Source organism: Peromyscus maniculatus, chromosome 6, assembly GCF_049852395.1.
Source record: "Peromyscus maniculatus bairdii isolate BWxNUB_F1_BW_parent chromosome 6, HU_Pman_BW_mat_3.1, whole genome shotgun sequence".
Taxonomy (NCBI): Eukaryota; Metazoa; Chordata; class Mammalia; order Rodentia; family Cricetidae; genus Peromyscus; species Peromyscus maniculatus.
The window spans coordinates 70,308,158-70,379,193 of NC_134857.1; the positions used below are offsets into that span (position 1 = coordinate 70,308,158).

Below are 71,036 nucleotides of genomic sequence, written 5' to 3' on the forward strand. Positions count from 1 at the left end.
GAACTTCAAAATCCAAACTGGAATGCAATTGCCCTGACGGATACATGTATTCATTTATTTATTTATTTTCGAGACTGTCTCAGTATGTAAGTCCAGGCTAGCTTTGAATATTCTCTCAAGGACATTGGGTAGTTTTAGCAATTTTGGCAGAGATTTCCTAGACCGGTGGCGTGAGCATTTCATGGCCTCACTGACACCCTCCACCATCAAGGTGTCCATGCAGTTTTGGACCGCCACTAGCAATGCATGCAGTGCTGCGGGCCAAACCCAGGGTCCGGTGCATGCTGCGACTGCATTCTACCAACCGGGCCACATTCCCAGTACCACTTTCTTCAGTTCTGTATTTTCATGGTCCCCCAAGACTCTGTCCCACCCCCATCAGGCCCAGCCCTCACACAGCTTACGACCCCCCAAAAGTGTGGCCACTGTAGCAGGGCCTGCACTTCCCATAGATCCGCAGAAAGTGTTACTTTCCTTGTGCTTTCAAAAATAAAGGAAACGCTTCTCAGCAGAGACTTCCAGCAACTGCTCCTTAGGTCCTTGCGGAGAATCACCCTCTGCTCCCCGTGTCTTCTGGGGACAGCAAAGGCTGCTAACAGTCTCACAGGACAGCGACAGGAAGCCCCCCTCCACTCCTGGCTCTGCCCAGGGGACACCTGGGTCCTGTGCTCCTTTCCCAGACTCAAGGGAAGAAGGGCTGCCGTGGGAGCTTTCCAGGGCCCAGGTGAGGGGCAGAGCAGGGTTACCCAACTCCAGCTTTACCTGGAGCTTCCTCTCCCCAACCTACTCTCACCTACAAAGCATCCACATGACCGTTTTTCTTCAGTTTAGAACATGGAGATGGCTGGGGCTCAGGTTTTTCTTGTCCAAGACCCTTTACAGTGGGGACAGACTCAGCCATCTGATAACCAAGAGTTCAGGGTGGCTCTCAGGATGCCATTGTCACCTCCACAGTCCAGTAGACGCCTAAGTAGAGGGGCTTTCCTTCTCCTTCCCAACATGCCCACGATCTGGCAATGCCAATCATTGTAAATGTGACAGACACGTGAGCCTCCTTCCAGAAATCCCAGGGCTTGGTTTGGGGGAAACTTTTATTAATTAAAGCCTTTTGAGAAATTGCTACTGTGTGTGTGTGTGTGTGTGTGTGTGTGTGTGTGTGTGTGTGTGTGTGTGTGTGTAGGTGACACGGGGTCTCCCTAGCCTCAGACTGGGAGAAATCATCCCGCCTCTGCTTTTCTAGTGTCAGGATTACTATGCCGCTCAAAATACTCCTACTTCATTAGTTCACCCTTCCGCACTCTTTACTCCCCGCTAATCACACAGGTTTTCCTTTTAATGAAAAGGTTCCCAAAGCAAAAATACGCCAAGTGCAGTTTTAGAAAGGATTTATTTCAAACAGCTACAATTTCCACTTTAAAGCAAACAGTGGTCCCCCAAAAAAAAAAGCATTGAAAAAAAGTATTAGACTACTTTGCAGAAACAGCTTAGGTATCAGCTTGCAGGTAACACAGGGGTAAAAAAATTAAAAAACAAACAAAAAAAATCCTTAAAAACATTGTTTCAAAAGCAAACACATATAACACTGAGGTATTCTGCTTAAAGGGTATGATCTCCAGCCAAGAAAGTCTCTGTCCGTTCCAGCTTGCTACACACTGTACCAGCTTTCCCTGCAAACTAGCTCTCCATCTGAGCATATGGTCACAAAACTGACAGTGTTCCTTAATAAGCATTAAGGTTGTCATAGAAACTCCCTGGAACTGGCACCCAACCACACCAGGGCTGCAAAGACCTTTGGCAGACCCTCCCCAGTACCAGGGCCTGCGCCAGCCGGCCTGCCTCCTCCAGCCACAGTCTCGCTGTCGGCTGTAGCATGGCAAAGGTTCTGGGGATGAGCCTGCCTCTCCAAATGAAGACAGGTTTCTCACCTCCACCTGCAGCCGAGTGCGGGAATCCTCCCCAAATAGGTCAGCCATACAGAACTGCTAGGGGAAGAAGGAGTCAAGCGAGCCAGGCGCTCTTTAAACCTGCAGAGCATGGCCGACCCTGGCCCACCCTGCTGGGCTCGGCTCCACACTGGCTCCTACCCAATTCCAGGAGTAAACCCCACGCCAGTTTCCTTTCTCCCAAGACATCAGGGACATGGCAAAAACTCAACGGGAGCGTAGAGTCAGGCGAGAAACTGCAAAGAAAATGCTCACGGAAAAAAAGCACTCAGTCACCAAACGTCTCGGGCGCACAGCCGATGCTTGAAAGGTTTCAAAGCTATTTCACTAAAGCCAGAAGAACCAGAGATCACCTTAGAACTTGAGCCGGTACGAGTTCTCCTCCTACCATGCAGGGGAGGTCATGTTTAACCCATGTCTAAACCCTCCACATCTGGCTGCCTGGTTGCTGACTGCAGGTGTTCAGTTAGTGATGATGATACTGTGGACAAGGCAGCCGGCCTGTGGGGCTGCAGAAACGCCAGTAAGAACAACCCAAGGATGGAGACACGCATTCAGCCAGCACAGATTTGAGGCCAGAAGCAGCTGAGGGCCAATACCTGTGTGCACTGGGCGACGCTGGAGCTCAGATGGAACGACTTCCTTGGCATTAGCTTATTGAGAGTCAAAAGGAAAAAGGAAAAAGCATCCTTTTGATACTGCGGGGCGGGGAGGCTGTCCTGTTAGAATAATAGCGAAAGCAATAACAACTTGGAGATCAAAGCTCTTTGGCTTTCAGAGATAATGAGATATCTGGATTTCAATCTTCCACCAGCTCGCTCTGCCTGGCTTTGGTAACAGGGTGTGGGCAAAGCCATGTGAAGAACTGAAGAATCGTGTGTGCGTGGGCACACTCACCTATCCCCTGAAGATCGCTATTTCTAATATTTCCCTTTCACAGCATTTTTGCTACTCTTGAGTCCCAGAAACTTAGCAAAGGAGGGAAAAAAAAAAAAGACATGAATACCTGCCTGTTTTCTGTCAACTTACACCTTTTTCTAAGACAGCACAGGCCCTGAAACGTACAAAACCCGAAAAGGAAACAGCTACCTGCTTAAGAGAGCGGCACCTTGGCGCGGCAGAGCAGACAGCACACTGACGACTCCTGAGCCCCACCACCTGTCCCGTGGTGGTGGCATTTTCCGAAAAGGTAGGCCACTAGCAAGGTGTTGGGATCTGGTAAACAGGCGAATTAATGACTGCAAAATCACTTTAATCACAGCACCGCTCGCTGTCTCCTGGGTGACCGCTAATATCACGGAATTCTCAAAGCCCCAGGGAGAAGCCGGAGGGGACTGGAAGGAGGGACTCTGTAGCGTGGCCACGGTGGCAGTGAGGTATCACAGGAAGCGGACACCTTCCTTCCTGAGCCTGGCAAGCGTTCATTCCCTGGAGCCGAGTACAGACTATTTTTGTACTTTTTAGGCCAAAAAAAAAAAAAGATACAGAATGAAACTGAAGTCTTTTCTGTTACAGAACACAGTCGTTTTTCTCGATGTTCACTTGACTTGGCTTTTGCGCTAAACAAAGCCACTGTGTCGTCCCCCACCCCCACTCCCAGGGGTGGCTCACACACAAGCACACAGTGAGTGGCCTCTTCCAGAATCAAGAGAAACAGGCAACAGTTTTCTTTTGTTTGTTTGTTTGTTTGTTTTCTGAGAAAGGTTTTTCCGTGTAGCTCTGGCTGTCCTCGAACTCACAGACATCTTCCCGCCTCTGACTCCCAAATGCTGGGATTAAAGGCGTGCGTGCGCCACCGCCACTACCAGCTGGCTCAGGAAACAGTTTCGTGAAAAGCAAAATAAAAATGCTTTCTTGCTAGTTAAGGTTTTCCTTTTGCATGAATGTCATCTTTTCTAGTAGCTCAGGTCCAGTTGAAACCAGTATGGGCAAGGCCGGGGTAAAGCAGTTGCACTCTGCCCTGGCTGAGGTCCTCACTGACACCATCCCTCCCCTGGGAGTGGGGGGCAGAAAACGTGTTTTCAGAGGCTGTGTCCCCCTCAACTACAACAGGGACAGTGGACATCTGTCCTTCCCGACTTCCTTTCTGCTTCTCTTCTCCTGAAGTCCTGAGATCAAAGAAGGAAATAAAACTTCTACAGTCAGCAGTGCCTGGGATCATCATTCACATTTGGAAAATGCTCATAAGACGCTAATTGTCATTCCCTTTAAAACCATCAGGCCCTGAGTTATCAGTCACCGCAGCCGGGACTTGCAGCTGCTTTTCCAGTGGCTTTCCAGGTACTGAGGAGGAAGGAAGGAACGAGTTCCCTCCCCAGCCTCACTGGCCTCGGAAAAGAGAATGTCAAAGGCGCTTGGATTTTAAGAGTTCAAGCTAAAAGGTGGGTTAGGGCAGTGAGCCAGAGCTAGGCAACTGGGGCAACCTTTGGCACCTCTACCTGAGGCTATGCTGAGGGTGCAGCTTGTGAAGGCTGTGGATGACGAGCACCTCTATCCAGAGTCCCCGCGGGTCTCTTCACGGGGGCCTGTGTCCCTCACAAGCCCTTCCTTTGGAGCATGCAGCACACCAGTCTTGACCCGTTCCGAATCTTCTGCAAGGTTCTTGTGGGAAACGGGGCTGCAGCCCCACCCCCACCCACCCGGGACCCAAGTGAACCGGAATGGCGGTGAGAAACATGTGTGCCCATCTCCTGACGCCGTGCGAGCTGCCAGGCACCATCCGGACGTCTATCTGGGGAATGAGTAGTCTCTATGGCTGGTGCCATACGGGATCTGCAGGTCCCCGACACCCAGGCAGCTGTGGCTTAAGGTATTGTCAGGCCTAGAGCTGTCGGGGGACCCTGCGGAGGTGAGGAGAGGGACCAAGATGAAGGTCGGCTTCAGCTGCCCCAAGGAATATGGCGGGGGAGAACTCTTCTTGCTCTCCTTCACGGCCTGGGGCTTCCATGTCTTCTTGAGCCTTTAGACAAACACACACAAAAGCAAACAAGCAGATGTGAGCTTCCTCTCGGGCCAATGTCGCAGTGAAAAACACCAGCAGCAGCTGGCCGCCCTGGCTGCTAGGCATGCCCACGCTCAGCTTACAGAAATGCTGACGACTGACTCTCACGTTCTCATCATCAGAGGACTCCCCACACCCTGAAGAGCTGGTGAGGTTCCAAACCAAGACCACATCTCACCGGCCCCATTTACAAAGGGAACGAAATGTGAGTGTCCCTTTACGCACTCCAGAAGTCACCGGACAGACCCTTAACTTGCCCTGTGCCAGAGGCGGCCCGTGAGGCAGGCGCGTACCATTGGCTCGCTATCCATTCATGTAAAAAAAGAGAAGGAGAATATTCTCTCAGTGGGGAAGGAAAATGGAACTTGGTCCAACTAAGGCTGGCAGGAGGCAGATCATTCACAGGCTGCGATGAGTAGCAGAAAGCAGGCTGTGTGGTCCCTGTACTCTCTCTCTCTCTCTCTCTCTCTCTCTCTCTCTCTCTCTCTCTCTCTCTCTCTCTCCTGTCCTGTGCCATCAGCAGTCCCATCCTCAGACTTCCAGACACCTCCACCCACCCCACCCCAGGAGGGAGAGACTTCATGCTCCGAGGAGGGCACCACCGGGCACGCGTTGACTCATCTGACAGGAAAGTCAATGGCAGGCAGGAAGGAGATAGACATCGCTCTGATCACAGCCTCCTCAGCGTGCTATCTGGGCCCGAGGCCAGGCTCAGCAACCATGAGAAAGTCAGCTGGCGGCGTGAAGAAAGCTGAGCCGCAGATACAGATCTGCCGAGGTGAGGGGGGGGGCTCCTTCCCAAGGGGCCCTTTTTCTAGGGGTGCTAGACCAGGGCCTCCTCTTCTCCTCTGACCTCCTCCTCTACAGCTGACCTCCTGCTGTGTACGGACCCCCAACGTGGGGAGTAAGGTGACCCCCACTCAATTCCATCACATGCCAACTACCCAAGGAAGGGCTGTGAGGGAGGAGCGGACGCCGATGTGAAAAACAAGATTTGGGCATTTTTCTTGGGCTTTCTTTCCGTACCAGCAGGCTATTCTTGTTCTTGTTATGATAAATGATTGATAGCTGGCTCTGAATCTGCCGTTGGCTCTTGGCCTGTTAGGCAAACAGCATAAACAATCTGCAGAATGTTACTTGGATGCAGGAAGAGAGCCCAGCAGGCGTGCGAAGGGAGTGTGCCCAGTCGCTGAGTGGAGTTCTCCCTGTGAGAGTTCTGCTACACTGCTACACCATGGACGGATTGACTCAGACCCTCTGACCCAGGAATTCGTGTTCTCAGAAAATACCCTAAAAGTGACTGTGGTGGCTTCAATAAGAACGGCCTCCATAGGCTCACATACTTGAATGCTGGGTGGCACGATTTGAAAGGATTAGAAGGATCAGAAGGTGCAACCTTGTTGGAGGAAGCTTGTCATTAGTGGTGGGTTTGAGGTTTTAAAAGCCCAAGCCAGCTAGGCCCAGCCTCTCCTTTCTCTCTCTGTCTCTATCTCTGTCTCTGTCTCTCTCTCTCTCTCTCTGCCTGTGGATCAGGATGTAGCTCTCAAGGACTTCTCCAGCACCACGCCTGCCTCCATACTCCCTGTGTGATGGCAAAGGGCTAGGCCTCTGGAACTGCAAAGAAGCCTCCACTTCAAGGCTTTCTCTTATAAGAGCTGTCTTGGTCATGTGTCTCTTCACAGCAATGGAACCCTAAGACAATGATATAAACGTGGAAGAACTGTAAGCACAAAGATGCTTAAAAGCACAGTGCTGTTTATCAATGCAAAATATCTTCCAATCCCTGCTAACAGTTAACTGGGTTTATGTCCTTACAAGAAAAACTTACTGCTAGTGAATATGAGGTTTACAAAGAGTGTGAAACTGGGCGAGACGTGGCGGCACTTGGGAGGCAGAGGCAGGCGGATCTCTGTGAGTTTGAGGCCAGCCTGGTCTACAAAGTGAGTTCCAGGGCAGTCAGGGTTACAGAGAACCCTGTCTTTAGAAAGCAAAACAAAAAGTGAAAATATTTACAAAAAAATGTGAAGATACTTTTTAAAAAGGTAGGATTTAGAAGTATTTTTTAAAAATTATTTTTAATTATATGCACGTGTATCTGTGGTGCATATGTGCATGTGAATGTAGGTGTCCAAAAAGGCCAGAAGAAGATATTGGATCCCCGGGGGCTAGAGCTACAGGTAGTGTAAGTCACCCAGAGCGGGTACTGAGAACCAACTCAGGTCCTATGCAAGAACACCAAGTATTCTTAACTACTGAGCACAGAATTTAGAGTTATATACACAGAATAAATGTGGCAAGTAACAGCAGACCACACACACACACACACACACACACACACACACACACACACACACACACGAATGCAGAACCAGAAGCAGAAGCCTTGAGTCTGTGCCTGTGGCGAGGCGTCCAGCGGCAGATCTCAGGTGTGGGCACACTCCTGTTTGGCCCCCATGTGTAAAGCTGCTCCAGCCCAGTCAGATCCTCGCCTTCGGCACAGCCGTTCAACAGTTTGCTCACTACCTCGCTGAGAAATCACAATTTGGGGCCAGGGATACAGTTCTCAATGTCAGAGCTCCTGCCTGGCCCTGGATTTGAACTCCCACACTGAAAATAAGGAAAGGAGGGAAGGATCAAAGAGGAGTAGCCCCGGGCTGAGCACAGCCTGATGTCTTTGGCTGTGTGAGCTGTCAAGCCGGCTCAGGGCCCCTGGGAGGACCCCGGGAGCTGGCGTGTGGAGACCTCTCTGCCAAAGGTCCTCCATCTCCTCCTTACCACAGCTGTGTTACTGTGGCTCTGGCCACGTCAGCGCCTCCGTGTCAGGGACTGGCTTCCTCACTAGACAGTACCTGCCCTGTCCCTGGCCTCCTGCAGCAGCACCCAGGACTCAGAGTGGTTGTAAGTGTAGCAGGTGTGTTGTGTGCTCATTTGCTGAATAAAGAAAGGGATGAGGTTCTGATACCACCCGGGCAGATGAAAGCTAAGACACAGAGTACAGCACCGAGCCCCAGGAACCATCTCACCTCAAGATGATGCAGACACAGAGGAAAAACCCAAACGCCATGCTTCCTCCAGCCACCAGGAATGTGGGAAGCGATACTGAGGAAGATTCTTGCGCTGAGGCTGGGAGGGAGGGGGCGGGTAGAGAAAAGGAAGTTAGGATGAAGGGTAGGAGAGAGGGAAGGGAGGAGGGAAGATTCAGTCAGTCGGTCGGCGGGTACCTAAACTGCCAACTCGCTGGCCAAAGCCAGATCTCAAGAGCCACTGCGCAGGCTCCTTGCAGAATGGCTGCACCACTCACAGGCGATACGGGGCTGATTCTCTGCTGGCAGCCAACTCGAGGGCCTGCCCGGTGTCCTTTGCCAGGCAGAGGGCACATGAGAGAAGAGACTCGGAGGAGGACTCCGTGGTGGTAGATCCACGGGGAGCAGGCCAGCGAGACTCGAGACTCAAGGACTTTCGACAAGCATTTGGGCGCCATGTCTCCCCTGGGGTGTCATCTTGTGTCTATCCCCAACTTGGCATTCAAGCTCCAGACATGCCACGTCCCTTCTCCTGCAGAGCTCTTCCCTGATCTCCCTTCCCACCCAAAATCCCGTCTACCTTTGCCGAGACCCTTTGCGGCCCAGTCCCTAGAAACCTTTATGAGTCGAATGAGAGACCACACTCTTGGCTGGGCCGGTGCGTCTCTGCACACAAAGCCGGTGACTCCCTAAACAGGGTCTCCTCCCACGGATCCTCCACTTCCGTCTCCAGCAATGCCGACCATAGTCTGCTCAGTCAGACTGTAGACTGACTGCAAGTCGGCTTGCTGCTCTATTCTTCCCATGGGCCTCACTGTGTCTTAGCAGACAACATCAGACGGGCACAGGAAAGTGATGAAAGAGGAGCTGGTGCCGCAGCTAGCATGCTCAAGGCCCTGGGTTCGGTCCTAAATACTGCAACGAGTTACAGAGAACGATGGAAGACTGCTGTTGCCTCTGATCCTCTGCTAAGGCTCCAAGTGAGAGTTCTCCTGCAGGCCAGAGGAAGACCAAGACACTGGGGCTTACCCGGGCTGCTTGTTGCTTCTAGAGAACTGTACCAATCCTCCTCATCGTCATAGTCCTCGTCAGAGACCTAGGAGAGATGACCCTCATCAGCAGCCTGCTCGACATTCATCCGCACTTCCTCAAAGCCACCACCTCCTTTCGGTCTCCGGAACCTGTCCGGGCCCGATTTTCATAACCGTCACTGGTGTGGCTCGCTTTCCCTACCCCAGGGGAAGAGTTCTTTCCGCCCCTGTCTCTGCCAAAGGCACGGAGATGTGCTCGGTAAACAAAGCAGCGGTCCATGGGGTCTGTTGCCAGGTGCAGTGGGAGCCTCCCGGAAAAAGCCCATCCCAGCACCCCAGCTCCACGTCTCACTAGCTAGCTACGAGACAGGCAGATTTCTGAGTCCAGACAGGCTGAAGTTCTGCTTCTGGAGCCGATTTTGAGGTTTTACCCACACCGTGGAGAAGGTGGCCAGTCCTCAGTTAGCGTCAGTTCCTTAGGACCTGCCTGGAGGAAAGAACTTACCTGCCTCTGCCTGTAAAGGCACCGAAAAGCCTCACAAGGACAGCCCCATGAAGACATCCCTTCTAGGAAGCCCTGGGAAGCCTGCATGTGAGGCCCAGACTTCTGCCTCCTTCTCTGTGCTTTGGGGGGCAGAGGAACAAAGGCTCCTGCTCAGTATTGAGGGAATTAAGGACCACGCAGGGAGATAGAGTTGGGTGGGAAATTGGATTAGTAAAGGAATTCGTTAAGCAGCTTCAGACATAATCCTCTTTCCAATACTTCACGATACCAGGCTACCACAGGGGAGGCCATGGATAAATTGAATCTGGTCTCAAAGCAAGCTGTCAGTGGTGTCCAAACAGCTCAGGATGAAGCAGTAGCCACCAGAGCCAGGCAGATGGCGCCTTACAGCTTTGAGGGAAGGGAACCGGCCCACAGCCACACTCTAGAAGACCCAAATGGCACTGAAACCACATTCTGGGGTGGGGCAGTGCATGTCCTGGCCCTTTCTGGGAAAGCTCACCTGTGTGGGGCTTCCAAGGATCCCTGCGGGAGTGCTCCTGGGCTCTGTCGGGAGAAAGAAGGGCTGTGTTAGGGACTCATGGACCCTGGAACCCAGTCAGATCAACACAATGAGCTGGATATGGTGGCACATCTGAATCCTAACACCTGGGAACCCGAGGAGGAAGGAGTGCCTCAAGTTCACGGCAAGTACAGAGGAGACCCTGTCTCAAAAACAAAGACAAAACATATAATCCCTTTATTTTATTTGTTTGTTTGTTTGTTTGTTTATTGGTTGGTTGGTTGGTTTGGGGTTTTTCGAGACAGGGTTTCTCTATGTAGACTTGGCTGTCAAATTCACAGAGATCCTCCTGCCTCTGCCTCCCTAGGGCTGAGATTAAAGGCGTGTGCCACTGCCACTGGGCCACACAATGTTATTTTTTAAAATCAGAATCTGGGAATAAGGAACTCTCCAAACTAGAGGACTAGCCATGTCTATTATGATAGACCCGTATAAGACAGTAGCCTGGAGAAAAATCTGTTTTGTGTTACATGATGTAAATGTGTATCAAAGCATTACATGGTCCCACAAATGTGCCTGATTATTCTGTATCTACTGAAAACAAAACTTCAGGGTGCGTGTCTTTAAGCCCAGACCGTAGAAAATCAAAGCCAGTCTGGTCTACACAGAGCATCCCAGGCCAACCAGTACTTAAGAACAAAAACAACAACAACAACAAAAAAACTTCAAGGGGTCTGGAGAGACCGAGATGTGGTTAAGAGCACCAGCTGCTCTTCCCGAAGACCTGGGTTTGATTTCCAGCACCCACATGTCAGCTCACAACCCTCTGGAACTCCAGTCCACCTGAAGCTCCTCCAGATGGCCTCTGTAGGTACTGCATACGTGTGGTGAACAGGCAAGGGTGTAGGCAGAACACCCACAGACATAAAACAAAAATGAAAAAAAGAGGAGATAAATCTTTAAAAAATAAAACTTCAAAACATATATTTTAAAAAACATTGAAGATATAATATAATGAATAGAAAAAAAGATATATGCTTTGATCCAAAGTTTCTAAAACTCATGTTTATATTATCATATATTATATATTACAATACATACATTCACAGGAAGGGAAAAGCCAGAAGGATACATATCTCAAGATATAAACGCTATTAACAGTAATTCCTTAAGCTCGCCTTTTTTGCAATAAAATACATGAAGGATCGGTGACTCATGCCTGGGATGGGTGAAGGAAACCCTGATAAAGAGGGGTGGGGACAGCTGTGGCAGAGGCCACTCCCTCCTGGGAACTGTCTTCCACAGCTGAGGCAAGAGGTGGCCTAGAATCAAAGCTGAGCTGGGCCCCGGGGACCTGGCTCTGGCCCTCGCCGGGCAAGGGGTGGAACGACTCAGATCTTCTTGTCCTCTCAGCATTTTCCACTAAGAAGTTAAAAATACCACCAAGCATAAGACATGAAGCACCCCAACCCAGGAGTAGAGTAACAGATCACTAAGAGGCAGAGGAGAGGGTGAGTCTGTTTCTGCTTGGGAGAGAAGTTTCAATGGGCTATGCTACCTCCAGAAGGAAAGAAAACCACACAGGAACAGTGGAGGTGCTGGAAAAAGAACCCACCTACCCGCTTCATTGTCTATAAAGGAAATGGGCCCAGAGAGGGAAAGCAATTTGTCTAAGTTCACACAGCAAGTTAACTCATAAACGAACCTCAAACTGTGGCAAGGACTCGGCATCTCATGCTTTTATGCTCCTCCCAGCTTAGCCTAAAAAGAACAGTTCAGCCAGGCAATAGTGGCACAATCCCAGCACTCGGGAGGCAGGGGCAGGCAGGTCTCTGAGGCCAGCCTGGTCTACAAAGCGAGTTCCAGGACAGCCAGGGCTACGCAGAGAAACTCTGCCTGGAAAAACACAATAAACAACAAAAAGAGCAAAACCAAAAGCTAAAACCAGGAGGGCAGCAGTAAACAGAAAAATATGCCCAACCACCATGCCCATTCAGCCCATCAAGTTCAACATTTCATGAAACCTTTCAGGCTCATCCATCCGAGGGGCCTCAGAACCCTGGCAATAAGCCCCATCAAATCCCACCACCAGGGACTGTACACATGTGTGCACAGACGGATTGGTTTTGTAAGACAAGGGCTCTCTATCGCCTACAACGACTTAAGAACTTACTAGGTAGGGCTGGAGAGATGGCTCAGAGGTTAAGAGCACTGGCTGCTCTTTCAGAGGTCCTGAGTTCAATTCCCAGCAACCACATGGTGGCTCACAACCATCTGTAACGAGATCTGGTGCCCTCTTCTGGCCTGCAGTCATACATGCTGTAAACATGATAAATAAATAAATCTTAAAAAAAAAAAAAAAAAAACTTACTAGGTAGATAAACCAGGCTGACCTTTGACCTCGAATGAGTGCTGGGGTCACAGGTGTGAAGCACCAGGCCCTCCCTCCTCATGTTTGTTGTTTGATTCCGAAACAAAGTCTCACATTTTAGCTCAACTCTTCTGGAACTCACTATGTAACTCAGGCTGACTTAGACTCTTGCCTCTGCCACCACGCCTGGTGTTTTTGTCATTGTTTTGATCTTTGAGACGGGGTCTCATTCTGAAGCCCAGGGTGGCCTGGGACTCACAGCAATCCTCCTGCTTGAGCCTCTCAAGCGCTTGATTACAGGTGTGAGCCACCACACCTGGCTGGGATCTGAAGCTGGGGAGTGGGCTGGAGAGATGGCTCAGCAGTTAAGAGCCCTCGCTGTTCTTGCAGAGAACCTGGGTTCAGTTCCCAGCACCCGCACAGTAGCCCCAAATCAGCTGTAAGTCCAGTTCCAGGGGATCCAGTCCATTTTTCTGACCTTCGTGGACACCAGGCACCCATGTGGTGCACATACATCCATGCAGGCAAAAACACCCATACACATCAAATAAAATTGTAAAATAATAAATAGGTATGGAGTGTGCCAGCAAGATGGCTCAGTAAAAGCCCTAGTCATAGACCAGAAGACCCAAAGTCCACCCACAGAACTTAGTGGGGAGAAGGAGAGAATCAATTCCTCGAAGTTGTCATCTGTAGCAAGCATGCCTACTCTCATATACACAGCACATACTGGGAAAAGAAACATTAAAAAACAATTAAAGATGGGAAAACTGAGGCAAGAAAGGGGGAAATAATTTTCTCAAAGTTAGCAGAAAGTGGCAAAGCTGTAATTTTTGTATATTTATTCTCTCTCTCTCTCTCTCTCTCTCTCTCTCTCTCTCTCTCTCTCTCTCTCTCTCTCTCTCTCTGTGTGTGTGTGTGTGTGTGTTCCTATCCAAGTGTGCAGATGCCAGAAAACATCGAGCACCCTGCTCTGTCACCTCCTGCTCCCTCCCTTCCCTGCTCTGTCGCTGTCTGCTTCCCTGGAGACAGGGTCTCTCACTGAATCTGGAGTTAGGCTGCCAGCCAGCCAGCCCCGACAATCCCCTTGTCTCTTCCAGCAACATCACCTCAGCTTCCAAAGTGGCATTTAAACCAAGTCTGTCTGGCTCCAATAATGAACATTTTTAAAAGTTTTAAAATATCCACTTTGGGCCGGGCGGTGGTAGTGCACGCCTTTAATGCCAGCACTCGGGAGGCAGAGCCAGGTGGATCTCTGTGAGTTCGAGACCAGCCCGGTCTACAGAGTGAGTTCCAGGAAAGGCACAAAGCTACACAGAGAAACCCTGTCTCGAAAAACAAACAAACAAACAAAAACAAACAAACAAACAAACAAAAATATCCACTTTGGATCCGGAGATGTAACTCAGTTTGACCCTCAGCACTGCACGGGGTGGCGCTGGCCTGGGGGACACCCCTGCAATCCTGGTACTGGGGAGGCTGGAGGCACGAGGCGTGGGGAAGATGTTGGAGTCCTGGGTACAAGCCAGCTCACAGCCTGCACTGTGATGCCGCTTCCGAGTCACTGAAGCCTGGAGGCTCTGGGAGGCAGGTGCTAGGTCTGGGTGTTTTTCAGGCAGGTGTCTGTACTCCTAAGTGACAAATAACCAAACTGGGGCTGAGTTAGGTACTTCCCCAGAGTCGTACCAGCAAGGGACAGCGCCAGCATTCAGACCGGAGACAGACCCTCTGACTCCAGAGGAGCGCTGTGTGCCAGGTGCGGGTGATGCGGCAGGAACACCGAGGAGCCCCGGAGGAGGAGACGGAAGGTTTGAGAAAAGCGCACATGAGGCAGAAGGGGGGAAGTGGGGGAGGGCAGAGCAGGGCGGGGCAGGAGGGGGGAAGTGGGGGAGGGCAGCCCAGATCCCTTGAACCTGCTGCACCAGCCCCTCTGAAGGCTCTGTGGAGAGGAACAAAATCACCTGTAGCTGCAGGACCACGCGGACTCAGCTTTCTGGGGCACCCCCAGCCCTGACAGTTACCGTGACCTCGTGCTGATGCCCCCAGCAGGAGAGGAGATACTGCCAGATCCTTTCCCTCTAACTCCCATCCTTTTCACCTGAAAAACTGGTGTGTTTACCAGGCATGCCGGGGTCAGAACTGAAGCTGACCTCCAAAGTGAGGACATTAAGCCAGATACGGTGGCCCACGCCTGGAATCCCAGCACTCCAGAGGCTGAGGCCAGCAGGCAAGATGACCTAGTGGGTAAGAATGCTGGCCATCAAGCCTGATGGACCTGAGTTCGAGTCCCAGAACACACAAAGAGGAAGGAGACAGCCAATAACCACAAATTGACCTTTGACCCTCACAGGTGCAATAAGTAAGTAAACTGATAAATAAATATGAGGCAGGGGCAGGAGGAGCTCAAAGAGATCAAGGCTGGCCGGAACTACATAGCAAGTTTTATCTATAACATTTTTATCTATAAATATATCACACACAGAGATGTGTGTGTGTGTGTGTGTGTGTGTGTGTGTGTGTGTGTGTGTGTGTGTGTGTAGGCCGGGCGGTGGTGGCGCACGCCTTCAATCCCAGCACTCGGTTGGCAGAGCCAGGCAGATCTCTGCAAGTTCGAGGCCAGCCTGGTTCACAGAGAGAGATCCAGGACAGGCACCAAAACTATATGGCGAAACCATATATATATTTGGTGACACAAGCCACAAGTTAGTCATCTGGGTAAAGGGAACCTCAACTGAGACAATGCTGAAGCCTATGGGCAAGTCTGTGGGGACATTTTCTTAATTAATGACTGATGTAGGAGGGCTGGACAGGTGGTCAGAAAGCAGGCTGAGCAAGCCATGGAGAGCAAGCCAGTAAGCAGCACCCCTCCATGGCCTCTGCTTTGGTTCCTGCCCTGGCTTCCCTTGGTGCGGGACTGTGACGTGGAAGTGGAAGCCAGATTATAAATAAATAAATAAATAAATAAATAGCCCCCCTTTTCCCCTCAAGTTGGTTCTGGTCAGTGTTTTGTTTTGTTTTGTTTTGTTTTGTTTTGTTTTGTTTTGTTTTTTAATGTTTTTTCGAGACAGGGTTTCTCTGTGTAGCATGCGCCTCCACTGCCTGGCTCCGGTCAGTGTTTTAAGATAGCAACACTAACCAAACTAAGACAGGAGGGTGGGGAGGGAGGGAGAGAGGGAAGGACGGAAGAAAGACCTCCGCTCTTTGCCTCTCAGAGGAATGGACAGAGGGACAAGGAGCTCCTCCAGGCCCCAGTGAGTGCAGACTCTTACGGTTCTTACAACATCCCACAAGCCATCTGACCCACTCCTCTTTCAAAAATGGAGCATCGTCTTTAAGACCCCACTGTCCTCAGCCCAGACTTAACAGATAACTCTTTCTGTAGCAAACAGAGGCAATGGAGGAGCCATGGCCAGGTTCTCTGGTGTTCTGTTGCCTGTCTCTCGGTTAATTTTCCTTCCTTTAATACGCTTTACATCTAAATGGCGAGACGGTCACAGGTACTGGGGGTGGCGTGGATTTAGACTCTCCTTCCCCATTTTCCTCTGTCAATTTTTGTTTCCTAATGCGGGGAAACTGAGGCAGTGGGCTTTTAGACCTTTCCACATAAGGAGACACTTCTCTAAAGGAGATAAATAGTGGCGTGTGGTGGTGCACGCTTGTAGGCCAGCTCAACAAAACAAATCAGAAAGAAAAGTGGACACTAGGGACGGAGTAGATGCTGTAGTCCTGGCCACTAGAGAGGCTGAGACAAGAAGATTGAGGCCAGGCACGCACGCACGCGCGCGCGTGCGCGCACACACACACACACACACACACACACACACACACACACACACACGAGAGAGAGAGAGAGAGAGAGAGAGAGAGAGAGAGAGAGAGAGAGACAGACAGACAGACAGACAGACAGACAGACAGACAGACAGACAGACAGAAACAGAGATTTACATAGACAGAACATTACTATTATTAGTAGTATTATTAGTATTAATAAGCTGAAGGGAAAATGGAAGGTTTTGAATCCCAGCACATGGGAGGCAGAGGTAGGAGGATCTCTATGAGTTTGAGGCCAGCCTGGGCTACATCATTCATTCTATGTCAGAAAGAATTATACCCTGTCTCAAAAAGAGTGGGGGAATCTTTGTGAAGTCAAAGTGGAACAGCCACTTAGAGCAGTGTGGCCATCCCTTAAACACTAAAAACAGAGTTGCCATGTAACACAGTAAGTAGTCCCACATCTGAGTATATACACAGAAGAACGAAACTCAAGTAATCAGTAGATGGTTCACAGCAGCATCAGTCACACACCAAAAGGCAGGGGCAGCCCAAGTGTCTACTGTCAAATTCAGAGAAATGTAGCATGATGTTTGTGTACAGCAAGATGTTCCCCAGTCTCTACCAGGAAGGAAATGCTGGCCTATGCCACAGCTTGAACGGACCTTGAAGACACTGTGCCGAGTGAGGTAAGTCAAACACAAAAGGTTTCCGTACAACCCCACTTACTTGAAGTGTTTAAAATAGTCTAATTCAGAAACAGAAAGTAGAATGCGCGTTGCTAGGAGCTAGGGAAGAGGGAGGGGAATGGGAAGTGTTTGAGGGCGTGGGATTCCAATTCTGCAAGATTCGAAGGACCTGGAGATGGGTGGAGACCGGTGGGCAGCATTAGGAATGTACTTAATGCCACTGAACAAAGGTTAAAATCAGGGCTGGCCTTGAAAGCTTGAGGACCTGCGTTGAATCCCCCAGAACCCATGTCAGAAAAAAAAAACCAAAATAGGCGTGGGGACATGGCTGTGTGATCTCAGCTCTGGGGGTTAGGGAGATGGGGTCAGGACATCCCAGGGGCTCTCTGCTCTACCTGCCTAACCCACTCAGTGAACACCGGCCAAGGAGAACGCTTATAGCAAAAAATGAGAGGGGACGGTCCACGAAGAACTACAGCAGGTGGACCTCTGGCCTCCCAACACACACACACAAATGGGTGGTGGTACATGCCTGTAGTGATGTAAAACCAGAGCTTGGGACAGCCTAGAACACATGATGAGGCTCTACCTCAAAAATCTCCTGCAAGAGTTTTTAAAGTAAACTTTAAGTCATGCACATTGTACCACTATCAAAAAAGAAAAAAATTGTGGGTTTTTGTTATAGTTGTTTGGAAACAGGATCTCATCATTAGCTGAAACAAAGTTTTAAAATACCTTCAGGTTAAATCAGATGCTTTGATAATAGCCTTAAGACAAAAAACTCCAGAAAACAATCTAGAGCTCACAAAGACACATAGCTCAAGTATAGATTCATTAGATTAGGATCAACAACACAAAGCAGCCCAATTGTTGCTAGCTAGCATTCTTCCCTTGCTAGGTTTGGTTGATGATCAAAGGTGGTGATTAATTCCTTGTACCCATCCCTACCCTCAATCTCCTGATAGAAAACACTATTGATGAACGGATATGTACCCTAAAGTACAGTACTGATCGTTTCTATGCACAAAATCTTACGTTTGTGATTCCTTTAAGATTCCTTATAAGATGACCTTTCAAGATAAATAATAAAGTGATTGATTCTTTCTTTGTAACCACAATATGCAGCCTGCCAACAAAAGAGTTGGCTGAGAAAAAAAAAAAATGCGTTCTGCTTGTTCATGTTCTGTTAATCTGTAACAAGTTACTTAGATGTAATGTATGTGGGTTATTAGGGTGACTTTGTTTTTAATCATGTAAGGGAGATGAAAAACATGTTTTTACCTGTATCCATTATAATCATTGACTTGAAAAATAGAATGTAACGATATTGTGATTCCTGTATTGCCTGAAAGATTTTGTTGGGGTATGTAAGTTGTAGAAAAACACACATAGTATAAAGAACAGAGAATAGAGAATAAAGAAGGAAATTATCAAGAGAGTGTGTGTGTCTTTTTCCCTAACCCCCTCAGATAGAAAAGTCTAGTACGCAAAAAGTCTAGACTGTGTGGATTTCCCTTCGAGCCCTGAGCTATCTGGGGGCTGGTCCCCTAGGTAGCCATACTAACCCTTCACAGCAAGGTATCAGTAGATACCATCTCAAGTGGGGTTTATCAGGGAGCAAAAGGAGAAGCCAATACGTCAAGTTTCAGGTCTGGAGTTAAGAAGGACATTAGAAGAAACACTCCAAATGGAACTCCAGGAAAGCGGGCACCAGCTGGTGGGCAGAATCCTGAGTCCTTGTACTTCTTTCCCATGGACATGTATCAACTGATAAAAATTTCAGAAGATCAGAGTGGCGGCACATGCCTGTAATCTCTCAAACTGGGAGGCTGAGTCTGCGTTAGAGAACAGCGTGGGTTACCTGTGGAGCCCTGAAGCAAAACAAACTGCCGATAATTACTATCTTCCTGGAATCTGTTTTATCAGAAGCATGTTGTTAGGTCTGGATATGAAGTATACCCAACACTCACATGCTGTATGTAGGCTTCGTCTCAATACAATGCGGTACAGAGCTGAGGCTTTGCCTCTGACTTAACCTCTTTTCAAATTATTCTTTTTGTTGTTTTTCAAGACAGGGTCTCATTATATAGTTCCAGCTGTCCTGAAACTGACTCTGTGGACCAGGCTGGCCTCAAACTCAGAGATCCACCAGCCTCTGCCTGCCAAGTGCCAGGGGATTAAAGGCGTGCGCCAACATACCTGGCTTGGAATCATAATCTGATATAACTGGGAGGTGGGGCCTGACTGGAGGAAGCAGGTCACTGGGTACACCCTTGAAGGGGACATCTTGTCCTAGCCTGTTTCTCCTGCTTCCTGCTTCCTTGGCCTGAGGTTGGCAGCTCTGGTCTGTCACACCTTCTCTGTCCCACCTCAGACCCAAAGCAATGGAACCGGCCAACCAGCCCCAGCCCTCAGAAACTCAGAGTCAAAAGAGTCCCTTTGCCCTTAAGCCGACTGTTCAGACTTTTATCATTAACAGTGAGAAGTGACTCACATGCACGCTTTGGGAGATTTCAATAATTCCCCCCAAACATGACCACCTTGTCATTTCCTAACGATAACTAGCATCAGTCAATTAAGCACGATCTTCTTTGGAGATCCTCCCATCCTCTGCCCTCGCCCCCCTCCCTGCTGCCCTCAATTGAGGCTCGCCCACTAGAAGGAAGACCTGTAAGGAGAAAAGGGCCCAGCCCCTAGTGAGCTCCCAACTCACGAGTGCAGCTAGACTTGCCCCTCCAGGTCCGAGAGCCTGGGATTCAGAGCATCAGTGACCCGGTAAGACACGCAGACAAGAGCTACGATTGACCCAGTGCTTGGGAGGTGGAGGCCAAGAGAATCAGAAACTCAAGGTTTTCTTAACTGTGTGGAAAGTTCTGGGCCTGCCTGGACTAAAAGAAGTACTCTCTGAATGAAGAAATAAAATGAAGGGGTTGGGGGTGTTGACTCAGCGTGGTTTGCCACACAGTACTGGACTGCTGAGATGTGTCCCAACCTCCCTCCCTCCGTGCAGACCCAGGTACCTATCCAAGGAGTGCCCGTGACTTCCGGGGACCACTCGCTCCACTGGCCAGTCTCAAGCTCCTCCTTTCCACGGAGCTGCACCACGTGCTTCACGCCTCGCAAGGCATCATGGATGATGCACTGGTACTCGGCCGCCCGGAGCTGAGGATGGAGACATGGTGAGTCCCGGCGGGCGCCCCGGTGGGGCAACGCTACAGGGAGAGGGTACCCTTGACCACCCTGCTGTCCACTTGGCAGACAGGCTGAGTGAGATGGAGTTGTTCTCAGCCACGCGGGCTTCCGTCACTGTGGGTTAGAGAACCCCCTTCAAGCTGCAGCCCTTGCTTTCCAGAGACCCCGGCATTATCCTTTTGCTCTGATTCTCACGAGCAGGCCGGTCAGAAGGGGCCCGGCATTATTAGTCTCATTTATAAAGACACAGCCAAGACTCCCAGAATTAAACGGCTCACCCAAGACTATGAAGGAAGGAACGGTACAGAGCCAGACCCAGAATCCCCCTTCTTTTCTAGTGTCCTACTTGCCCCCAAGGATCTAGGGGGCATTTTTCTGTTTAGAAATAGTTTTGATCTGGGCATAGAGGCTCACTTTAGTAATTACAGAACGGGAGGTTAAGGCGGGAGCATTATCAGGAGTTCAAGGCTACTACAGGATGAAACTTTGTCTCCAAAAAAAAAGGAAATGAATTAATTACCAGCCACACGGTGAATGTCTTTGACCACACGGGTCGGTATCGAAGCTCAAACTTCAGCATGTAGTAACGTGGGTCCCAGGACTCGGGGTCTTGCCAGCTGACGTTGAGCCAGCGAGGCCTTCCAGGTATGGCCGATACGACCAGATTCATAGGCGGGTCAGGCTGCACTGTGGAGAAGGAATAGATAGGGCTTCTGAGCAGCAGCAAGCATGGTGCAGAAGGGACCCCCGCAAAAGCTCTGCAGACACCCCCACCCCGAGGCGCACACCACTCCCCAGAAATGTTTGCATTCGATTTATGTAGTGAGAATGGAACCCAGCGCCTTGCACCTGGTAGGCGAGAACTCATTCACTGGACCACCCCTCCGCACCCCTGTGTTCATCTTGAGAGGGCCCCAAAAGTCCCACGGCGCTCTGCACATCTTCCCTGCCTCTCCCGGAAGCAGATCAGGAACATACCCACAAGAGAAGGAAGCAGCTGCGGGCTGGGACCTGCTTACCCATTTTTAAGCTCTGAAATGCCACGTGGCTGCTGGAACTGCTCCCGACACTGTTCGAAACACACAGTGACACTATGTGGTAAACTCTTTCACCCTCTAGGATTTTCACCTGGCAGGAGAAGCTTCTGGACGTCTGAGAATACGGGCAGGGCACCTGGAAGTCACTCTTGGAGTTGGTGCTGTTGCTGTGGGACACAACGGAGGGAGGCGCACACATTCTAGCAATTTCCGTTCTTTTTGCAAGAGAAATTTAAGTCTGGCCCAGGGATTGAAAGCTTGGGAACTGGTGTCTAGTTTCTGGGCTTCCGCTCAGCCAGTGTTGACTCCTATTAGTTTCTAGGCAAGTTTTTCAACCCAAGAGTTTGTTTTTCTCCCTAGAAAATGGGAATGCTAAAAGCATCAATACCTTTCCGATAGAGTCTATGCTAAAGGCATCAATACCTAGCTATCCAATAGGGTCTATGGCAAAGCCCAGCCAATGCAGGGGGAGCAGAGGAGAAGGCCTCTCTGGTCTCTCTCTTGTCCTGTGTCATGACCTCTGAATTCCTTCCTGGCTCTTGTCCTTCCTGCTATAAAGGATGCAGAAATGAATGAGAAAAGTCCTTCCCCGTCCCAGTGCTCAAAAGACCTGGCCTAGGGTGATACAGAACGCTTTGCAAATGCTCAAAGCTCGCATGGAAGGGGGTTGAGATGGGAGGGGCTCTGCATACTGAGGATGGTCAAGGGAAGTCGGATACCATCATCCCACCTGACCTGGAAGCCGGAGACCCCTCCCACTTTCCTGCCACTGGGAAACAAGTAACCAACCTCAGACCCAGGTATGAACGCTGGGCCCAACCCTTGCTGGTCACCACACTGGTTTCCTAACTAACATGTAAGTTCTCTCATACGTGCTGGGGGTGTTTCCCAGACCCTTCAGTGAGGGACCTGAGACCTGAGAGTACCAGGCTCTGCCCTGGTACACAGTGAGTGTCTGCTACTCCCGGGTGAATCTGCGTTCATGTTTTCTGCTCTGGCGCCTACTCTTGCTCACTTCCTGCTCTTGCCGCTCTTGCCTGGGGCCAGGCTTGATGCCCACAAACACCAACAACCAGATGACTAAGAGTTCTGTGCAGCCAACCGCACAGGTAGCCTGGGAGGGACTGCACAGGATTTCATAAGATTACTTAGAATGATACGACTTAAAACGTGCATTTGCTTACTTCTGAAATTTTCCACTTGATATTCTGGGGCCGTGGTTGACTGATGGCAACCGAACCCGCAGAAAGAACCAATAAGGAGGCTAACATACTCCGATCACTCAAACTTGATTACAAATGTCTGGGCTCAACAGGCTAGGCTCGGGATGAAGACTGTAACACTTCCTCTACCTCCCTGGCTGAAGCCACCCTAGGTCCCAACTTCTGCCTGGAGGGGTAGCACCTCACCCCCCACCCATGACCACTCCCTGGCCCCTGCCTTTGTAAGGCTTCCAGGGTCAAAGTGTTGGATAACAGCCCTTCCAGCCCTCACCCTACCCCCAGGGCCATCTGCACTTTCTTTAGGAAACACCTAAAACCTTTGGACCTTGATGGAAATTGGGCAGCCCATTCTGGGATTGGATTCTCTTCCTGGCCACCTAGAACCACTTTCTAGCTAGGTGACCTTAAGCAAATTAATCAGTCTCCTTGAACCGAGCACCCGTTTCCCACAGCTGCTGGGCTAGCTACACTGAATTAACACCAATGCCCATCATGGGGCTCGGTTCCTTTATTCCAAAGGAATTCTTTTTGACTTACTTATTTTTTAAACTTTTGGAGTAAGTGAGGATCAAAGACAAGGCCTTACACAGTTCACGTGACAGATTTGGAATAGAGGTCTCCTGCTAAAACATTGGTCCTGAGGCTGGAGAGAAGGCTCAGTGGCTGCAGGCACTAGTTGCTCTTGCAGAGGACCTGGATTCAGCTCCCAACACCCACATGGTGGCTCACAACCCTCCATAGGCCCCAGAGGGATCTGATAGGCATGCGTGTGGTGCACATACATGCACGTAAGCCAAACATTCTTATGCACAAAGTAAAATAAACCTAAAAAGAAAAACAAAATGGTCCCTGTCCAGTGAGTCCATCAGTTGCTTGAGGCCTTCCAACCTTGTCCCCCTCAGCTCGGGGACCCCAGCGAGCATCAACTAAACATGAACACTCAGCCCCGCCCATCACTTACATTTTCTTCACGAACAGCACAGCCTTGGTCGTTGGAGAAGGGCTGCTGCTTGGGAACCACTCACAAGTAGCACTTACAAGGGGGTTCTTCCGGAAGCAGGAGAGTTTGGGCTCCTCTGGAGGAACTGAAAGAGAACTCAGCGGGATGAAGGGAGTGCAAGGCTTTCCTGGGCACCTCTGTCTACCCATCACTCCTCCCGGCCGAGGGGACGCCTTGGTTCAGCATGGAGCCACGAGACACAACTCTCCCAGGGACATCCTGGCCAGCAGATCAGATCCCCAGCAAGGGAAGAAAGGCACCATTCACCCTTTGGGCTTCTGTCTAAAGTCGTGGTTCTCAAACTGTGGGTCGCGACCCTTCTGCCAACCTTCTGTCTCCAAAAATATTTACATTATGATTTATAACAGTGGCAAAATCACAGCTATGAAGTAGCAACGGAATAATTTTATGGGTGGGGGTCACCACACCACGAGGACCTGAGTTAAAAGTTCGCGGCATTAGGAAGGTTGGAAACCACTGCTCTAAAGGGCTGAAAAGATGACGCGAAGCCTGTGCCTTTGACTGAGCCAGGCTCTCTTCAGGTTCCTCATCTGAAATGAACTGATTTTGATACAACATGAACAGGGACACCAGAAGGACTATGGGAGATAAAGAAGAATGTGGCTTGCACACAGGGCATGGGACCTACAGTCTTCCTGGGAGACCAGGGAGCCCTTCACCTGCCAGTCCTCGGGGTGTGCCATCCGAGAGTTTCGTGTGTGCTGGGGGCAGAATCTTCACCCTCAAACACTTCACCTTTATAACACTCTCCACAAACATGATAAAGGTCACTTTATTTTGCCAGAAGAATCTGAGGGATGTAGCAAGAGTTAAGCCGGGATGCCTGGCTGTGAGTCCAGGGCTGTTAAATCTGCCACACAGCCACACAGCTTCCACCAGCAGCCACAAGTTCCTGTGTCACAGGCAGAGCGGTGGCCCCTTTCCCGAAACTCTTGAGCCCAAAAAAAAAAAAAAAAAACCAACAAACTTAAAGGATAAATCGGGGAACCTCTCCGGAATGCAGGCGCATGGTTAAGGACATTGGAGCTGCCGAAGGACCACTTCCCAGGACACTGAGGGCACAACTCACCATCCACCAGCAAGGGCACAGTCCCCACCAGGTGGCCATCCAGGAAGCACAAATAGTTCCCCGTGTCACTGAGCTGCACTGCCCTCAGAAGCAGGGTGTTTCCCATGGTCGTCCACCGTCTGTGTTGTGAGCCGGAGTACACCCATCGAATGGTGACATTGCCTTCTGCTTCCTTCCCAGGGCAGATCAGGGTGACAGTGGCCCCGGGCAGGCTAGTCACCGTACCCTTTGCCACCTCTGGGGAAGAAAATACACAGAGTGAGCCACAGCAATAGGACTTTGCTTGTGATCTGGAGACCTCAAAGGCCTCCACGGTAATACGCTGGAGTCCTCCCTTTGTCCAGCCTACATCACATCTGCCTGGCCTCCAGAAGCCTCCCAGACCACCTAGCTGTCTGCTAGAATGCACTTTCTCAAGCCATAATCCAGCAATCCAGCTCCCTTGATTAGAAAACCCTTTAAGGAGACAATTGTGGAGGCACATGCCTTTAATCCCGGCATTTGGGAGACAGAGGCAGGCGGATCTCTGTGAGTTCAAGGCTGAGGTCAAATGGGTCTCTACATAGCAAGTTCTGCGTCAGTAAGAGCTATATTTCGAGACCTTGCCTTAAAAAAGAAAGAAAACAAACAAACAAAGCCACGACCCTGCTCACAGACTGAAGATCCAGATGTTCGGCAGGGCCCAGGGCACCTCCCACCTCTGGATTCCTGCCTGGCCTCAGAGCCTCCTCTCACCACCTGCTGGTGGACCTCCAGAGCCTCCCTCTCTCCCTCTCTCCCTCTCTCCCTCTCTCCGATTTGCTCTGCCTGGGTCCTAACACTCCCATGCCATCCCCACAGCAGAACATCGTGTGCACTTCAGGTCTCAGCCTCGGTCCCCTTCCCGAAGTGGTGTGCCCGAGTCCCAGTTGATTTAAGCCTTTATTTGTGTCAACTCCCCGATTATGGCACCCGTCACACGAGTCACAAAACCAAATCCAAATCTCTCTTTATCAAGACTTTACCACAGAGCCAGCAAGATGGTTCAGCAGGGAAAAATGCTTGCCATGCACGCCCGAGGATCTGAGCTGGGCAAGGAGAGAATCAACTCCCAAAAGTTGTCCTCTGAGCACGTATGCTATGGCATGTACACGCCCATACCACACGCACACAATAATATTGTTATTTACTTTTTATTATTAAATCAACATTAAAAATAAGTTAGGCAGTGGGGGTGCCTGCCTTTAATCCCAGCACTCAGGAGGCAGAGACAGGGGTACGCAGATCTCTGAGTCCAAGGCCAGCCTAGTCTACAGAGCAAGTTCCAGGATAGCCAGGATGCCAGGACTACACAGAGAAACCCTGTCTCAAACCTCAAACACACACACACACACACACACACACACACACACACACTAAATGGATGGATGGATGAATGAAAGAAAGGAAGGAAGGAAGGAAGGAAGGAAGGAAGGAAGGAAGGAAGGAAGAAAGAAAGAAAGAAAGAAAGAAAGAAAGAAAGAAAGAAAGAAAGAAAGAAAGAAAGAAAGAAAGAAAGAAAGAAAGAAAACCACTCCCTAACTTTAAAAAACACCCTATTTTATCTCAGTGTCTAGAACGGTGCCTGGCACATGTAGGCACCCTTTTGCAACTGACAAAATGCACAGGTGAACAAATGATTCACCTGGGTGTGAACCCAGTATGCACAAATGCACAGGTGAACAAATGATTCACCTGGGTGTGAACCCCGCATGCACAAATGGACAAGAAGTCTCAGTGTTAGAGGGTGCACATGGGCCCATTTTATAGGTGGTAACCAACATAGAGAATTACTCTCAGCAAGGAGAAAAGAGCCAAGGCTTTGGACTCTCTCTGCTCTGACCAGGAATCTAAACACATACCTATCTTGTAAACATCTGGGCACAGCTGTTTTTATTCTAGGAAGCAAGTTGGGAAGTAAAAACTAAACATATTCTTCATTCCCTGGGAAAAAATAAATTAAAGATTCAAGAAACATTGAGTCAGGTAGGCATAGTGATTCTGTAAACCCCACATTTGAGAGCCTGAGACAGGGAGATCACCAAAAGCTTAAGGCCAGCCTGGTAGTCTCAATCCACTCATTTCCTAGTTCAGATTAAGGACTCACAGAATCTAAGACAAAAATGAGCCCAGGTATGAAGAAAATGTGGCACATATACACAATAGAGTACTACTCATTAGAGAAAAACAATGACAGCATGAAATTTGCAGGCAAATGGATGGAACTAGAAAATATCATCCTGAGTGAGGTAATCCAGATTCAGAAGGACAAACGTGGTATGTACTCACTCATAAGTGGATTCTAGATATAAAATAAAGAACAATCAGCCTGCAACCCACAGAACCAGAGAGGCTACATAGCAGGGGGGACCCTAGGATGACTGTGGCTTATAGTAAGTTTTGGTTTTACCCAGTCACTGGGCAAGCCTCAGTGAAACATTTCACTATTAGGATAAGAATATGTACCGAATCAAGTTGATGGAAGGATATCTTGGCTGTACTTTCAGGAGAGGAGGCTAAAATCTTTTTAGATTATGGATTAGCCTATAGAAAAATGTCTGCTGTAAATCAAACAGTGAAGGGGAAGATGAACAGGAATCTCACTTACACAACTTTAGTAAAACAGCTCTCTGAACAGATGAAGATAGGTCTCTTCTGTATCCTAGAATCTAATAAATAGTTATATGTATAATTCAGCCATTATTGGGCTTCAAAGGGCTTACTGGGAAATGTTATCATTTTTACTATTTTCTTTTCTTTTCTTTTTTTTTTTTTTTTATTTATTTATTATGTATACAATGTTCTGTCTGCATGTGTGTCTGCAGGCCAGAAGAGGGCACCAGATTTCAATGCAGATGGTTGTGAGCCCCCATGTGGTTGCTGGGAATTGAACTCAAGACCTCTGGAAGAACAGTCAGTGCTCTTAACCTCTGAGCCATCTCTCCAGCCCCGTTTTTACTATTTTCTACAGAGAAAATATTTTTCAGTTTCAAATAACTCTGGACTTTGGAATTATAACCTGTTTATTGCTAAAAAAAAAAAAAAAATTAAGTGGAAAATGCTTTAGGACCACTGAACTCATGTTGTATTTACATATCTATATCTGTATAAAATAATGATTATAAATGTTTGTTTAAAAAAAATAAACCACTCATTAGGCCAAGGGGGGAAAAAAGTGAGCCCAAGTACCTTGCATAAATTAACCACCGCGGAGTCTCGGGAACATTGCATTTTTAAGTTAGGTATATGTGACTCTTCAAACCGAACGTCGAACTTCCTATCAGCAAGCAGCAGCAACACATCTGGCCAGGGGTTCAGAAAAGCCAGCGTGTGCTCATGTCCTCACATGTGTTCCTGGGTAATAAACACAAGAGTCTCTCTTCGCCCTCCAAAGACTGCGTGCTTGGAAAGAGGCTTTTCCTGGCGCCTGGCCTCTGCTCTCTCCACCTCTCCTGGGGCCTCAGGGAGGGTCAAGTAGACTGCAGCTACCAAGCCAGGGCAACCTGATGGTCCCCAGCAATCAGCGGCCATGGTCAGGGGCCCTGCCTCCTCCCACTCACCACGGGGAGGACGGGACAATAGGTGCAACACCAGAAGGGTGCTCTCTCTGTTTTTCCCTCTTTACCTCCAGAGTCTTGATCCTTGGGTGGAAAAGAAAATGGTAGGGGCTGGAGAGATGGCTCAGTGGTCAAGAGGGATTGTTGCTCTCTGGGGACCCAAGTTCTCCCAATACCTACATAGGGCAGCTCACTACTGTCTGTAACTCTCGCTGGTCTCAGAGGAAACACACACACACTGAGAGAGAGAGAGAGAGAGAGAGAGAGAGAGAGAGAGAGAGAGAGAGAGAGAGAGATATGCATAAATAAAAATAAGTTGTTTTAAAGAACATCTTTCTTCTCCTCCTCCTCCTCCACCACCTTCTTTTTCTTCTTCTTTTGGTTTTTTTGAGACAGAGGTTTCTCTTTGTGTCCTTGGCTGTCCTGGGACTCAAAGATCCTCCTGCCTCTGCCTCCAGAGTGCTGAGATAAAAGGCGTGTGCCATACCTCGAGCTTAATCTTTAATCTTAATAGGAGCAAAGTGGGTCTCTGTGAGTTCTAGGACAGCCAAGGTTTCAAAGTCTCAGACCTTGTCTCAAGAAGATAAAATTAGGGGTTGGGGATTTAGCTCAGTGGTAGAGCGCTTGCCTAGCAAGCGCAAGGCCCTGGGTTCGGTCCTCAGCTCCAGAAAAGGAAAAAAAAAAGATAAAATTAAATGAAATTAAAAAAAAAAAATAGCAGCTTGTCACCTTGTGGTCAGGTGAGTTTGAGGAGGCTCCCTAAACTTCTCTGGCTCACAGTGAGTAAGGAAGCCTTCCCTCTGTCAACCAGCACCCAAGGTTCCTACATCAGGTTGGTGGGGGGACATGCTTGGGCCCCAGAGAGCCCCACCTGTGAGAAATGCAGCCTCTGAGGCGGAGTTCTCGCAGTGCCCACAGCGACAGCCTGAGTAGTGACGCCAGAGTCCTGGAAGCCCAAACCTTCTGCTGGGGGTGAGGGGAAGGCTTCCAGAAGCTTCCAAAGGCCGGAGTTCTAGCGAGCTTTGTACACATTCTTCAATGACATACTTTCAGCGTTTCAATTGTTCCTCAACTACTTTACACACAGTTGCATAGGCGAGTTAATATGTGCAGTATTCATAAGAGTTATGAAGCATAAAACACCAGAGCTTCCCCCCAAACTAGCACACCTGTTACCTCTGAAGGTGGCTCTGGTTCCCCTCATTTACAGCCTCCAGACCTATATGCACTTCACAGCTCTGGATTTACCCTCCCTCACTGTAAAACATATTATTACATCTGTTACTCACTTATTTATATTTATTGTGGGGCTGCACACGCCATGGCACGTGGAGGAGTCAGAGGACAATGTGTGGGCATTCTTTCCTTCGATCGTATGGGACCCGGGGTTTGAACTCGGGTCGTCAGGCTAAGCAGCAAGAGTCTTTACCGGCTGGGCCATCTTGCCAGCCCTCTTCCTCCTTCCTCCCCTACTTCTTCTTTTGTAACTTCACGTGGTCTCTGAGCTTCGTGAGACGGTTTATATGTGTTCTCCTGCACTCTGCTTTTCTTAGTTGTGTTTCCACGGTATGTGGGTGGGGTTTGTTTACCCTCACTTCCGCTCAGTATTCCACTGTCTGAGGTTTCGAGATGTTCCCAGTGCTGTGGTGTTTGAATGATAACGGCCCCAAAGGCCCGTGTGTTGGAGTGCTTGGTCCCCAGTCAGTGGACCTGTTTGGGAAGGATTGGGAGGTGTGGCCTTGTTAGAGGAGGTGTGTCACTGGGGGTGGGCCTTGAGGTTTCAGAAGCCCATGCCAGCATGCTGGCCTGTTACGGCACTTCTTACCATGACAGTCATGGACTAACTCTCTGAAACTATAAGGAAGCCCCAATTAAATGCTTTTCTCTTATAAGTCACCTTGGTCAAGAGAACAGTGGTTAAGCAAGTACTTTGTCACAGATAAAGAGTATGGCTGTTAGCACTCTTACAAGTAACTCTCTAAGCTTTCCAAACAAAACTGCTGGGTTCTGTTTTGTCTTGTGTTTGAGACAGGGTCTCATGTAGCCCAGGCTGGCCTCAAACTTTAATTATATAGCTGAGGATAACCTTGATACACATGTGTCCCCACCTCCTGAGTCCTGGGATTACAGGCATGTACTACCATGCCTGGCCTGAATGAGGTGAAGTTTTAGCAGGCCCAAGGACCCTCCACATTACCATAGCAATATTCTCACCCTCCCATTTCCCACTGGACAAAGCAGACAAGGATAAAAGCTAACACAGACATCAAGCTCATGCACTGACTTTGAACATGTGGGAGCTTAGACAGAAATGCTGGCATAAGAGAACTCCGCCGGCAGGCGGCTCCACTGCCACGCTAGCAAGAGCCCCCCTGCCGGCTGAAGAACGAATATCAGAATTCACCGGGCCAACTGGACCACAGATGCAAGGCACTTTTCGTGAAAGTCCAACCACCGTGGACAGTTCGTGCTTTCTTTGGCATTTGCACATGCCGCTGTCCTGAACCAGTCACAGGCACAAGATGTTCTGGTCACCCACAGGCCACACAGAGTGAGGCACCGTAAGATCAGAAACTAGTGCAGTCCATGGCCAGGGATGTAGCCACCATGAGGTCACACCACAGCGCAACATGCCCATGTTGGCAGTGCTGCTGGTGTGACCCAAGTTACCAACTCAGCTAAAGGGGGAGGGAGCTCAGGGATCGGGTCTGGCCGTGAAGGGTTATGAGTGTGTTGACTTCAGAATGGACTCCCTCCTATTTCTTTTTTTAAGTTTTAGCCAGGCATTGTGCTACACCTCTGTCTCAGTCACTGTTCTGCTGTTGTGAAGAGACACCATGACTAAGGCAACTCTTAGTCGAAAGCATTTAACTGGGGGCTGGCTTACCGTCTCAGAGTCAGTCCATTACCATCCTATCGGAAAGCAGACAGGCAGGGTTCTGGAGCAGTAGCTGAGAGCTTCTCATCCTGATCTGGTGGGGGGAGGGGGCGCTGCACCTGGTGTGGGCTTTTGAAACCTCAGAGCCTACCCCCAGTGACACACCCCCTCCAACAAGGTCAAGCCTTAGGAGTGTGTGTGACCTAATCTTCCCAAACTGAGTACTCCAACACAGGAGCCTATGCGGTCATACTCATTCAAACTCCACAACGTCCGTACTCCAAGCACTTTTGAGGTAGAGGCCTAGGGATCAGGAGTGCCAGGCCCTGCTCTCCCATGGATCCAGCTTGAAGGCCATCCTGGGTTATCTGAGACGGTCTCAATAAAACAGAAGGAGCAGGCCAGCAAGAGGGCTCCATGGGTGGAGACACTCGCACAAACTCCTGACAACCTGAGTCTGATCCCTGGATCCAAGACGGCAGGACAGTCTGACTCCTCAAGATTTGTCCTCTAGTGTCTCCAAGTATGTGCATCACACACACACACACACACACACACACACACACACACACACACACTATAAAAAAAAAAATACAGCTGGGGAATGGCTCCAGCAGGAACGTGTTTACCACACAGGCCCCGAGTTTGATGCCCAGCACCCATGTGTCAGCCGGACACAGCAGCAGTGCCTGTAATCCCAGCGCTAGGGAGGTGGAAGCCAGAGGGTCCCTGGGAATTGCTAGCCAGCCAAGCTAGCTCAATTGACAAGCTCCAGATTCAGTGAGACACCTGTCTCAAAAAATAAGGTAGAGTGAGCCACGGAGGAGCCTCAGCTGGTAAAGGCCCTCGCTGACAAGCCTAGAAACCTGAGTTTGACCCCTGTAATCCAAGTGGTGTGGAGAGAGAACCAACTCCTGAACGTTGTCCTCTCGGCTCCATGTTCATGCCACGGAATGTGTGCACTCTACACTAAGTACGCAGACGTGATGGTGTTTTATTTTCTGAGACAGGGTTTCTCTGTGTAGCCTTGGCTGTCCTGGATCTCGCTCTGTAGACAAAGCTGGCCTCAAACTCAGAGATCAGCCTGCCCCTGCCTCCCAAGTGCTGTGATTAAAGGTGTGCGCCACCACCACCTGGCTTTAAATGTGATTTTTTTTTAATTGAAAAATAAATAAGATGGAAAATGATGAAAGAAGACACCCTATGCCACCCTCTGGCTTCCACAAGCATATGCACACACAAATGTATGCACACACACACAATTTTCAACAAAATAAAACTTTGCTATAAAATAGTATGCCACATTATGGTGGCAGGAGATGCATCTGCTTACCGCATCTCTTGGTAATATCAAGAGGCTATACACTAAGTGATTGACGTATAAGATCTAGGATTGTGTAACTCTATCTGCCCATCAACAAAATAACCAGACAGCACATGTTCCCATTATCAAGTATTCATAACTGCCTAGACAGGTCACCACCCAGCCCTGGCTACAAGACTGCAACATCCAGTGAACACAACAGGTACTTGGTACATGCCGATCTGAGATAGGACTCTCACAGACAAGGTCTCCACAGCGCACTCCCAGAAGGACAGTGGGGGATGACACAGGGGTCCAAGTGGAGTCCTTGAGGTGCAGAGAGCAGAGCCTGCCCTGGGGACCAGCCAGGAGGTGCTGCAGAAGCAACACAAGAATGGGGAGACGGGGCTCTCTTCTGTCCTCCACAGTTCCAGGACCAGTGCCCCATGGCCACTTCCCTATCCCCTCCCCTCCCAGGAGAAACCTCTGCATGATGGGTGACCAGCCTGAACACTGGCGAGGACTGTTCAGTTACTTGCAAACAATGGATAATACATTCAGGTAATTTGGAGAAACACCCCTCCTCCCCCCAACCCCCGCCACCCTGCAAAAAAAAATCTTATTTTATTTATTTTCTCTTCCACAAAAGCAGAGCTGTAAAGAGCAACATAATGACCACTTCCTCTGCCAAGGAACTTGATAATGGTCTTCTGGATCTTTAAAATTGAGTCACCGGCCTTTGCTTTCTTTAAATCAGGAACAATTAATTATAAAACCCATGTGTAAGTGGTGCCAGTCAGCCCTGCTTCAAAACATATTTCTTCTGGGACTGTGAAAAAAAAAATGCTGTGTTAACTTTGATCTCAGAAGCGTGTTATGCCTAATGATCAAAAGACGTTCTCACTGGGGAGACGAGTCCAGAGGAACCCAGAGCCGGTCCAAAGGGTGGCCTGACATCCCCAGCCCACCACTGCTCTGCCTCCTGACCCAGCTGAGTCGGTGCCCAGGTCTTGGAAGCATCCTCCCTGGACCTCCCGCCGTCTGCCTAGCCAGACGATGGAATACCAGTGATTTCTTTCCCTTCCTTTTATCCCCGTCACCTTTGCTGACGCTTGCTTTGTTTTCTAAGACAGAATGTCTCTTCACTCCCCAAGCTGGCCTTGAAACCATGGCTAAAGAGATCCTTCTGCTTCGGTAGAAGCTGGGCCAATGGGCACAGCCGGGATTTCCCAGGTTTTAAAGTTCTACACGGGTCTTGTCTTACTCTTGTATATTTTTGTCTTTACACAAAGACACTATAACTGATCTGGGTTATTACCTAGAGAGGGGTGCAGTGTGCGTGGGGTGCTTGTGACAGGGTGGACTCAAACACTTCCAGACTGGAGAGTCCACCTCCATCTTGTAACTCATTGTCAGACTGCACCCCGAGCCCACCCTTCCCAGGGTTTGATTTGATTCCCGAGGGGAAACAAGGAGCCATCTTTGGGCCCGGCTTCCATTTTCTCCATCTGAACATCTCATCCCGTGAAGGTGGCCAGGACTCCGCCTCAGTAGGCCCCACGGGAGGAGGCACAAAGGGAATCAGGTGGGCAGGTACCATAGTGACCCTAGGCTCCCTCCCAAACCCGGCAGGCAGGGTGGGGTGTGGCCGCTGCTCCACAGAATGAAATTCAGCCAAGAGCACGCCACATCTGCCCTTGAGCAATCGCTCAGGCCGTGAGATCTCAGGCAGCAAGCTTGTGCCTGTCTCCTTCTGAAGAATTCAAAAAATTCTGTGCAACCTAACAGGCAAGACTACAAGTTCCCTTAGGAGAGAGAGAGAGTACTGACAGCTACTAACATCTGCTCTGTGCTGTGTTCTCTTCACCTCCTCCACATTATCATCTTTTTCATCTCCAGATTCCTGACGGCCTTAAAACTACCCATAATCCTGGCTGCCCTGAAATAAAATGTTCCTGATGCTGAGACCAGAGGAGAGATAAGTCAGTCGTTGGTTCTAAAGGGCAAAGAGAAACTTGAGAAATCATTCGGAGTTTTGATAAGCAGCTGCAGAGAACCAGTCCATTATAAAAAGGAACAGGACATTTAAAGCATCTGGAAGTGAAAGTCCTGGGGACGGCTGGGGTCTGAAATTTCCTTACCCAGCAAGGAGGGAAGGGAGCCCCACAGGGAATGGGGAGTGTGTGAGTACCCTCCCAAGAGGATGGCTCAACACACTGGCTCTGCTGGTGGAGGAGGCCCCTGCTAAGGCATCTGCAAGCTAAGTGCCATCCCGTCCCCCCATGCCAGCCTCTATGACAGTGGCCACGTTTTTTTTTCCTGTTTCTGCAATGACCTCGAGAAGGAGCCAGCTCCCCATGCCCAGCTCCTAGTGCATCCTAAGGCATCACAGGGGAAAAGAGGGGCATCCGAGGACTGTGAGTCGTTCTGGTCTTCGCCAAGGCCTGTCCCATGCAGAAAAGGACACTTCATCCCAGGCCCTGACAAGACATTGCAGGGAGGGCAGATGTACAGAAGTTAGGACTAAAATCAGGAAAGAAGGCAGAATGCCCCGCCAATCTCCCAAAGCGCGTCCTTGTCCTGCAGGCACACTTGGCGTCTGACCTGGCCATGAGCTTAGGTGCTAGCTGGCTGGTTGGGGTCAAGCTAACATCTTGCCAGGCCTTGTTCATTTTAGGAACAGGTTCTTGTTATGTGACTCTGGCTGACCTAGAACTCATTATAAAGACTAAGCTGCTGCCCTCAAAGTGAGAGTGATCCTCCTGCCTCAGGCTTCAAGGGGCTGAAGTTATAAGCATGTGGCATCTGGCCTTATCCATGAGTTATAGGCAGTGTGGGTATCCCTGGCAGGGCCCATTTGCCTTCTCTGAGCAACGAGAGTGCCCCCCCTGAAGTCTAGTATTCCATCTCTCCCCAGAGGGCAGGAAGCAGCTCTGTTTCCCGTGGGTAATGCCTAACTTGAACATACACTTTATCTGCGGATAGTTATTGGATGATCACTGGGTCAGGGGACGGTGGATGGCCAGGCCATCCCAGGGGTCTCAGAGTGATGATTTTCTCCCCGCACAGCTTTAAGAGAGGGAAATTCCCTTCGCCTTCCTCGCTTCCCTAGCTGTGTGGCCTACATTAGCCCACTCTCCGGGCCACCAGCCCCACCACCACACAGACAACCCTCTACTGAGGACTCCGCAGCATAGTTCTGGAAAGCGGAGCTCTCTCCCATTACCCTAAGGTCTGGTTCCAGAGAGCAAAGAGCTCTGCTGCTGGGGTTACCCCGATCCTCTTCCCCCCTCATGTAAACTTGCAAATGTCAATAGCCAGAGAGAAGTATGCGTGATGACATGTTTCTCAACTTCTCCCGAAGCTACTGAGGCTCTTGCCAGCAAAAACAAGTTCGGCTTCCTGGCCCTGTTTATGTAAGCAGTGAACCAGGCACTGAGGACAACGACTTAACATGTGCCTGCCAATCCCACCCACTGCCCCACTTCAGGCAGCCCAGGGTGGCCTCCAGCCTCTTGGGTTGCAGGGCGCAACACTGCAAAGTCCTCTTGAGGCACTGAAGCCCTTGATCTGAAAGGAGGCGGGTGTCCAGCTGGACAGACTTTGGAGCACTCAGTCCTCAACGGGATGCCTTCACGAAACCCCTCCCCTGTCGGGGCCGAGAGAGCTACATGGAAAAGGAAGTGAGGAGAATGTAAGAGCCAGAGGTGATAGATAACTCCAAGGAAACAGCGCAGTCCAGCCCTAACAGCCACGATGTGCACACAGGCTCCCAGAACTGCGGCAGCGGACTCAGGGCCTGCACAGGGTCAAGCCTGATGGGGCCAGCCCTGAGAGGGGAGTGGACATGTCCCACCTCCAACCAAAAATTGGTACCATTGTGCAAAGGGAAAATCGGCCTCCAGGGGACTCTCACTGGGTATATATAGTAAGCACACTTCAGGATAGGCCCCTGCCCAGCAGCAGACGGCCACCACAAGATGAACTCAGCGGCGTTTCTGCAGACGCTTGGCCTCATATAGCTTTGTTTGTCTTACTGGTCTCATGCTTGCATATGTTGGTTTTTGTGTTTTTGAGATTTTGAGTGTGCGTGGTTTTTTGTTTTGCTCTCTTGGTGTGGAGGGGGTGCCAGGAGTCCATGGGCAACTCACGTTCAAGCAGAAGCAAATGCAAACCTCAGTCCCACGGGGTTAGACAGGCCCCGGTGTTCTCTGTCTATCCTTGCCTTTTCCACAGAAGGGCTAGAACCCATCCCTCATCTTCTGGGGCCATCTTCACAGAATGTTCACCACACATCTTCCCACACGATGGTACGATGGTACTTAAGCCATCTTCACAGAATGTTCCCTGCACAGTGGGTGTTTTACTGAGCCCTCAGAAGGCCTGCTGGGCCAGGGGGTGTCCTCCACACCATCCCCATCCCTGGTCAGACTGTTGAGGCAACAGGATCAGAGAAGTTCAGGAACCAAGTAAGGCCCAGGACAGCCTGTAATCCCAACACTCAGGAGGCCCAGATAGGAGATTTATGAGTTTAAGGCCAGCCTGGGATACACAGTGAGGGCCTGTCTCAAAAATGAAGTAGGATTGTTTAAGGAATTGGCCCAAATCCCACAGCTGGTGAGCGTGGCTTGCATACTAGGCATGGGGGGTGGGGTGGGGGTGGGCAGTCTCTCTCCCACCTTACCCCAGAGGCTTCTCTCAGACCCTGACACACACACACACACACACACACACACACACACACTCACCACACATACCACACACCACACACACACCACACACACACCACACACACACACACACACCACACACATACCACACACCACACACACACCACACACACACACACACACTCACCACACACATACCACACACCACACACACACCACACACACACCACACACTCACACACGCTCACCACCCTGTTCCCTGATCTAATTTCCTCTCCTCTGCCAGCTCTGTCTGTCACACCTGAGTTCTGAGGAAGACAGGTGATTCTCTTCAGTGTGGACCACACGGAGTGGACCCTGGGAGTGGGGCTCCAGTCCTCTTTCTCTGCCCCCCACTGACAGCAACTGTACGATGCCTCCCCCCTTCTGCCTCGGGACCTCACACCTCCCTGGCTGTCTCACACCTGGGCCTTTTTGCTTCTCCATGAGATGCCAGGACCGGCCCCTTGTGGCCCCCAGGTCACAGCCAGCCAGTGGGTCCAGGCTCTGTGTCACAGCTCTTGGCCCAGCTCCGAGTCAGCTCCCAGATGCTTCTCCAGTGAATGGTTCCTGGCGGGACGCCAGCTGCAGCCCACTAATGGGCCCGTACTCCTTGTACCTGCTTGTATTTGCCTTGTATTTGGCGGAGTCAGTATTTACCTTGGCTAGGCCTTCCTCGCCACCTACCCAGTGGACCATACACCCATGGGAGAAAGGCCTGTGAGAGGAGCTCCTGTGGTCCCACAGCAAAGTGACTCTGGGGGCTGACTCAGACACCCGTGGTGTGACCAGCTCCAAACCAGAAAGACACTGGGTCCTCCCCGGCTCCCCGAGAAAATCACATGGCCCCAGGCCAGGAAGGTCTGGGCAGGTTATCTCTCCAAGATTATAAAGTAATTAGAGGAAAGATATCCGAGGATATCCTGCTGCCCCATCCCCACGGATCTGTATTTAGGGATGAAGCAATCAGAGGCTGAGGAGGCCCTGGCACTGACCCCCCCCCCCCCCGCCCCTCCCCAGGGCCTCTGGGGACTCTGGTCTAGAAAGCCACTGTGGGGAGGCGGTGCAGCAGGAAGCAGGTGGAGACAGCCACCACTCGAAAACCTAAGGACTCTTGGGATTTGCTCCCGCTGCTCGCTCCATGGAGAACCAGAGCCAGAAATCACAGTGTAGCTCAAACTACGTCCCGGGCTCTCGGCTCTTGGCTCTCAGGCCTGTCCACCCCCCAGCGATGAGCCTTCCCAGCCGTACAGCGTAAAAGAGCTCTTCCTTTTTTGACAGTTTGGTCTCAGGGCCTAACCAGGGCTCTGGGCCACAGTTAGGGTTTTCATATTTTGGGAAGGAGGGCAGAATGTGGTCAGGAGGAATTTTACGTATCTCCCTAAGGCTGTCCCCCAGGTAAATCTACCAACCCCACCCTCCCCAGCTCCCCCAGCAAACCCTTCCATAGGAGGAAGCCAAGCTCTAGAGCTAAGGAGTCGGAAGAAGTAGGAGCGTCCTTGAAGGGGATCCATCTCTCTCCATGCTGGAATTTCTGATGCGTTTCTTCACTTCCATCCTGTCCTAGAAGCTCCCTCGGGGCCAGAGGCTCCCCTCACCTCCAGGGCCCTAGGGACCCCACAGAGTCGTCCTGGTAGGCTGACAGTAACACTCAGCCTAGCTCCAGACAGTACAGTGAGCAGCATGGGGCTGTTGGGGCTGTTTAAAAAACAAACAAGCAAGCGTTGGGGATCGAGCTCAGTGGTAGAGCGCTTGCCTAGCAAGTGCAAGGCCCTGGGTTCTGTCCTCAGCTGGGGGGGGGGGCACAAAAATGTCAGATGGTGTGGCACATGCCTTTAATCCCATCGCTTGGGAGGCAGAGGCAGGTAGATTTCATAAGTTCGAGGCCAGCCTGGTCTACAAAGTGGAAACCCGGTCTCAGAAAACAACAACAACAAAAAAAAAAAAACTTGTAACATCTAGGATTGAGTTATAAGAGTGGGACATGGTGGCTAAGGATGTCTGGGCACAGTGGCGTGGACACAGTGGCTAAGGATTTCTATGCAGTGCTGTGGACACAGTGGTTACAGATTTCTGGGCACAGTGCTGTGGACACAGTGGTTACAGATTTCTATGCAGTGCTGTGGACACAGTGGTTACAGATTTCTGGGCACAGTGCTGTGGACACAGTGGTTACAGATTTCTATGCAGTGCTGTGGACACAGTGGTTACGGATTTCTGGGCACAGTGGTGTGGACACAGTGGCTAAGGATGTCTGTACACAGTGGTGTGGACACAGTGGTTACAGATTTCTGGGCACAGTGGTGTGAACACAGTAGTTACAGATTTCTGGGCACAGTGGTGGTGTGGACACAGTAGTTACAGATTTCTATGCAGTGCTGTGGACACAGTGGTTACGGATTTCTGGGCACAGTGGTGTGGACACAGTGGTGTGGACACAGTGGTGTGGACACAGTGGTTATGGATTTCTGGGCACAGTGGTGTGGACACAGTAGTTACAGATTTCTGTGCAGTGCTGTGGACACAGTGGTTATGGATTTCTGGGCACAGTGGTGTGCACACAGTGGTTACGGATTTCTGGGCACAGTGGTGTGGACACAGTAGTTACAGATTTCTATGCAGTGGTGTGGACACAGTGGTTACAGATTTCTATGCAGTGCTATGGACACAGTGGTTACAGGTTTCTGGGCACAGTGCTGTGGACACAGTGGTGTGGACACAGTAGTTACAGATTTCTGTGCAGTGCTGTGGACACAGTGGTTATGGATTTCTGGGCACAGTGGTGTGCACACAGTGGTTACGGATTTCTGGGCACAGTGGTGTGGACACAGTGGTGTGGACACAGTGGTGTGGACACAGTGGTTACGGATTTCTGGGCACAGTGGTGTGGACACAGTGGTTACAGATTTCTGGGTACAGTGCTGTGGACACAGTGGTTACAGATTTCTATGCAGTGCTGTGGCCCTGAAAGATCCTGGGCCCAAGGTTAGGAAGGATAATAGCCAAGCAGCATCAGCAGGCAGTGATGGCTAAGGTAGACACTGACCACCCCACACCCCACCACTGAGTATGAGTTATACCTACGATGCTGCGGACACTTGGGGGCATCAAGGATGAGGCTTGCCCAGAGAATGGAACAGGCTGGAAGGAAGCATAGGCAAAGCCACAGATAAATATCCCCACCTTGCTGTGGGACATTTAACCACACTGTGTGAAGATGTGTTGCTGTTTTACACTGCCTGACTAGGGCACCTGATTGGCTTAATAAAGAGCTGAACAGCCAATGGCTAGGCAGGAGAGAACAGGCGGGACTTCTGGACAGAGCCGGGAACTCTGGGATGAAAAGAGGCGGATTCGCCAGTGAGTCACATAGGAAGTCAGACGTACATTATGGAGAAGAGGTAATGAGTCACGTGGCAGAGCGCAGATTAATAGAGACAGGTTAATTTAAGTTAGAAGAGCGAGTTGGGAATGAGCCAAGGACAAGGCCAAGCTTTCCTAATTAATAAGAAGTCTCCCTGTCATTATTTGGGAACTGGCGGTCCCAAAAGAAAGTCCCACAACATCACCATCCCTCCCTGGCCCTCTCTCCTACCCAGCCTCTGCAGGCCCCACTGCGCTTCATCAGCCAGAACGAGAGTCATCAGGGTTTGGAGCGGGGCTGCTGGCAGAGCGGCTCACGCTTATAACTGCAGCACTTGGGAGGCTGGAGCAGGAGCATTGCAGTGAGTTCTGGACCAGCATGGATTACAGTATGAAATCCTGTCTTTAAAAAAAAAGGGGGGGGGGTGCCTCCACCTACCCCCAGGGGCTTCTGCAGCTGCGTTCGTTCTCAGAGGTTCTGGGAGTCCACAGCCTTTGTGAAATCCAGGGAGCAGTTAGATTTCTGCTGCCCTGCACTCTTCCGGGGACCTAACTCACTGGCACCACACAGCTTCATACAGATTCCCAAGTCCCCACCACACCCTACGTCCCTCACTCCATGTGCCACGAGTTTGTTTATGTGCGCGCACACACACACCCACTCCCTGTCATCAGAAAGGAAGCAGCTCAGGACGGTGGGACATTTGCTCTTGGTGGAATCCAGGTGTCCAGCTCTTCGGCCCCAGCTCAGCCTCTTTATGAGTAAGCCCCAGCGGGTCTCACAAAACAAGAACATTTCACCACAGAACAGCAATGCTCCTTGATCTCTGGAGTTTATACTAATAAAAAGGTGTGATGTGGTGGCACACATTCTATAAATCCAGCAAAGGCACAAGCAAATGTACAAAGATAGCCTGGTCTACAAAGTGAGTTCTTTCTGTCTGTTTAGACATCTGTTTGTCTGAGATAGGATTTCATGGTCGGCCTTGCTAAGTAGCTGAAGATGACCTTAAACTCTTGACCTTGGGACCCCATCTCTTGAGTGCTTGAGATTATAGTCACGTGCCCCCGCGTGTGGCTTTGCATAGTTTATGGCCAGCTAGGACTACATGATGAGGCCCTATGGGGGTAGGTGGAGAGGACACAACAGGACTTTTTATACAGGTAGTTAAGTAGGCAAGTTGATTCTAAAGTTCAAATGGAAAAGTAAACAAGTCAAGATAACCAGGAAAATTTTGAAAAGGGAAAAAATGGGAGTGAGATTAGTCCTGCCCAATATAGCATATTATACTAGGGGTATAATAATCAAAATAGTGTGGTAGTGTCTCATGTGAATAAAAACCTAAACTACAGAAGTGACTAGAAAGCACAGAAATAAAAGCTAGGACTGAGGATATAGCTCAACGGTAGAGCAATCACCCAGCATGCTCAAAATGCTCCATCTCTGGGTTCGAACACCAGCAAGGGGGTGGCATGTATGCACTACTGAATGGCTCACTTTAAAAGTGGCTAAGGGGACAGACTGAGTTCCAGGCCAGCCTGGGCTACATGAGAGCCTGTCATGAGAGAGAGAGAGAGGAGAGAGAGAGAGAGAGAGAGAGAGAGAGAGAGAGAGAGAGAGAGAGAGAGAACAAAAGAGAAGGGAAATGTATCTTAGTGTAGACAGAGCACTTGCCTGGCATTCACAAAGCTCAATCCTTAGTACTATAATTAATTAAAATCAATAGAGGAAAAGTGGCATATTCAATAAGCAATAAAGGAATATCAGGTTATAACTGGAAAAAGAGTAAACCTCATGACTCACTCCTTGGTTAATTCAAAATGAATCCAATATTTATAAATTTTGTTTTGTTTTGAGACATAGTCTCTCTAACAGCCCTGGCTGTCAAGAACTCACTATACAGATCACCTGGCCTCAAACTCACAGAGATCCGCCTGGCTCTGCCTCCTGAGTGCTGGGATTAAAGGTGTGTGCCACCATACCTGGCCAAATATTCAATTTACTTTTAAATGCATTTATTATTATACGTATGAGGGGTGCCTAACATGGTGTGTGTGAATGTCACGGCACACGTGTGGAAACCAGAGGCCACCTTTGTGAAATTGGTTCTCTCTGTCAACCTTTATGTGGGTTCTGGTGACCAAACTCAAGTCACCAGGCTTGTGTCTCTAGTACCTTTACCCACTGGGCCATCTCAACAGCTCTAAATTCTTTTTTGTTTGTTTGTTTTATTGTTTGTCTGTTTTCGAGACAGGGTTTCTCTGTGAAACAAGTTTGGTTGTCCTGGAACTCACTCTGTAAACCAGGCTGGCCTCGAACTCACTGAGATCCACCTGCCTCTGCCTCCCAAGTATTGGGATTAAAGGCATGTGCCACCACCACCCGGCTTTTTTTTTTTTTTTTAAGATTTTTAAAAAAGTGTGTGTGTGTGTGTGTGTGTGTGTGTGTGTGTGTGTGTGTGTGTGTGTGTGCATGCATTTGCTCATGAGTGCAGGTGCCCACAGACTCCAGAAGAGGACATGGGTCAGATCCCCTGGAGCTGGAATTACAGGCTGGCAACTTGGGTCCTCTGCAAGAGCAGTATGTTCTCGTAACCACTGCGCCATCTCTCCAGTCCCTTTGAAATGTATATACATTAGTTAGGTTTTGGAGACAGGGCCTCACACTGTAACTTGGCTGGCCTTGAACTCCCAGTAATCCTGTTTCCCAAGTGCTAGGAGTATAGATGTGATTTTTTTTTTCCCCCGACTGAGACAGGGTTTCTGGAACTGACTCTGTAGACCAGGCTGCCCTTGAACTCACAGAGATCCACCTGCCTCTGCCTCCCAAGTTCTGGGCTTTTAAAGGCATCTGCCACCCCTGCTTGGCTTTTTTAAATTTTAAACTCATAAAAGTAAAAGAAAAAGAAGAATCTTTTAAAATGATAATGGCATAAAGACCTCACTAAATATGACACAGAGGCCATGTAAATCTAGCTGTGGCTTTAAGAAAATAAAATTGCTGAGAATGGTGGATCATTCCTGTAATCCCAGTACTCAGGAGGCTGAGACAGGAGGTTTAGGCGTTTGAGGCCAGCCTGGGCTACACAGCAAGACCTTGTCTCAAAAACAAAATGAAACAAAGCAAAATAAATAAGTATGGGGGGGAGAAAAACTTTGCTATCCAACCATAAAAGACAAACCAGAAAACCATTTATCACTTGTATAAGACTAACTTCCTTTTTATAGTAAGAGCTTCCATAAACAATAGGAGAAAGATCAACAGCTCACTGAAAAATGAACAGTATAAACAGGTAGATTATGCAAAGGAACTATTTAATGCCTGCTGCATAGAGAAACACCCATCCAGCCTCACTTGGAGAAGCTGTGTGCAAATTAACTCCACACAGACATACTGACCTCTGCAGAGGCCATTTTTTTTTGTTTATTTGATTTTGTGTTTTTGTTCTGTTGAGACAGGGCCTCTATGCAGCCCATTGGCTTACAATTCACTCTGTAGACCAGGCTGGCCTCGAACTCACAGAGATCCGCCTGCCTCTGCCTCCCGAGTGCTGGGACTAAAGGCGTGCGCCACCACCACCCCTGTCTGCGGGCCACTTTAATAGTGCGCTGGCAGGTGTGCAGACGTCGACATGCTTGTATTTTGCTGGAGTATGAATTGGCACAACTTCTCCCCTCTCAAATTACAGTGACATCTGACCCATCAGGTCCCCTGCAGGACTTTATCCTGTGGGTGTGTTTTGAAGTATGAGGGGTGCCAGAGTTATTCCCCACAGCCCTGTCGGCAACAGCAAGGTGGGATGTGGCCAAGTGTCCACCAAAAGAGACCAAGTGTGGGGACACAGCTGGGCTGGTGGATGGCCTTGCCCTATGAGCAAGGCCCTGGTTTCCACCCCCAGAGGGGATAGACAAATAAAGCGGGTGTATTCATATAATGAACCATCCAAAGAGAATAAATAAGCTCTGTTTAGGTGGCACACATCTGTAACCCCAGAATTTTAGGAAGCACAGGAGAATCAGCTCAAGTTCAAGGCCACCCTGGTTTACATAGCAAGGACTTTTCAAGCTCTCCGGGCTTTGCTCTTCCGGTTCACAGAGTGGAAATAACAGCTGTGCTCACCCTAAAACGTTGCTGTGAGTATTAGACTCAATATCTGAGGTGAAACCCTCCGCGTGGCTTTCATAACACCCCTGACCTCGCCAACACTGTGAGCTGCTGTGAGCTGCTGTGAGCTGCTGTGAGCTGCAATCATGATCCCCTGCACTTCGGCCTCTTCCCCACTCCAGTGACAAAGCCTTCACACCATGGCCTCCCCTCTCCTAGCAGGCTCCGAGGGTCAGCAGCAGCTGAGCCCCACTCTTGACGGTTACGCTATCAGGAAGTACTGTCGTGTCTTTGCGGGTCTGAAGTGATGTTCCCAGAGAGGCTCCTGGATGGTCTGGCCCTAACGCTCAGGTGCCTCTCTTGGAGATGGAAGAGTGAAATGTGGTTGAGAAACCTTCCCTAGACTAAAAGTGATGTGAATAGATACGGAGGGGCTGGGCTGGCGGAGAGACACTACGCTGGTTGGCTAATACCCACACCACAGCCTGGAACATTCTTCAATTCTTAGGAGAAGGCAGTGGGAACTTCCTGGGGCAGGAGGGGGGTCATCTTGGTCACACTAATCAGTAGAGTCTAGGAGTCTCTGAGGAGGACACTGGGAAGAGAAGTGACCTTGTCGTCCCTGTGTCCTGGGAAAGGTAGGGGTTGTTGACACCATGCATACAATAAAAAGGGGGGCTAGAGAAAGGCCCAGTCAGTAAGCCTGCCACGCAAACATGAGTTCAGGTCCCCAGCACTCACTCAAAAAGCTGGGCACAGGGGTATGTGTCCGTAATCCACGCGAAGGTGCAGGAACTAGGGGCAGAGGCAAGCGGTTCCCCCAAGCCTGCTGGGCAGCCAGTCTAGTCAGTTGGTTGGCTCTAGGTTCTGTGAGAGACCCTGTCTCAAAAACTAAGCTGGAGGACATTAGAGGAAGACATCCAATCTCTGTGACTGGCTTTCACGTGTGACTGACCTCCACATGCACGTGCACATATGTGCTTGTGAACCTGCCTACACACACACACACACACACACACACACACACACACACACACACACACACACCTTGGTCTGTCACGTCCTTGCTGTATGATCATAGGCCAGTTTCTAAGGCCCTCTGGCCATCTGTCTCCTGGCTATTTACTCAAAGACATTGTCCCACCAGTTTTTACTGGTTTCTCGGGGCAGGGGCATACAGTCTCTAAACATCTTCCTACTTCCTTTAGGCAGTCACTCAGATCCGTTCTCAGGGAGACCCTCCTAAAGCACCAGTTCTGCGTTCCATCCTATACCTACTCCGCACACACGGCAGCACAGTCCTGCCCTTCTGCCCTCCACACCCGTCACCGCCACACTTTTATCCATCGTCCCTCTGCTAGAAGGCTGCTCAGTAAACCGTGGGTTTCTTTCTATTTTGTTCACTGCTATATCTTATTTACAATGGCTCCTGCAACACAATAGGAATCCAAACCATATTTTAAGACTAAATGGATCCTTAGCCACACCCACTTGAGCACTCACTCTGAACCAGAGACTGTTCTGGACAGTCTGTCATCCCCTTACTTAACCCATGGAATCCTCCGAGCCACCTGTGAGGCCACGCAGTCGTCCTCAGGACTGCCACTGCTTCCAGGAATCCCCTCAGACACCAGAGCCCAAGGATGCTCCCGACCCCAGACAAAACGATGCAGTCATTGTGGATAGCTTGGTACATCCTCTTACCTTCCCCTCATTTCCTGAGCGTTCACACTGCCAGGGGAACAGTGGGCATCGTGTGCTCTTTAAAGAATAACGAGAGAAAAAAGTCTGTGCATATCCTGGACAGACAGTTGTTGTTGTTTTTTCTCTCTCTGGTACCTCCAACATGGGTTGTTAGAATCCTTGGATGCAGAACGTGCAGGCCAAGTCTGTAAGCCATTTTGAGACAGGGTCTCACTGCGTAGACCAAGCTGGCCTTGCCTCTGCCTCCTACGCGCTAGGATTGAAATCACTTACCACAACACACCCAGCCTCCCAAGTCACTTTTTGCATTGTTTTTAAGATTTGTTTTATTTTACATGCATGGATGTTTTGCCTGTATATATGTATTCACACTGTGTACATGCCTAGTACCCAAGAAGATCAGAAGAGGGCACTGGATCCCCGGAACTGGAGTTGCAGATAGATATGAACCACCATGTGGGTGCTGGGAACCAAACCCTGGTCCTCTGCAAGACCAACAAGTGATCTTAAGTGTTGAGCATCCCTGCAGACCCCTCCAGGTCCAATTTTATCTATCTCTTTATCTTTTTTTTCCTAGATGAGAACACAAAGTCTCAGGCTGAAGAGGTGGTCCAGTGGCTTAGAGTACTAGATAATTTTCCAAGGGCCCACAACTGTCTGTAACTCCAGTTTCAGGGAATCCAGGCACTCGTGTATACACAGATATACATGCAAGCAAAACACCCATACACACAAAATAAAAATAAATAAATCTTAAAGCCACTTATAGTTATCATGGGGTGACATCTGACTGGCTCCAAATTCTCGGCCATCACAGACACAGAATGAGCTCAAGTGGAGGAGAGACAGGGTCAAGGCAGGATGACAAGAACAGCAGAAGGCTGGGAGACACTGCATAGCCCTCTAGCCCAGCGCTGTCCGACACACTTTCCTTGGATTACAGGGATGCTCATGAGCAGACCTGCACAGCCATACCAGCCACAGCGGGCCACTGAGCACTGGAAAGTAACTGATGTGATAAAGTACAAAAGCTTGTTCTGTTTTTTATTTTGAGGGTCCTCCCCCCACACCAACCCCCCTCTTTGTCTTTGTAGCTTAGACTGGACTAGAACTTGTAATCCCCCTGCATCAATTTCCTCTATGCTAGAATTGCACAATAAAGCACATCTGGAAATCATTCTTCCCCCTCTCTTTCTTGAACTTGCTGTGTAGATCAGGCTGACCTCAAACTCACAGAGATCCACGTGCCTCTGCCTTCTAAGTGCTGCATGGGCCACTACACACCAGCTTTTTTTTTTTTAATTTTTTTAATTACATTTATTTGTTTGTTTGTGTGCATGTGCAAGCCAAGTATATATGCAGAAGCCAGAGAAACAGCCCTGGGGAGTAATTCTACCATGGTCTGGGTTCCTAGACCATCAGGCTTTTTTTTAAGCTACTGAGCCATCTCACCCATTTTACTTTTTCTATTAATTTAAACTTTAGTAGCTACCTATGGCCACTGGCTTGTCCAAGACAGCTTTAGCCCTCGATTCAATCTGGTGACTGGGTTTGTGGCACTCAGGCCTGCAGGGGCAGATAAAAGGCTTGCAGGGGGAGGGAACATGTGTTTGCACCCAGGAACTCTGGGGTTACTTTACTCATGTAGGCCGGCAAAGGCCGCACTTGTCTACACGGTTTGATGAGGGTCAGATGAGGCAGAGAACAGGCAGGCTCTTGCTGCCTTCAGGTCCCAATCAGAGATGGTTCCTCTGTCTAGCTGCCTCCTGAGACAATGTGTCCCTGGAGGGTTGGTACCCGGTGTTCAAGTCAGAGAGACCGAACCATCTCTCTCTGCAGGACTTGCTCTTGGCCATGTTCAGGATCCTTTCAGGGTGGAGTCTGCATCACTGACCTCACACAGTCCCCAAGGGCTTTCCAGGGAATCCATAAATGTGTGTTGCAACGGATAAACAAGGAGGAAAGCCAAGATGGGGAGAGACTTCTGGTAACAGGGAGCCTGATTTAGGACGGATGGATGGATGGAGGGAGGGAGGCCCTTTACTCAGGTCTTCGACTGTTTAGTTAAATGTCTTCAACCCTGGCAGTGCTCCAGAATCACGAGCAACGATTTGATTTTTGAAAGTCTAGAAGTTACTCTCTGATGCTCTGATACATTTTTAATGAACAGACAGGGGTCAAGAATCGTCGTTTGGGGTTGGGTATGGTGGTGCAAGACTTTGATCCCAGCACTCAAGAAGCAGAGGCATAGGCAGGTGAATATCTAAATTCAGGGCTACCTTGATTTATACACTGAGTTACAGGACAGCCAGGGTTTTACAGAGAAAGCTTGCCTCAAAATACAAAAAAAAAAAAAGTCATTTTTTTTTTTTTTTTATAAAAATCCATCCTTCCTAGCCAAAAACCAATGCTAGAATAAAAGCTGTTTTCAGAAAAACACTGATTCAGGATGAGGCTAGGAATACAGGTGAGTTGTATGGACAGAAAGAGGTTGCCCCAAAGGGAATTTGGAAGTCGAGAGGAGATTTAGATACTCAGGCCTCGATGCTGCTGTGTGTATTTTCCTGCCTTGCAGAAGGAAAGAGGAACTGAAGCTGGATGCCCACCTCAGCCAGCAGCACCTAGAATGTTTGACGTAGCAGAGGTCTCAATGCCAGCTGGTCCAGGGCCTTACCCAGGTGGCAAAGACACCAGAGGAGCCCTAGCGGGCCCTGGCGGCGCAGACTTGAAGACTCCCACCGATGGGCTTCCCCTGCGCGCCAGCTCCAGCGGCCTCGCTTCTCTAAAGCCACACACCTCAGTCATTGGCTCCACACTTCCTGTGAGATGCTTGTTTCTTGACTGCCGCTTTTGAGTGTGCGGCCCTGCAAGTGTGGGTGTGGGAGATGGGCTGGGGACTGTACTTCTCTGCATTTTCCTTCTGAGTGGGGAGAGCTTTCACTTCCTCCCCAGGCTCGCAGTTCTGCCTTCTAAAGGCTGTTCAGGTCAGAAGACACCCCCACCCTTGGGTGTCCTTTCTGAACCACAGGAAAACAGAACTCGTCCCCAAAAGGCAACTTGCAACTCCTTAGGAACAAAGGGAAATGCTGGCGTGGTGCTGGGGTGGGTGGGGGGAGTAGTAACTGAGACAGGCAGAGAGGTCCACTGCTGCTCTCCCAAGACCAAGAGGGAAGAGGAGGCCTCAGTCCTGCCAGGCACCATGAGAATCCAAGCGGGGACCTTCACTTCTCTTGCGTCGGCGCCTCCTGCCCCAGAATTCTGCCAGATGAGAGTGATGCTCGACTTGGCCCAAATGCCCTCAGCTCTGCCTACTGGTCTGGTTCACTGAGAAGTATTTAGGGATCTACGGCGAGGAAACGCAGAGACATGGAAGGGCTAGGGATCCAACAACTGGGCTGACAGCCTCCCATCGCACCTCCCTGGACCCCAGGCTCCCCTCACAGCTTTATGTCGATCCAGTCGAGGATTAAAAATATGTATAGAGCCGGGCGGCAGTGTCACATGCCTTTAACAAAAACACTCAAAGACAAAAACCAAACAAACAGATTCATAGACTGCAGGAATACAGGGTGGTGGTTCATGCCTGAAATCCCAGCACTCAGGAGATGAGGCAGGAGAGGCACAAGTTTGAGGCCAGTCTGGGTTATGTGAGACCCTGCCTAAAAAAAAGAAAGAAAAAGAAAATACATGCAGGGGTACCAAGCCGAGCATGTGGAATTCTGCCAGGGAGAGGGAGAGAGAGAAAGAGAGAGAGAGAGAGAGAGAGAGAGAGAGAGAGAGAGAGAGAGAGAGAGAGAGAGAGAGAGAGAGAGATGTTTTCCAGCCACTGACTCCACAACCAGCACAGTGAGTGGAAATCTCCCTAGCACCCCTTGACTCTCTCCATGGCCCCGCAGAAGTCCTCAGCCCCTAAAATAACAAGTACAGAAGCAGTTGCCCAGTTCCTCCAGAAGACACCAGGCAGGCTGCTGGGCTTGAAGCCAGAGGCCACAGAGAGGCCTAGACCCTCGAGGCGGAGTGCAGCTGAGGGCGAGCGCAGTAGCACAGTGCCCCTACCCCGTGCCTGGTCCACCCACTTATCGGAAAGGGATGGGGATGGGGCGGGGGTGGAGGTGGGGGCACAGTTCCAAAAGGTCCCACATCCCTTGCTGTCAGACTCACAGGACTGGGGTTGGGGTGGGTGTAGGCACTCTGCGTGCCAGGGCTAGTACTGGCTAAAAGACTAAGTATGTGAGGCGGGAGCACCCGTGACTCAGAGCCCATGATGTCAGACCCTTCACAATCAGGTCACTGTCACCACGCACGACATGACACGCAGTGGAACTGGGGAGAGCCAAGCGAGGTGGGTGCCACAGCTAAAGCGGACGGAGCCGGTGGTACAGAGGACTCTCCAGAGGGGGCTACTACTCCGCTAGGGCGCGCCATCTGGGTGCCTCCCTTCGGAGTGACCCGGGATGCAGTTGAGTAAGACACACGGGGACACTGGGAACCAGACGCCAGAGTCAGGTTTCGGGAAAACACACAGTCCTGTACTCAGACTTTAGGCAACTGCCCAGACAGACAGGAGCCCGCAGCCAAAGGTGCTAGACGCAACAGGGGGCGCGCGAACCCCCACCGCGATCAGCACAGGTGAGTCAGCCCCGGGCGGGCACCCGGTGCCCGCGGGGACACACACTCCCCCACGGAACGAGCCAATGTCACATCCCCCTGCCCTCTCCAGGTCTCCTTACCCAGCGCGCGGCAGCTCCCGAGGGCCATCGCGACCGCGGGCGCGGCTAGCAGGGCGGCCAGCAGCGCGCAGCCGGCGGCCGGCATGCTTCCTGGTGCGCGGGGCGGCGGGCGGCGGGGCAGCTCCGCAGCCGGGACCGGGCGGCGGGGGGCGGGAGCCCCGAGAGCAGTGGCCGTCCGCCTGGGGCTCGGCACAGACTGCGAGCGCTCGGCCCGGCGCGGCTCAAGTCGCTGTCGGCGCGACTTCCCACTTGCACGTGACGCAGAGCAGCGGGCCGTCCTGGCAACAGCGAAACATTTGAGGAACCGGTGCAGAAGCTCCTCTTGGCAGCCCCGGCTCGCGGTTACGAAAGCCGGGCTTGGATGGCGCAACCGCCCGGCGCTCGGGGCCACGGGAGGGGGTGATTTCCTGCAGCCACAACACACCTGAGCGGGGATCGCCAGGGGCCCCCCCACCGGGGCCCCTCCCCCAGGTTGTGACCCTGAGCGAAGGGGAATTAGCGCCCCCCCCCCCGCCCCGCCGCCGCCCCCGGGTTTGGGTTTTGCTTTCTAGAACACGATTATGGAAGAGGCTAAGTGCCTCTGGCTGTTAAACTAGAGGGCAGGGCGAGCCCCCCGGTTGCTTACAGGAATCAACCCAGGAGTCCGGAAAGACACCGGTGTTTGCGTCGCCCCCAGAGGCTGTGATTTAATTGGTCTGAGGGAAGGAAGACAGGCATCCGAAACCTCTCGGAGGAAAAAGTTTCCTCTCGCCTTCCAGCAGCCCTTTGAAGGCTGCTGCAGAGGCCGCCAAACAGTGTGCGCTTTGGAGTCTGGAGCAGAGAAACATGGGTTACCGTCCTCAAGATTACAGTTCCGAATCCGGGCGTCTCAGTGTTCTCCCCTGTTGTTGATTTTTTTGTTTGTTTGTTTGTTTGTTTTGTTTTTTTGATTGTGGGTCGGGGGTTTGGGTTAATTTGTTTTGTTGTTTTTTTGTTTTGGTTTGTTTTTAAGCCCATGAAAATAGAGGGGTTTTGTTCGTTTTTGTTTGAAAGCCCATGATGAAGATTCCTGGAGACACCTAAGTACCTGGACCCCAAGTGCTCAATGGGCCTTGGCTACCCTCGTGACTTGACTGGACACAAAGGAACTAGCATTTGGTGTTTACCAGGACCCGCCAAGGTTCCCCACAGAGCTTGAAGCTACGAGGCAGCTTCACATGCAAATGCGGAGGGAAAGAAAAACACTGAAAATAAAAATTAGACTAGACGAGAGGCCCCTGGACCTGCACCTGCGTGTTATAATGTGCTCTTCCACTTTGGGCTTCAGACTGGTTAGAGTCCATGGAGTAACTGGAATGGGTGTCTCCTGGCTGAACCCCTAAATAAGACATGAGCTGGCAGAGCAACATCCAACATGCAGGCCTCAGACTTATGCATCCAGCACTGTGTGGACCACTCTCAAGCAATGGCAGAACCAAATTCGTGCCCAGTATTTTCTACAGAGAAAATATTTTACTGTTTAAAATAACCCTGGACTTTTGAATTATGACCTGTTTTTATGTTCAAGCTATCTGCATATTATTTCTCCTGCAGTTGTACATAAAATGTTTTTACATTTAAAAAAAAAAGGACAAATACTGTAGAACTGTATTACATGAAATAAATAGAATATACAAATTTATAGAGACAGAAAGATTAGGCGTTTTCTCAAGATGGAAAAGAAAGGAATATAGAGCAATGATTTCCTAAGAATCTCTGTTTTGTGGAAAAGTCCCACAAATGGACAGTAGTATCAGGACATAATATCATGAATGTAATAAATCAATACCACAAATGTAAGTAATATCATGAGTGTAATTAATAAATATCATGAGTGTAATTTAAATTAATTAAATAAATAAATAAACACATTTGTGCCCAGGACAATGGGACTGGTTTGGATGGCACTTACTTCAGTCACGCCCCCCTCTCCCTGTGGTGGTGCAGGTATTTGGGAAGCAGAGGCAGGTGGATCTCTGTGAGTTTGAGGCCAGCCTGGTCTACATAGTAAATGCCAGAGCAGCTGGTCTACACAGAGAGACCCTGTCTTTAAAAAAAAAAAAAAATAGAAATGGGGTTGCAGGTGGGCGGTGGTGGCACACACTTGTCTGTGATCCCAGCACTCTGGAGGCTGAAACAGGAAGATCCAGAGTTCGAGGCCAGCATAGTGAAACTTGCCCTAGCTCAAAAATAAAATCCATTTCCAGCAGGCTCCATTGTGGTGGCCCCTTCCTTTCTGTGGTCCATGGAGACCTGAAAATACTTGCTGGCCTGAAACAGGAAGGCCGCAGAAGGCTGCCAGCTCAGATAGGAAGGTTTAAATAAGGAATGCCGAAGGCAGAGCAGGCATCTCAGGAATGGACTGGCATCTGTGCCCGAGTGGCTTCCCCCTGTTTTGATCCTGAGAAGGGGTAGGGAGTGTGTGGAGGGAGCTGTGTTCTACAGTGAGGCAGGTCTAGTCACCATCCCAGGTCTGCTGCTTGCTGGGTTTGGGATTTGGGCAACTTATTAATCTCTTTGAGCCTTATTTACTGATTTGTAAAGTAATATTTTACAATATACAAACTATTAGTGTTGTGTTTCAAGGCCAGGCACGATGGCTCCTGCCTTTAATCCCAGCACTCGGGAGGCAGAGCCAGGCGGATCTCTGTGAGTTCGAGGCCAGCCTGGTCTACAGAGTGAGATCCAGGACAGCCTCCAAAACAACACAGAGAAACCCTGTCTCGAAAAACACCAAGCATAGCTGTGTATACCCAATATCCAGGAGGGAGGGAGAGGATTTCACCAAGTTTGAGGCCAACTTGATCTACATAAGCAAGTAAAAAGGAAAAAAAAAAAAAAAGAGCCAAGCCTGGACTTGGCTATCTTCTCCAGAAAATTAAATGGTCTCTTCCCTAGACTCCTAGAAAGCTGCCGTCCACAGGGTAAACTAGGTATCCGGTCCCTATGCGCCTCCCAAACCCCGTGTGACTTTGTTTACCACCCTGCCTTCCCTGCCAACTTGAAGAACTCATCTCTGCCTCCTTTCCCTGAGCAGCGCCCAACACAGACTGGAGATCTTTGTCTTAGGTAAGAAAAGGGATGCCTCGGGGCTCTGAGCAGATCTCACCTCCTCCCGGGCTGCCTGAACTCCACACTTAGTGCAAGTTCGGTTTGTGAGCCAACATTCCAGGTTGTTATGACAAACCCTGATAAGAGGGGAAGAAAACATATCTGTGCATGTCAGCCTTGCTGACAACCCCCCACGATCCCCCAACCTTCCCCCCCAAAATCAGACTGCTGCAGCCAGTTCCCAGGAGTTGCCCGCTCCTCCTGGGTGACTGCCAACTCCAGGAAGGCTTCCTACTGGTAAAATGAAGCATTGGGTAAATCTCAACTTGGGACTGGAGACATCCGGCCTCCAGAAAGCAGAAAGGAGTGTCAGGTGAGGCTAAATGAAGTACAGGGAACTCAGACATGTCACTGTGACTGGCTGCAGCAAAGGAACATAGGACTTCACATCTGAGCCAGGGCTCCTCTCTTGGGACATTTTCTCAAGAACACAACGGCCTTTGAATTCTCAGCCCTGAGAGTTAGGAAATACTGCTGCTCGCCAAACAGGCTCAGAGAGGTGAGGAGGTAATTCCACCTCTGTCAAACGTATGCTGAGATCTGACCCAGGACTCTCACTGAAGGAGGTCTCAGTAGACCCAGGACCTACTTCGGGACACCCGTCGTCTATCCTGTCACAGTGAGCTGGGAGGGAAGACTGCCATGTAGAACTTGGTTTAGGAACGCTTGCTCCTTCCGGTCCCCAGACTCAATCCCTCCCGTCATCAGTGTCCCTGCAGTTACCCTCCACGTCCTCTAGAGGGAGAAGCCCTGGGCTGACTCAACCAGCAAGCAAGCCCTCTCTTACCTCCGACCTGAATAGATTAACCCGCGTTTTAGCGCCGGATCCAGACCAGGTGGCCCAGGCGGGCTCAAACTTGCAATCCTCCTGCCGCCGCCTCCCCAGTGGCGGGATGTCAGGTCGCTCACTCCAGGCCTGGCTAAAATTAAGCTCCCGGGCTCCGCTTCTCTTGCTTTGTAGACAAGGAAACTGAGGCCCCCAGAAGTTCGCTAAAGATGGTAAGGGGGGAAAAGTGTGGACAAGAGATGTGAGATCCCAGCTGTCCTGGTTGGAAGTGGCTGCTGTGTTGTCTTGAGTGATTATATTTTTTTTAGTTTTGTTGTTGTTTATTTTGCAACAGGTTATCAGGTAACTGAGGCAGGCCTTGAGCTCTTCTAGATCCTTCCGCCCCCCACTTCCCCACTGCTGGGATTAGAGGTATGCACCGCCATACCCTACCCCACTAGTTCTTTGTTTTTTAAATCAATCTCCTCCCAATGCCCGCCCCCACACTGACCTCCAGGCCTGGACCCATTCCCAGCAAGGGACACTCTGTATTCTCTACTCACCTGTGGGTCTGTCCCAGGGACCAGATGGTCTGACGAAGGTGGTGGGGTCAAGTTAGGTCAGCTGGCAAATCTGTCCCTGCTCTGTCCTGCAGTCTGCTCCTGCACAGGAGGTACAGTTTCTCTGGGTTTCTCCCCGGGAGGGGACAATGTGGACAAGCATTGAGGCAGCACCCCCATGACCAGCAGAACTCCAAGGGCCTGTCTAGGGGAGTCAGGCTCACAAGGGAGGCTTGCAGCATCTCGACCATCGTCAACCGAGGTCACCCCCAGAGATGGGGCTGCTGAAACCATTCTCAAAAAGAAGTTATAAGGGCCCCTCCACAATACTTATACAATGTTATGATGTTATAAATGGTACTTTTGGAATGTTTTTACTATTTGTTTGTTTGTTTGAGACAGGGTCTCACCATGTAGCTGGATGGCCTGGACTATTAAGTTTTTATTTAACTGCAGAGAAGCATCACAACTAAAATTAAACATAGATGGACTTCCGTTTAGATCCCCCAACCTCATAAAGTGCCGAATATTCTGGCTACACATGAGACCCTATCTTAAAAGACAACAACAAGGCCGGGCGGTGGTGGCGCACACCTGTAATCCCAGCACTCGGGAGGCAGAGCCAGGCGGATCTCTGTGAGTTCGAGGCCAGCCTGGTCTACAGAGCTAGTCCAGGACAGGCTCCAAAGCTACACAGAGAAACCCTGTCTCGGGGAGAAAAAAAAAAAAGACAACAACAAAAGAATGCTAGATATGGTCCTCACACCTATAATCCAGCCCTGGAGATGAGGAAACAGGAGCATCCCTGCAGCTCACTGGCCTGCTGGTCAGTGTGCTCCAGGTTCAGTGAGAGACAAAATGAGGTGAGGGGCTAGAGGTGACTCGGCAGGAGCTGAGCACGCAGAGTTCCTGCAGAGGAACTGAGAGTTGGCTCTAGCATTCACATGGGGCGTTGTCCCACAACTGCCTGTAACTCCAGTGCCAGGGGACCCGACCACCCCCAAAGGCACAGGCCTCTGAGGGCACTGGGCGTGCATGTGGTACACAAATACATATGCAGACAAACACATAGAAGAGAAATAAATCATATGTGAGGCAAGCCAGCACTACATAGGAGGATCCTGCTTCAAAATACAAACTTAAAAAAAAAAAATGAGGGTACTGCTGTGTATCTGTTGTTGGAATTCCTGGCCACTCCCCCAGCTGCATGGCCGCACATGCGTAGTTCAGTAGCCCAGCAAGGGGCCTTACGTCCTACATAATTTGTGCACAGCGTGACCAGGCAATCTATGCGCAGGCGTGGCATAGCTCTGTAAACCCGTAAGTGCACGAGCAGGAGAATCCATAAGAATCCATAAGAATACAGACCCCTCCCTCTTCTTCTCCACTCCCCGCCCCCAGGCCTGGTCACGTTCTAGTCTGTCCCTCTCTTCTAATAAAACTCTTATAGTGGGTTTTGACGTGCCTCAAGGCCTTTCTCACATGGTAACAGCTCCGCTGAATGAATAACATCCACATTAAAACCAACATCTGTAATCCCAGCACTTGGGGGTAGAGGCAGGAGGATCAGAAGTTCAAGGCCAGCCTCAGCTATACAGTGATTTCTAGGCCAGGCTAAGATGAGACACTGTTTCAAAATAAATTAAAATGAGAGGGAGTGGGAGGGAAAAACACTTTTTAGTACAATAAGTGATACAATTCTTAGAACCAGATTGCCTGAGCTCAAATTTCAACTTCTTAAAGAAATTACTTAACTTCTTGGTTCCTCAAAGTGGGAGTAGGAAGAGCTCTCTCCTACACAGGCTTGTTGTAAGGAGTCACTAAATATACGACTGGAAGCATAGTCCGCTCAGTCCTGGCAGCCAGCCAACACTCAATAAACACCAGCCTGGAATAAATGCAGAATAAATAAAATAATTTTTTTTTTTTTTTTTTTTTTTTTTGGTTTTTCGAGACAGGGTTCTCTGTGTAGCTTTGCGCCTTTCCTGGAACTCACTTGGTAGCCCAGGCTGGCCTCGAACTCACAGAGATCTGCCTGGCTCTGCCTCCCGAGTGCTGGGATTAAAGGCGTGCGCCACCAACGCCCAGCTAAATAAAATAATTTTTAAAAAATCATCCTAACAAGTAGCCGAAGAAGAAAGATGGGTGGCGTTTACTCTCTCCTTTTCTCTGATAGTTCCTCATCAGCTGAAATTTCCCTTGTAGGAAAGAAAAAATCCTTTATTTTCTAATATTTATTTATAAATTTTTGAGATGAGGTATCATGTAACCCAGGCTGGCCTTGAACTCACAATGTTGTTGAGGATGACTTTAGACTCCTGATCTTCCTGTTTCCACAGTGGTATTACCAGTTCCTGCCATAACATGGAGAGAAACAAAAGCAAGAACACCCACCCACCAAACAAACAAACAAAACCCAAAAATCAAAATCGAACCGAGGAAATGCTGTGATTTACATTAACCATTATTTAAAAAATCAGTGAACCGTTATCAGAAGTGTCTCTCAAACAAACTCTCTAGTTTTCTGACTCATAAAAAGTTCATTAACTTTGAAGTAATGTGCAATAGGGCTTAGACGCTTTCAGATAGCTAGACTCAAGAAGCCAGGTGAGGAGCCAGGCTCAGTCAGGTAGGAGCTGAGGGCAGAGCCCAGCCGTCCAGCATGTGCTTTGAGGGCGTAAGACCTGGGCTCTAGAGCTCCGAACAAACAAAACAACCTAACACAAGTGCACAACTGGAGCCCTTAGCCACTGTTGGTGGGAATACAAAATAGTGCCAGTGTGGAAAACGTGGACATTCTTTTTATGACTAAACGTGGACTCAGTCACCATGTGACTGAACAATTTCACCCCCAGGTATATGCCCCAAAGGAATGAAAACCTAGATCCACACTCACTTGCGCAAGATTGCCCAAAGCAGTGTTACTCACAACAGTCAAAACAGAAACCCGTGATGTCCACCAACATGGAAACACGTAGTCTGCGTTTACTGAAAGGACCAGGAGACACCATAACAGTCTGCTCAGTCTTCTTTCAGAGATCAGGCCTCAATTTCAGTTTCCTGAGACTTGAGCAAGCAGTTTCTGGGAGGGCCATGAACAAAAGACATAGTCCTTGCAGTAGCTCCCTTTCTGCACATACTCTGACCGCTCAAGGTTCAGCCAATTGTTTACTGTCTGGGACTCCTCATCAACTTAGAGCTATGCGCATGCGTCAAGGACAGAGCCTGGGCCACTGAGTCAACCCCCACAGTAAGTACGTGCTAGGTCAGCCAGCCTCCACAGCAACTCAGGTCAAGGACAGAGCCTGGAACTTGTCCAGGCCTACTCAAAAATGGATAACTGGGACTGGAGAGATGGCACAGTGGTTAAGAGCACTGGCTGCTATTCCAGAGGACCCAGGTTCAATTCCCAGCACCCACATGGCAGCTCACAGCTGTCTGCAACTCCAGTTCCAGGAGATCTGACACCCTCACACCAATGCACATAAAATAAAATATAAATAAATTATTTTTTAAAAATGGATAACTGTAGCCCCAACTAACCCTAGCCAATTAAAAGTTACTGACACGATTGCCACTCACATAAACCAATCCTGAGTCTGTTACTATGTAGTCTGTAGACCCCAAGACCCCTCACTTTAAAAACCCTGCCCCATTGCTACTCAGGGTCTCTTCTGCTCTGCTGCTGCGTCAGACAGACAAAGAGTCCCGAGTTAACTTGTAATAATAACAAGACTCTTTGCTTGTCACTGTCACCGGTCACCTAACTGTGAGGCTTTAACCCATGAAACATGCACTAGGAGCCTTGCCCATGTCTCACTCCCCGTCCACATGAGCACGTGGTCTCCCTTCCCCGGCCCTGCCCACACTCCTGATGCCAGGGCCCAGAGCACGCTGGTGTTTCTCCCTTCAGTCTAGTCAGCCCTGCCCCCTCCCTCTGCCATGGCCAGGGTCTGGTAAGGACTCTCCAGTGTCCAGCTAGGCAAGAGTCAAACTGCCAAACTCAGAGCCTCCGCTCCACCTAGGAGGTGGGTATCCTCACACCTCTGCCTTCTCTGTCCCAGTGGGCAATGCTCAAGGTCTCTGTCGCCACAGACAGCCACACAGGGACAAAGACAACAGCCAAGGCCTAGGCCTTGTGGCTTCAAGCCTCATGGCTGGCTTCTTCCTGCCTCTAATGATCCTGTCCACTGGCTCACCTCACCTGCTGCCTCTCCAGCTCTCCTTTGGCCCCCAAGGCTGCCACCCCAGTGTACACAGTGTGTACACAGTCTCCTGGGCCTCCTCTCTCCATCTCTGGTCTCCAAGTGGTCATGGGATATCGGCCAAGTGCAGGCTGGACAGATGGAAGAGCCTGTCTGTTTCTCTCTTTTGACTTTTGTTTTTGTTTTGTTTTTCAAGACAGGGTTTCTCTGTGTAGCCCTGGCTGTCCTGGAACTGACCAGGCTGGCCTCGAACTCAGAGATCCGCCTACCTCTGCCTCTTGAGTGCTGGGATTAAAGATATGTGCCACCACCGCCCGGCAGGGATGCTACTTTTGCAGCAGTATCAAGGACTGCAGACTTACAGTTGAGAAAGCAGGACATAGAAGTGTAATGGGCTTTCTTTTGGGCCACCAACCAGCCCCCAAATCATGCCACAGAGATATATTATTAGTTATGAAACTAATGAGCCTTAGCTTAGGCTCATTTCTCTACTTTTTTTTTTTTTTTTTTTGGTTTTTCAAGACAGGGTTTCTCTGTGTAGCTTTGCGCCTTTCCTGGAACTCACTCTGTAGACCAGGCTGGCCTCAAACTCACAGAGATCTGCCTGCCTCTGCCTCCCGAGTGCTGGGATTAAAGGCATGTGTGCCACCACCGCGCAGCAAGGCTCATTTCTTGCTAGTTCTTATACCTTAATTTAACCTGTTTCTCTTCATCTATGTTTTATCTCTGGGCTTTTTACCTTTCTTTCATTCTGTATGTCTTACTTTTTCTGCTTTTTCTGTGTCTGTCTGTCTGTCTGGACCCAGGCATCTCCCTCTCTTTCTCCCTCATTCTCTTCTTCTCCTTCCCCTGAGCCTAGATTCCTCCTCCTACTTATTCTCTCTGCCTTCCAGCCCCACCTATCCCTCTCCTGCCTAGCTATTGGCTGTCCAGCTTTTTATTAGACCAATCAGGTGCCTTAGGCAGGCAAGGTGAAACAGTAACACACCTTTACATAATTAAACAAATGCAGCATAAGCAAATGTAATACATCTTTGCCTAGGTAAGTAACATTCCATAACATAGAAGGCTTCTATTACAACCCCCACTCTGCCCTACCCCACCCCCCAAAGGTAACAGGGTAACCATTGTTACCTAAAAGTAACAGGAAACCATTGAAGAGAACTGTTAAAAATTGTGATAAGGATACTAAAGTGTAGCTCTACACACTGAAGGCTTCTGGGCAGGGGTGAGGGGGTGGGGGGTGGGAGTGGGGGTGCTAGTGGGGAAGGACTCGGTTTTCTTTCTTTTTTTTTTAAGATTTATTTATTTATTATGTATACAGCATGTATGCCTGCAGGTCAGAAGAGGGCACCAGATCTCATTACAGATGGTTGAGAGTCACCATGTGGTTGCTGGGAATTGAACTCAGAACCTCTGGAAGGACAGTCAGTGCTCGTAACCTCTGAGCCATCTCTCCAGCCCCCATGACTCGGTTTTCTTTAAGGAGCTGGCTACTGGGGTTTGACCATGCTCCAGTGAATTTATGAGCAACGCAAATCAGACTTGTGAATTTTTTGTTTTCCTTCTTCTTCATCTCCTCCTCCTTCTTTTTCTTTTTCTTTTTTTTGGTGGGGGGTTGAGGTCACAAGAGTAAAGGGAGGACCTGAGAGGACTGGGAAGTAGGTGTAATTGGGGTGTATTATATGAAATTCCCAAATATTCAATAAAAATATTATGTTTTAAAAAATGTAGTTAGAGCTGGGCGGTGGTGGCGACACACACCTTTAATCCCAGCACTTGAGAAGCAGAGGCAGGTGGATCTCTGAGTTTGAGGCCAGCCTGGTCTATAGAGCAAGTTCCAGGACAGTCAGGGCTACACAGAGAAACCTTGTCTCAACACTCCCCATCCCCACCCCCAAATGTAGTTAGAGTCTAAGAGTTATAACCAATTTTAGATATCAGATATAGAAGTAAGTAAAGGAGGGCTGGAGAGATGCTTCGGCTGTTAAAGGCTAGCTCGCAACCAAAAATATAAAAAGTAAGTTGCCAGGCAGCGGTGGCGCACACCTTTAGTCCCAGCAGTCGGGAGGCAAAGGCAGGCGGATCTCTGTGAGTTCAAGGCCAACCTGGTCTACAGAGTGAGTTCCAGGATAGGCTCCAAAGCTACACAAAGAAAACCTGTCTCAAAAAAAAAAACAAAAACAAAAACAAAAACAAAAACAAAAAAACAGGAAAAAAAAGAAGTATGATCAAGAAAATAATAATCCTTGGGAATAGAGAGAAGGCTCAGTGGTTAAGAGCACTTGTTTCTCTTACAGAAGACCTGGGTTCAAGTCTCAGCACATACTTTGTGGCTCACAACCATCCATAACTCCATGTATTCAGCAAAACACTCATATACATAAAGTAAAAATAATTTTTTTTTAAAGATTAATAGAATAATCCAGATGGGTGTGGCAGCTCACACTTGTAATCCTCACACTTGGGAGGCAAAGGCAAGAGTTCCTCAAATTGTAAGCCAGCCTGAACTACTTAAGAGACTCTGCTTCTCACACCCCCAGCCCAAAAACTCCAGTCCGAGGGCACAGTACAATGATAGAGCACTTGTCTAGTGGATGTGGGGGTCTGGGTTTGATCCCCTCCCTAGCACCAAAAAAAAAAAAGTCCCAACCACCCTCCCTTATCCACAGCTTTACTTCTGTGGCTTGAAGTCAGCCTTGGCTCAAAAATACTAAATAGGAAATTCCAATAATAAATAATTCTTTTTGTTTGTTTTTGAGACAAGGTTTCTCTGTGTAGCCCTGGCTATTCTGGAACTCACTCTGTAGACAAGGCTGGCCTTGAACTCTAAGATCTTGCCTCTGCCTCCTGATTGCCAGGATTAAAGGCATCCGCCACCACCAGCACCCAGCAATAATTCTTAAGTTTTAAATAATATGAATGTCTCCATCCCTTGCCATCCATCCTGAACAATATCATCCTTGTGTCTAGTGGCTCCAGGCTGTGTACTATGCAACAGTACTCACGTCCGAAGAGCCCAGTGCTCAAACCTTAGGCTGCATCCTTGGGGCTCTGTCACATCAGACACTTTGTCTCCTCAGGTGGGAGGAAGTCACAAGAAGATGAGTAAGTACAGTGCCATGAGACCATTTTAAAAGGAGAGGCCATGTTGGGCCTAGAGATGACTCAGCTAAGCCTCAGGACCTGAGCTATCACTGGATCCCACTAGGTAGAATGCATAAACAAACAAACAAACAAGTAAATAGGCTTTTTTAAAGATTTTATTTATTTATTTATTTATTTATTTATTTATTTATTTATTTATTTATTTATTTATTTATTTTTTGGTTTTTCGAGACAGGGTTTCTCTGTGTAGCTTTGCGCCTTTCCTGGAACTCACTTGGTAGCCCAGGCTGGCCTCAAACTCACAGAGATTGGCCTGGCTCTGCCTCCCGAGTGCTGGGATTAAAGGCGTGTGCCACCACCGCCCGGCTGCTTTCATTTCTTCTACCGCACTCTGCTGTTGAAACAGTTTCGTTGTCATCGCTGTTGATGTCTTACCCTTTGTATGGATTAGGGCTGTATGTTTGTTTGTTTGTCAACTTGATACAAACTAGAATTACTTAAGAAGAGGGACCCTGATGGGTGGTGGTGGCGCACGCCTTTAATCCCAGCACTTGGGAGGCAGAGCCAGGCGGATCTCTGTGAGTTCGAGGCCAGTCTGGTCTATAGAGCAAGATCTAGGACAGGCACCAAAACTACACAGAGAAACCCTGTCTCAAAAAACGAAGAAGAAGAAGAAGAGGAGAAGGAGGAGGGGGAGGAGGAATGACCCTTAATTGAGAAATTGCCTCTGTCAAACTGGCCTGTAGGCATGTCCGTGGGGGAATTTTCTTAATTTATCATTGATGTGGGTTGGGCCCCACTACCGACGGTGGCGCTATCCCTAGACAGGCAGAGAGGTGGCAGAGGAATCCGCGGGAGACAAGGCAGTAAGAGCATACCCTCTGCTTCAGTTCCTGCCCCGGTTCCTGCCTCGGGCTCCTGTCCTGGTTTCCCTCCATGGGTTATAACCTGCAAGCCTTCCTCCCCGAGTTATTCAGTTGGGCTACTTGTGGCGGCAATTGTTCCTGGTTTATAAGTTAAACCATAACCTAAGTATCCATGCAGAGTGAACCGCATACATACCGGGTTCAGAATTGGCCTTTGAGCGCCTACAGGAGGTCATAGTACCTATCCCCCCATCTTTAGAGAGGCAGGTGCAATGAAACCCCAGTGGTACCACTGTACCACTGCAAGACTGTGAGGATGAAGAGGAAAGGGTGTTAGCCCAGCGAAGGAGGCTTGTTCCACCAAAGCTGCGAGGGCTCCACTGCTGTCAGTTCTGATGAAGTCATGTGCCGTCACCTTGCAGAGCATCAGGACTCTGCCGTCCTGCTCTTCTTGTGGGAACACAGGGCCCCAAACACCGGTCACTGTCCAATTCCTTCCGGCCTGGACCCCACACCGCCGCCGCTGTGATGCTGAACTGCCATTGTCATTGATGAACCTGTGCTGAGGTCACGCTTGCCTGCCATGTCTTCTTCCTCACACAGGCCCCCAATTCCTGCTGTGCGGCACAGCGGGAAAGTGCCGTGATGCTTTGATCCCCTGTCTACCCCAGTGAGCCCCAAGGTGTCCGGAGCATAGGTTTGCATTATTCTGAGTGCTTCTGTGGCCTGTGTGGGATGTGTGTGTGTGAGTCAATAGACTGAGTGGAGCAGGTTCCCCTGCTGTGGAGCTATCTCCGTCAACCCATGGAAGGTCTCAGCAGGGCAGGAAGCTGGACCTCTCCCAAGGGAAAAGGGGTTGCTCCTGCCTACGCACCTCAGATCTGAGACAAAGACTTCTCCCACCCATGGCTGCCTTGAAATGACCCATGAGCACTTTCAGGGTATCAAGTCTGCCGGTCCTCAGACTGAAGTGGGACTCTCTGTTCTCATGGCTCAGGCCTCTGGACCTGACAGAAATGACACCTCTTGTGACATGTGCTGTGCACGCTGAGTCTCCCTAAAGATATCTGGGCTTAGCCTCCAAAATAGGAGAAGCCAACATAGTGTACACTTGAGTGAATAAGTGTGTGTGTGTGTGTGTGTGTGTGCACTTGAGTGAGGGTATGTGTGAGAATGTGTGTGTGTGTGTGTGTGTGTGTGTGTGTGTGTGTGAGAGAGAGAGAGAGAGAGAGAGAGAGAGAGAGAGAGAGAGAGAGAGAGAGAGAGAGAGATGCTTCTCTGCAGAACCTTGACCAAGGCAGGAATGGAAGTGTGAACAAAAGGCCATTGCAAAGGTTTCAGATTTTAGAAATTCCTATTCAGCTTGAGATGGCAGGTTCTGAAGGCAGGCATCCCTTCCCACTCCGGGGAATTTTTATGTGGCCACACTCTAACCCCATGGCTCATTCCCAGCCTTCTCTCTCTAGTCCACTTTTGCTTACTTTATTTCTTTATTTACTTACTTATTTATTCATTTATTGAGACAGAGTCTCACTATGAAGCCCTGGCTGCCCTGGAATTCCCTAGATAAACCAGTCTATACTCACAGAGATCCACCTGTCTCTACCCCCTGGGTTCTGAAATTAAGGTTTGTGCCATTGTGCCCTGGTGTGGAATATTCCTTTACACTGTGTGAAGATTTGTCACTGTGATTGGTTTAATAAAGAGATAAACAGCCAGTAGCTAGGCAGGATTTGGGGAGACAGAGAGGATGCTGGGAAGAAGCAGCAGCATCACCAGCCAGATGCAGAGGAAGCAGGATGGGTAATATAGAGACGAGGCAATAAAGCCACGAGGCAGAAAGTAATTAATAGAAATGGGTTAATTTAAGTTATAAGAGCTAGTTAGGAACAAGCCTAAGCTATCAACTGAGCTCTTTCATAATGAATAAGAAGTCTCCATGTGGTTATTTGGGAGCTGGCAGGCAGGACAGAAAAGTCTGACTATAGGGCCCTGCTCCATTTTTATTTTTATTTTTGGAGTTAGTGCCTTTTTGAGACAGGGTCTCCCTATGTAGCTCTGTCTAGCCTAGAACTATCTATGTAGACCAGGCTGGCCTTGAACTCACAGAGATCTGTCTGTCTCTGCCTCTCAAGTTTAAAGGTCAAGATTAAAGCTCTATGTGGGGTGTTTACCCACCAACCCCACAGCTCCCCAGAGTTTTCTTGAGTGCAAGCAGCAGGAAATATTAGATAGAAGGATTTAGATTGTGGAGATAAACAGACAGAAAATAAAGGATATCCTCGAGAGGGCCTGGAACCTATTCCACCGGGCCCTGACTGTCTCTGCCCCAGGGTATTTATAGAGATGCCAAGGGGTGGAGTAAAAGACCTCATCCCCCAGCACAGCCAAGTGCAGATCATCTCAGACACCTGCACTCAGGCCTGTGGTCCTAATCATCCTCTCTATGAGGACCTGCTGGGTAAAGCCACGAGGAACCTGAAAATGGGCTCCCACAGGTCTGCACCATCATGTCCTGCTTTAAATTAAAAAAAGATATATGTATTTCATGCATATGGGTATTTTGCCTGCATGTCCATCTGTGTGCATCTGTGTGCCTTCCCCCCATGCAGTCCAGCAAAGGGCACTGGGTCCCCTGGAACTGGAGTCACAGAGGGTTGTGAGCTGCCAGGGGGGTGCTGGGAATCGAACCCAAATCGTCTTCACAAATCCTCCTGGAGGTCAACACTGTCCTATATCCCCAAACGAGCAACTCTCTTAACCTCTGGTGAGCATGGCCGCTACTCTGGCCTGGTCTACAGCAGTACCTCACTGCCACCACCATGGCTCTTTCTCTGGCCTGTGAAAGTCACAAAACTTCCTTCTACCCACTAGAGCTGCTTATGGTGTGGGCCTTGAGTTTAGAACCAAACGAAGGAAGAGCTCCTTGTGCAGCAGCAGCAGCAGCTTGGCAGGGGAAGCACAAGCTTTAAAACTTGCACCAACATTTGATGTTAGGGCCATTCAGGGAGACGATTCTAAAAAAAAAAAAAAAAAAAAAAAAAGTCAACATTCAAAATGCCAATGTTACTTGTTTTGTTGCTTTAGAAGTGAAACATCTAAGCCCAAGCCTACTGAGTACAGAACTACAGATGTGGATCTTGGCATCTGGCAAGGTGAGCTTTAAAAAACAAAACTGGGCGGGAAGGGAACAGGAGGAGAGGAGGGAGGGGCAACTGTGGTTGGTCTGTAAAATAAATTTTAAAAAGTTAATAATGCGGCAGAGGCGCAGCCTTTAATCCCAGCACTCGGGAGGCAGAGCCAGGCCGATCTCTGTGAGTTCGAGCCCAGCCTGGTCTACAGAGCGAGATTCAGGACAGACAACAAAACTACACAGAGAAACCCTATCTCGGGGGGAAAAAAAGTTAATAATAATAATAACTGAGCCAGGCAGTGGTGGTGCACACCTTTAATCCCAGCACTCAAGATGAACTCTGTGAGTTCAAGGCCAGCCTGTTGTACAAAGAGTATCCTTCAGCCAGGGCTGAAGAAAGAGAAACCTGTCTCAAATAAACAAACAGGCTAGGTATAATAGCACACGCCTTTAATGCCAGCTCTTTGAAGGCGGAGACAGGTGGGTCTCTGATTTTCAGACCAGCCTGGTCTACATGGTGAGTTTCAGAACAGCCAGGGTTAATAGTGAGACCCTTTCTCAAAGGAAAACAAAACAAAACAAAAAACCCTGACAACTATGGGTGCTGGAGGAATTGCTCAACAGTTAACAGAACTGGCTGCCCTTCCTGAGGACCCAGGTTTGATTCCCAGCACCAACATGGAAGCTCACAATTGCCTGTGACTCCAGTTTTCAAGGATCTACTGCCCTCCTATGGCATCCTTGGGAACCAGGTGTGTATGTGGTGCCAAGACATGCATGTAGGTGAAAATCCCATATGCATGAAATTAATTTTTTTAAAAATGTTAGCATTTAATTAGCCCTCCTGAGTGGCTTCAAACCCAGGACACAGGCACCTCCAACACCCTTTATCTCCTCTTCAGCTCTTCTGCTGAGACATTTGGCTTTCACAATGCTTAGGGATCTTCCCCTTCCCCAGGACTCTGGAGTAGCCCGATCGCACATCAGTGGTGGGGCCATCTCCAGTCTTGGTCTCGCAGCATTGCCCATGTCTGCTCACGGACCAGTGTCCATAACGTATCCAGGCTGACAGTCGGGCAGAAGCTCTGGTTCCTCTTTAAGTGGGTCGCCTCATCCAGTCTTGAAGTTACGGTATGTGCCCAGCCTTATGGTAGCATGTCATGCCCTGTTTGTTTGGTGTCCCTGGAGACCTGCTCTTTTCTGAGGGGGAATGGAAGGGGCATGTAGATCTGGGGGAGAGGGGAGGTGTGGGGGGAGAACTGGCGGGAGGGGAGGGAGGGGAAACTGCAGTCGGTGGGGATGTAATGTATGAGAGAAGGGGAAAAGAGAAAGAAAAGCACTCTACCGTGGAGCTATGTATGGCACACCCTCTCTGCCCACACCTCAGCCAGCATTCACCCAAACTGTTCTATACTCTGAGACTTTGTGCCCAAACAGCCTGTGCCCACTCTCAGCCTCTGCGGCTGGTACACCTGGCCACAACAGGAGTCGGGCACAGCAGTTTGGAGGGCCGCGGGAACCTGACCGCCTGAACTGGGCTGCGGCTGCGCAGAGGCCCATGCAGGGCAGGATGGAAAGAGACCCCGAATCAAACGAGAGATGTTATCTCCTCCTCTGCCCTGGGGAAGCCAGGGCCAGCAGCCTCCTGCCCGCTGCAGGTGGACAGCCAGCCACCTGCCTCTTCCTGTGCCACTGTGGATGCCAGGCTAGCCCTCCTGGAGGGTGAGAAAAGTCCCTTCCTTCCACCAGCTGCCATATCCTCACCTCCTGCTCTTAACTTCACCTCCTGCGGAACATTGAGTAAACCTAGCATGTCCACCCCCTTATCTCTGCCCTGTTGAGGCCTGGGAGACGAAAGAGAGGTCTCTGCCAAGATGGCTGAAGCCTCCCAGGCCTGGCCCAGTGGGAGACTGAAAGACTACAGCATATCCAGCCTGCAAACTTGAGGATCTCCTAGTCCAAGGGAAACTCTTGTTCTCCACCCACAAACACATTTTTGCTGGCATTTGTGGTGTTGGGGATGGAACCTAGGACCCAGCTCAAACTAGGTCTACTCCTGAGCTGCACTGCAAATGCACACCCCTCCCCTAAACCCGGCTCTCAGCTCTTACACACACACACACACACACACACACACACACACACACACACACACTTTTGTTTAGTTTGTAGGTTTGTTTTTTAATTGTTTTGAGACAGATCCTCATGCAAGCTATGCTGACAGAACTCTATACTCACTATGTAGTGGAGGCTAGCCCTGAACTTTCTGATCCTCCTCCCTTCAAGCTCCCAACTCTTGGAATTAGAAACTGACCATGCTCCCCCCCCCCCCCAACATCCTCCTTGCAGAAGAAACCCTGCTACATTTTTTTTTTTTTTTTTTTTTTTTTTTTTGCTGTTATTTCATGGTCCAAGGATCAAACCCGGGGCCTGACGCGACCAGGCCCGGTGCCCTGCACCCAGCAGGCTCCCTCAGCCAGGGAGAACAGGGCTGCCCCTCCCCGGCTGCAGGGCAGGGCAGCTCCTGGCAACTGTGTGAACTGGAAAGTTTCAGGATTTGGGAGGAAGGGAGGGTCAGACAAGTCCATGTCCTCACTTAGAGCGCAGTCTCACAAGGTGAGTCAGAGGAGGGTCTACTGAGGGCACTGGACACTTCATTGCTGGCCATAGCCAGTCTCCCTCACCTCAGCCTCGTGGTGCAAATCTGAAAACTCAGACTCGGCCACTGAGTAACACAAGTGCAGATAGTTTCCAGAACAGAAGTAGCGAGGGAGAATTCTGCATCTCCCTTCCCCTAGCTCCCTCTAGGCGGGAGAGCGAAGTCTACAGTCTTGATTCCTCCCCTGGGACTCCCTCCTGTGTGCCCTACTTGGTGGCAACGGTGGTGTGCTGTGGCTGCCTGCCTGGCTAGCCTGGATGCTCCAGTCTGTTCTCTTGCAAAAGGTGGTGTGGCAAGTCCTTCTAACTGGTTAGTAATGTTTCTTGGTTTAAGACAGTCTCGTTATAATATATATAGCCCAGGCTGGTCCCACTCACAGTGGGAGAGCTGGTTCGAGCCACCCCGCCTGGCTTTGAGAACTTCATTTGCATCTCAACTGTCCTCTCATTATCTTTCTGTCTCTGTGATAAACACCAGGACCAAAAGCACCTTGGGGAGGAGAGGGTTTATTTGGTTTACACTTCCTTATCACGGTTCATCCTTGGGGGAAGTCAGGACAGGAACTCAAGGTGGGGCTAAAGCAGAGACAATGGAGGACCCTACTGACTGGCTTGCTCCCCAGGGTGTGCTCAGTGGTCTGCTTTTTTCATACAGCCCAAGACCACGGCCCGCTGTGGTATAGACCCTCCCACATGAACCATTAATCAAGAAAAAGCCCATTGGCCTGCCCACAGGCCAGTCTGATAGAGGCATTTTCTCAGTTCAGGTTCCCTCTTTCCAAATGTCCCAAGCTTCTATCAAGCAGACAAAAAACTTAAGCCGCATACATTGAATGAATGGCCCCATCTTTCGGGCGGAAATGTGTTAGTGGGTCCGTATCACTGAGATAGTGGTGCAGGAATTGTAACAACGTCTGAGACAGGACAGACCAGGTGCTGAGGGGGGGATGGGAAGCATGGCGGGGAGGAGGGGCGATGGGAGAGGACGGAGACTGGATCTCACGGTGCTGAAGGCCTGATGAACGGGAAGCCCACCCCAGGAGCACGGGCTCTGGGCTCCTCTCCCCTCGTGATGTGTGGCTCTCCTTTCACGTGGCTCAGGCACCGCTTGGAAGCTGGACTGGAAAGCGAGAAAGGACTCGGAGAAAAGTAAGAGTGTGGAGGTACACAAATAACTGAAGGAGGAGGAACTCTAGAGCCCTTGAGGCAACACAGCCAAGATAAAGGAGACCTGGGGAGATGGCTGGTTGGGGAGGAGCTTTTCTGCCAGCACAAGGACATGAGTTTATATCGCCAGCAACCACAGAAGAAGCTGCAGCCTGCAAGCGTCTGCTGACTCAGCGCGGGCGAGGGAAGAGAGAGACAGATCCTGAGAGCTCCCTGTCCAGCAGCCCAGCTGAAACGGCAAGTCTCTGGGTTGGGTCGGTGAGAGACCCGGTCTCGAGAGAGTACAGAGCAATAGAGGAAGACACCCGAAGTCTTGCCGTGACTTTATGCATAAGTACTAATGTGCATTCACCACATGGTGCATGTATATATATATATATATATATATATATATATATATATATATATATATATATAATCCTTATATATGATATAAGGATACAATGGGATGAAAGGAAGTGCTTGGAGAAAGGGACTGTCGTAGTATATGCTAGGAACAGCAGTGACAGGTGAAACAACCAAAGGATCCAGATACTCACATTCGAGACTGAAATTTCAGAGATAGAACCATCCTAGAACACAGTAGGGTGCCTAGGGGTGAGCATTTGATCATTTACTTGAGATGAATGTTCTCAGTATCAAAGAGGCCAGCCTGGGCTACAGAGTAAGACCCTATCTCAAAAACATATACACATAAGA

At 49.7% G+C, this 71,036-nt stretch overlaps 1 protein-coding gene across 2 annotated transcripts; it reads right to left on the reverse strand.

Annotated features, from left to right (window-relative positions):
- Positions 1–1,368: 1,368 nt before the first annotated feature.
- Il6r (interleukin 6 receptor) lies at positions 1,369–55,763 on the reverse strand. 2 transcript variants are annotated; one of them, XM_042279401.2, is made up of 11 exons: positions 55,204–55,763; positions 54,662–54,864; positions 24,379–24,615; positions 23,250–23,373; positions 21,048–21,232; positions 20,549–20,715; positions 19,857–19,998; positions 10,006–10,049; positions 8,997–9,063; positions 7,968–8,067; positions 1,369–4,902 (listed from the first exon to the last, which is right to left on the reverse strand). In XM_042279401.2, the coding sequence occupies exons 3-11, from the start codon at positions 24,482–24,484 to the stop codon at positions 4,671–4,673; spliced, it is 1,167 nt and encodes a 388-aa protein (XP_042135335.1). In that variant the 5' UTR covers positions 24,485–24,615; positions 54,662–54,864; positions 55,204–55,763; the 3' UTR covers positions 1,369–4,670. The 2 variants fall into 2 exon arrangements, with proteins under 2 accessions (XP_042135335.1, XP_006976365.2); XM_006976303.3 differs by lacking the exons at positions 54,662–54,864; positions 55,204–55,763 and adding an exon at positions 50,746–50,961.
- Positions 55,764–71,036: the final 15,273 nt, after the last annotated feature.

What these genes read in the sequence shown, in the direction of transcription:
- Il6r (XM_006976303.3), bottom strand. Translation starts at nt 50,830, where the DNA reads ATGCCGGCCGCCGGCTGCGCGCTGCTGGCCGCCCTGCTAGCCGCGCCC. An exon ending in CGGGAGCTGCCGCGCGCTGG is followed by an intron (nt 24,616 to 50,745) that starts GTAAGGAGACCT and finishes TTTCTTCCCCAG; the next exon opens with AGGTGGCAAAGGGTACGGTG. An exon ending in TGTGCCCTTGCTGGTGGATG is followed by an intron (nt 23,374 to 24,378) that starts GTGAGTTGTGCC and finishes GTTCTCTTTCAG; the next exon opens with TTCCTCCAGAGGAGCCCAAA.